At 41.9% G+C, this 60948-nt stretch overlaps 1 protein-coding gene across 1 annotated transcript; it reads left to right on the forward strand.

The window, feature by feature from the left end:
* Positions 1 to 11664: 11664 nt before the first annotated feature.
* LOC116938527 (uncharacterized) lies at positions 11665 to 60241 on the forward strand. Its single transcript, XM_032945698.2, has 54 exons — positions 11665 to 11976; positions 15231 to 15443; positions 17815 to 17831; positions 19069 to 19101; positions 19498 to 19530; positions 19654 to 19707; positions 23647 to 23748; positions 24241 to 24321; positions 24527 to 24571; positions 24680 to 24733; positions 25062 to 25115; positions 25241 to 25294; positions 25542 to 25595; positions 25720 to 25773; positions 25888 to 25932; positions 26074 to 26127; positions 26244 to 26288; positions 27989 to 28042; positions 34208 to 34306; positions 34629 to 34673; positions 35177 to 35275; positions 35433 to 35486; positions 35708 to 35815; positions 37041 to 37094; positions 39029 to 39127; positions 39915 to 39968; positions 40438 to 40536; positions 41298 to 41351; positions 41475 to 41528; positions 42000 to 42053; positions 42382 to 42435; positions 43213 to 43257; positions 43397 to 43495; positions 43951 to 44058; positions 44944 to 44997; positions 45340 to 45393; positions 46116 to 46169; positions 46526 to 46579; positions 47991 to 48098; positions 48468 to 48521; positions 49100 to 49153; positions 49742 to 49903; positions 50746 to 50853; positions 51195 to 51302; positions 51430 to 51483; positions 52788 to 52895; positions 53703 to 53756; positions 53909 to 54016; positions 54914 to 54967; positions 55323 to 55430; positions 55961 to 56249; positions 57141 to 57328; positions 57887 to 58129; positions 58685 to 60241. Exons 1-54 carry the CDS (start codon positions 11889 to 11891, stop codon positions 58829 to 58831), a joined length of 4476 nt encoding a protein of 1491 aa, XP_032801589.1. The 5' UTR covers positions 11665 to 11888; the 3' UTR covers positions 58832 to 60241.
* The last annotated feature ends 707 nt before the right edge of the window (positions 60242 to 60948 follow it).

Below are 60948 nucleotides of genomic sequence, written 5' to 3' on the forward strand. Positions count from 1 at the left end.
AATAGTTGTCATTAACCTTGGTAAAAGTGTATCTCTTTGACGGACTCTTCTCCTTTGATATACATTTTGACTTCATGCAATTCTTTTTTCAAAGTGAATGCTATTTATTCCCTGGCTGACCACGTTAATTACCACTGATTCACATGCATGTTCATAGCCTATAAAGACTGGGCATAATGGTATGAATAAATGTTTTCCAGAATTTCATGATATGTGGATGGTAGAGAAACATTTATAAACCCAGTTTGCTCATGTGGCTGGTGGTTGCCAATGATATTTTAAAAAATGTATATGCGTGTGATAGGAGGCTAATGCATCCATAATCCTACAAGTGTGTTTTATCACTGATTATATATATTGGTATGTTCGTTATCTTAATATTTTCGACAATGTTATCGTCTGAAAATTGTATGAACTATATGAAACACCATCATGGTTATCTTTCACGTAGAAATTATATGTGGATACAATGTATACTTTCTATGTTGATGCCTTTTATAATCGTGCAATATTTTTATATGGAGAGTTGTATTGTGCATTATGACTCAAATATGAATGTATTCTCGAGTAGATGTTCCAGAAATGCCACTGCAGTCTCTTCCTGTTCCCTGATATTTACCTCCAGGGAGTTGGTTTGTTTATCCAAAAGCTTGTTTAGTGCCCCACTAATTGAATGCACTTGGGGACCAGGCAAGAGGTTTATTCAAAGACGTAACAACAAACACAGCTGGAAATACATTAATAAGCAAAAGGTTGGTAATTAAGAGAGCTTTTATGATACAAAAATATATAAGCTTTGTTCTAAAAAGTGGTAATAATTGATGCACCAATATTATTTTCAAACGACCTCTGTTTTGTTTTAATTCAAGAGGCCACTATTTCTGATAAACTGAGGTCAACGAAAGGCGATTTCCTCTTGTAGATACATTCCCACTTCTTTTGCATCACAGTTCAAAGTTCTTGTTGTTGCTACTGTTCCCCCCCCCCCCCCGAAATGTATTTTGTTCGAGCAAAGTCCATTTTCCGTGAAACCCAAATTGCAGACATACATTTTTCAGTTGAACGGTAACTTTTAAACGTTACTATTTTTTTTATCACAAATTAGAAACGGTTTTTAGAAAGGATTGCTAAAATGGAGGCCATGCTAATAGTAACAAATACTGTAGATGTTCCTGTTTAACTGATTACTGATCATGCGATATATACAGGGTATGTCCGGAAATGTCGGCACTCTAGGGAAGCTATAGCCACTAAAGCTGGTTTACTTAATGGCCCAGTTCCTAGGTTGCTGGTGGTTATCTAAACAGGCATGATCCTTTGACATTTCTGTACGGCACATACGTAACAATTTACAATAGCCACAATACTGCTGATCACAAAAAATATGGATATAATAAATATTTTATACACAGTATTTCACAAGAATTATTCGTGACTTAAAGCTTTCGTGACTGCAGGAATTCATTCTCAGCAGCTCTCCTGCTATATTTTCACCTGATGACGATTGCTTGTGTTGCCATCGAAACGTCGTGATATTATTATTTTTATTATTTGTTCTATCTACGTGGCTTTACCGAAAGACCCAAAGAATAAGAATTATTTACTTCAGTTATTCCCCAACATAGCCACAAAATACAAATGTGAAGAACTATTAATTACACGCAGTTATGGCATTAATATATTTATCTAATGTTTATGGACACTAGAATATAACTTGTGCTGACATATATTCAATTAAGTAAAGGCAAATGTATCACTTTATTCTCATTATATATGGTACAATAGAAATAGCTGTCTGTTTTTAGTGTTGTAGTATACCCGTGACTCATATTCAGTGTAGAAGTAAATACAGTATGCCATTGCATATCATCCATACAAATCTATCAACTGACCAAGTAGTATTGGTCAAGGGGAAATGTGTGAATGATTATTATTTCTAGAAGACTTTTGATTGTCTAATGGATGGTTCCAAACAGTGCTAATGTGAGTGGTGTGTACGCTTTGTGTCCACAGAGTCTGAAGTGAGCCAAACAACTACAAATGCGTTTTGTAAGAGAATATTTGCCAAAGTTAGTGATCATTCTTCCTGACAAACCACCACATTCACTGATTGTCACCACCTTCGCTTGAATGCAGCACTGCTTTAATTGGCCGACATTTGACATACCTGAAAAATAGTAAGTGTTGTAAATGTAAGTTAAACTTATCAACACCAAGAGAATTCTGTATCATAAATGCACGTTTTATGGATTTGCAATCTATATGTGTGCGATCATCGTCATCATCAGGTCATCAGTCCCACGATGCCACACAATCCATCTCACTCCAGCATGTGAGGTGATCTCATCACTCCTCCTCCACAGTAGGTTGTCCTTTTGGGTGTGTTTACTCCTCTGGCTGCAATGCTGTTCACTAGTCTCGTCCATGAGCTAGGCGTCCTGCCCAAGCCCATTTACTTTTCTTAACGGTCAATATGATATTCTTGGTTCTTTCGGTAAAGTCACGGAGAAGGGAACCAAGAATATGAATCCCTGCAGTCACGAAAGCTTTAAGTTCAAAAGTCAATATGATGTCTCTAATTTGTGTTTGGGGTGCCACAGTGGCGAGATGTTAACTACATCGCCTGGTATACAGGAGGTTGTGGATTCAATCCGATCCCTGACGCCAGTATATTTAAAATTTGCATGTTCTCTCCGTGGTCGTGTGAATTTTTATCCGGGTCCTCCACATTATAGAAACATGCGTTTAGATTATTTGGCTGCTATACATTTTCACGCGATCACCAGATCGCTTCTGAAAAAGAACTACATAGCTCATTGGGTCTTACCTGGTAAAATAAAAAAGTAGAGTTTGTTGCCTGACTAATGTTTCCTTTTTTTTGTTCTCCAAACAAGTATCTCTCCATATTTCTTTGAGTCCTTTACACGCGAATTTTGGAAAATGTGGTACAATACAACTTTAGAATTCTGTATGGAGTTCGTTTAAATAAACATTACATTTGTACATCTTTTTACATATTTATTTCACAGCTGGCCAGGTGGCTTAGGGGGTCAGCATACTAAGTTGTCATTGCTGGGTTTCTGGGTTGAAGTCCAGGCTACGGCCAATGATTAAAGCAGCTTCTCTAGTGGAGTGAGTTCATGGTCTCAGCCTGGTCACCGACGACTGTACAAAAACAAATCCATCACAATAAATGTGTTTTTTCTCCACTTAATTGGGCGTATTATTACACATTGAGATTTAAAATGTTTGGTTTGATGTAATAAACAGTCTTTACAGGGCATTACATATGTGTGCCTTGTGTCGATTGAAATGTCTACTGATAAGGACTTCTTCAGAAGTAGTTCTTGCGATGTCATCTTCTGTGGTCGTTCTCTGCCACAAGTTGATGAACCACTCGCTGCAAAGCTGTGAATTGAAATGTCAAATTTCCTTGACATGGTGTCAATAGCACAAATGGAATATTATTGAGATAAAGGCCAAAAAACACCATGAAACATTTATTTTATATGACTAAAGATATTCATTGTAACAGCTCCGATATTTGTGGATGTATCCCAAAGTGACTATGATAAGCTGGTCTATGTGCTCAAAACATCGAGTTCTGTTACCTCAATATTCTGAGGGTAGGAGTTTATAGCAAGGCTTTGTATGACGTAGAACAACCAATGGCATTAATTCCATTACTTTTCACTGTCACTGACACAATTCCATCTTCCAGAGCCCACAATATTTTTCAGCGCCAAACTGCAGATGCTCCAGAATGCTGCCTCAGGCTTCTCACCCCTTCTGTGAGCATATTTAAAAAAAATCTGATCCGTCATCTTATCTGAAATTACAAGATTCTTCTCTCTGTCTTAATTGTACTCCATAGGTTTGCCCCCATTGTGCCTTTTCAATTTTGTCTTAATCTTTTCTCTTACCCCTCCTATCTACTCCAGCAAGCAAACATCTGTCATCCTCTAACTTCTTCCTATCAACCGCCACCTGATGCGAGGTTACTCCTCTTCTGCTTCCCAATATTTGGAATTCCTTCCCTCCAATTGTTAATACAGCTCACTCTTGTTCAAGCCCTGAATAGAGCCTTTCTTGTTTTACTCTGCCAATTGGTTTTGCATGCTTTTATTACGATGCTTATTTACCCAGGAAAGCCTCGCTAAATATCAAGACTTTTTTCAGGACGGTCATACCAGATTTTAACAGTCGGGGACTATGTAGCTATGTCTAAGCCCAATTGAGTAATTTGCAGGTATTTTTTAGCATTGTGATGTTTGGCCAATACCAGTTACCTTTTTTAAAAATATATATGAGGGAACACTGGAGAACCCAGAAGAAAACCATGCAGAACAGAAGGAGAACAAACAAACTCCACACAGATGAACACGGTTGGCTACGTATGGTGTGAAAGAAATTCAACATACAGACATAAAGACGCCCGAGCCAGTGAACTAATCCAGGACACTCCTGATGTGAGGCACAAGCATGACTACTCCGCCACCCTGTTGCCATGAAATTTAATATTATTTGTTGTGCATTTGCTTCTCTCTCCCCTCCCGTGCTGTGGAAAATACCAAGATGGCCATGTTGTACCCAACACCCCAGTACCTTCTTCAGCACGATTGCTCCTTATTTCCCTATGTATTGTGTGGCATCTTAAGATAGGTTTGTTTGTAGATGCTCTAAAAATCCGAAATGCAATCTGAAATGCAAACCCTCGCCTGATGTAAAGATCGTGTTAAATTGCATTTACAATGTGCTGAACAGAAATTGGAATTCACTGACAATGCCTGATTACATTTATTTTAGAGTAAATAAAACGCTCCTCTTGCTTATGGTTTTGAAGTTTCAGTAGCACTGGGTTAAACCAATATTACACTTTCAATGTGAAACTGGAGCAAAATAAAGTCAGGGCTGAGATTAAAGCCCCATCCAAAGGCTTGCAGATGTAAATAGAAGGCTACTTCACTGTTGCAGACCAGATTTCTGGACAAATTACATCTAATGCCCATAATTACTTCCTTCATCTCAATTACTCTCTCAAGGATGTCCCGTAATCATATCATAAATGGAAAGTGTCGTGGTTTTTTTGGTTTTTCATGTTGTAAATATTTTGAGATATGCACTTGCAACTATATAACTACCGTACTTGTGAGATTTTAGATATATTCTTGTGGTATAATCACAAAAAGAGTGGTGATGTATGTACAGCACAGTGGATGTTTTAGGAAGCATATTGTTTAACATTTAGTATGGTCACTCCTTCATTGGTAAATACATTGTTAAAGTGAACAGCCAGCCAGCCATAATTCATGACTGCCTAATTGCTTGCAAAATGTGCTATTGCTGCTATAGGATTGTTACTCTTTATACTCACCCATAAACATCTCATGACCAAGCCAAATGCTTTCTCAAGGTAATCGAGGATTGTGGGGCACAACTAAATTTGCTTGAGTTTTTATTTGTACGCAGTATTTTAGCTTAGCTGCCAGTGTTGCTCATATCATGTGTGTCACTGTGGATGGTGTGGTGACTGGTCTGCTGTCCCACAGATATCGTCTGTAGGTTGGTGAGTATGGCTGAGGTCTTCTGATTGCTTGCCTCATCTGCATCCAGCCTCACCGTCTCTTATTTGTGAGACCCAACAGTAAAACAAACGCGGCTGAACACACATTTTACGCTTTCTCTTACTATTCTACCATTTTATACGATAGTCATAAATTTGTGTTACCAGTGTAGTTTTGCTTTTAAATCCAGTTCAGCTGTTTTGAGAAATGTATCATTTTATGAAACCCATCTGGTTTCTAAGCATTCTTTTCAAAAAATATTAATAACTCGTAATTATATCTCATTGTTGGGGCATGGTACATGGCAAAGATTTATATAAAATGACTCAAAAATGAAGTGTGGGCACTGATATAATCATAAATCTGCTTGGAGTTTTATTTAAAAAAAAAACAAATATCAAATGCACATTCTGGTGCGTATGCCTCAAGAAGATGTAAATGCAAGCCATTGAGATCTGTATTACTGTGTGTGCAGTGAGATGCCTTCTCAGTGCCATGCATTGTGCCACGCTCCTTTGTATCACGCACACACACAAGACAGGCCAGGGGGTGGTGCCGAAGATGGTGTTTCAGGAGAAATATGCTGAGGCAACCCCCTAAACGGAGTGGTGCCCCCTTGCGTGCCCCCTGTTATTCAACTCTCTCCCCACTCGGCCCTTCCCCCATCGGTACAGTGCCTGGAGTCCTTGTCTTAAACTGTACCATATGTGAGCAACAACCATCGCTGCACAGTGCATCTTCCAGCCGAGGCAGTAGCCCCCAGGACAACCGGATGAACCGAACGGACACCCAAGCCTCCACGGGCATCGTTCATTCCAAATTGCCATGGAGGGGAATAGTAAAACTTTACGAACCCCCTGTTTGAAGCCCTCTCGTGGCGTGCAGGCCTCGACATTGGAATGTAGCTGCTGGACATATTGCCCTAAGCAAGAAGAGTGAACAGAATTCTACATTTATATTTGCTGTGGAGAAACACAACGCAACGTGATAAAAACAGCAGTGCCAAATAAATGGTGGGGTGATCCAGTGATTGTATTATTCGCAGCTCTGTGCGTGCGGTTGCGTTGTTGGTCGGATGCAAGTGGTGTTGTTTGTGCGGACGATGGCTAGTTGCAAGACTTCGCAGTTCTGGGGATGTTTTTTTTTTGCCGAACGCGGGCAACCGCTGCACTCGCACCACGAGCGACGAGGAATTTTGTGTTTCTGGCCCCCAGATCGGGGCGCGATTCGCCGCCGCACGTCCAGTGGCTACGTGCATGCTCCTTCCGCCGCGGTACGATGGTGAATTTTGGGGGCCTTTCTAAGTTGGTGCCTTTGGTCAACCGGCCGCTTGGGTTAAAGCTGTGTCGTCTAGAATGCGTGCGTGCATGTACATCTGACGTGTGTGAAAGTGTGTGTGTGTGCGCGCACTCCCTATATGCTCTACGTGATGTTCATATTGTGGTTGCAAGATGGTCAGTTGGAGGTCTCGCCACCAGCAGCAGCTCGATTTTATTTTCTTTGGAAACTTGCTCCGAGTCAGCATTCCTTTGTGAGTCATTTTAAAAATCCCATGAGAAGCAGAGTATATTTTCCATCTGTTACAGACTGTAAAACACAGCCAGACTTTCCGTCCCAAAAATACTTCCATTAAACCCCACTAAAGCTACCTTTAAACATTGCGTGGAGGGTCAGATATGTGAAGGAGGCATATTGTCTGCTAATTTATTTTGTCACATTCTATATACAATGACGCGAATGATAATTTGGGTCGTAATATAGTTTTGCATTGAACTAGTGCCTACATCTAAAAGAGACGGCCCTTGCCTATAAACATCTGGCAGTTCATACTCTTTGGTTCTAATCTAGAATCTGGCAGTTCACCAGCATTGTTTCAAGTAAGCCTGACTACTGATGAGACTCAATATGTCGAAACCAGTCCAGAGTTTGCTTGTATTGAACCAATGTTACTGAAATTATGCACCCAAAAAAGGCCGTGTTGCTGATGGGATGTGTACATATTTTTTAAATATATTTTACGTGGAGGGACATAAGTAGACAATATGCCTCCTTCACATATGTGTTGTTTATAATCGGTAATCATCCTTTTCTACATTGTTAGAACATGGCGTTGTTCGTCCGTGACGTTTATCAATTTCACTCATTGTCAGTGCAGGGTGGGTAGGTATCTCTCTATAATCCACGAAGGGCACCTCCAACGTCCCTAGATTGCAGGCATGTGCTACCACGCCCGGCTGACATTTGGAGGAGGGCCCTGGGCGAAACTGCAGATATTTTTTCTTTGACTGTCAGCAGGGCTTTTACCAAGGCGGGGCATGTGTGTGCATGCTCTAGGATGCCACAGGCTCGTGTTATCTGTGGAAAAATGAAAACGAGATTGAGGTTAGAATTTTGGACTGCAAAAATCAAGTCTGTGTCATACACATTACAGCACCTGTCTCTATATGTATTTAGTAGGCTTAACAGTTGACATGCATTCCCCACAACTACTTAAAATTATAATAATTGAATAATTGCATATGTGCTTATTTTTGCGTGTGTTTTTTTTACTTAAACGAGAATGCGTATGTGAGCATACTTATTACATTTATGGCATCATATTTATCTTACATTGCTCATAATACTATTGCTATGCATTAGGCGTGCGATTTAAATTGTATTATGGTCATTGCTTTTAACCCAGAGGCAGTGGCGGCCCGTGGAACTGCTACATTCCTTCAAAAACGCACATATTTTTAGTGAAAGTAACCTTGTAACACTTAGGGATATGTAGTTACCATTCCATGTCAATCATATCAACTGATCAAGCGTTTGTTCTTTTTTTAATCCAAACATAGGTGTAGATTTTTTTAGCGTACCAGTTATCTTTTCCACAACCACAACAAAGGAAAACGTAGCGAAGTTTGATGAAAACCAACATTTGAACATCCTTCATAAGATACAATAATGTGTTATAAAGTACAACTTAAGTCACTTAGAGTGTGCTTATAATGCATGGACTAGGAAAGTGTAATGTTTAGAGTATTTGGCTGCTATACATTTCCACATGATAAGCCACTTTATTGAGCTATCATTTGTGGCCTGGTCCCTTCTGAAAAAGAGCTATATAGCCTAATGGGCCTTAGCTGGTAACATGAAATAGTCTAACAGTGTTTAGTTTAATGTAATATCCTGGAGATGGTGGGTAATTACACTCATTCCTTTTTAAAATTTCCCCATTAAATCATTAATTTGTTCACATATAACACCTCAAATAAATATCTCTGAATGGAGTTGCAGTTAAAGGAATTGACTCACAATCAAATGTTGCAAGATTAAATCCCGATCTTGGGTAGATATGGGGGATCATCCTTACAGAGTCCATGGTATAAGTACTGTATCATGTCAATGGAAGTCAGCAGTGCTTGTCCTATGGAGAGACTGTCCCCACCAATGGGTTGTGGAATTTCTACTGCTGAGCCAGATCCAACAGTGAAGGATAGCAATGAGGGCTTCATTGTTGGGCCACCAAAACCAGTCCTGCCCCATTTCCCAATCGAGCACAAAGACAACTTGATTTTACACCTAAAATGCTCAAGGACATATATTTCGAATACGTCTGCGTTGCAGAGACCTCTACAAGGAATAATACTAATGCATTCAACATGGAGAGTCTTGCACATGAGAACTACTCTCCCTTATGGGGGTTCACTCGTGATAAATGGCTTGGCAGAGCCAACAGGAAAGATTTCATGCCAAGCATTTGTTCAGCACATCAGATTTTAGCCACAAAATGTGGGCTAATTTAAACATAATAAATTATGGCTTGCTTTATTTAATACTGGTGATGTGCACATTACTTTTTCCACGTTATGGTATATATGCCAGTAAACATAAAAAAAAGAATTGTAATTGCAATTGGAAGTAAATTGCAAATTTGGTTGCGATTAAATCATGTAAAATGTTCATTGTAGTAATTCAACCGCAGAGCATCTGCATTTCAATGTGACATGCCTCTGTTCTGTGGGTTGAACTTTGATGCAACTTCTGAGGGAAAGCATTGCTAGGGTTTTGTCTGGTATTGTTCTAGATTATTTAAATTATGACAATAACAAGACTCTAATCTTATTATCCCCTTACTCTTCCAAATAAAAGCATCCATTGCACATTTGGGTATCTCAGAATTAATTAGTCTATTTAGATACAATTTACATTCGTACCATTACAATGAAAATGTTCCAAGTGTCAACATTGTGGTCATCCCTATGGACAGACTCACCCACATCATATGAATGTCCACCCCTGGCTCGGGACTCTGTTAGCGAGAGATCAGCACCGCCACAACGCTCGTGTGAGCAAAGAAATCACTGACGTTTGGGTGGCAACACGGGCCTAGGGCTGATATGCATTGCACATTATTTGCAGTGCGTACACATGTTGAGTACGTATCAAACACGTGTATTACACTGTAGATGTTCATACGCGTATGCACAGTCAGGTAAAAGGGTGTCTCCATGCTCAAGCGAGTACCAGGGGTATTGCTTGTCTCCATAAATGGCCATGAGTGGTGGAAATTACACATTTCCATCGTGGGAGCCTTATGACAACCAATGTTGACTTTTAACAATGTAATACTCTTTTGTTTATCCTCAGAAGGATGATTGCTGAATGGTATATATATTTTTAAATGTACAACATTACTTTAAAAAAACTGTTTTTGCTCCCATCGACTAGTAGACAAATCCCTGATTTGTGGACGTTTTAATGATCTGCGTGGCAAGCCAAATATCCCACATTCGACACGTTAACCGTGATGGAGTTTCAGAGGTCCGCCACACTTTGATGGAGGCCCACAGCATGTGGCTCCCACATGAACAGCAGCGCAGGGTTAACTCCGTTTCCCACAACCACACGAGTGCCCTCTCTTGCTTGACTGTCTTACAATGGCCAGGGAAACATGTGGTTTTGGGTGGAATCTGCCATTTGTCCCAGACGCTGAATAACCAGTGTTTCGCGGGTGCTGCGCTGTGTTTGGGGAAATGTAGCCTTACCACAAGAACTGGGCACATGCGAAAGCAGGCATGTCGTGAAAATATATCAGACATCTGTTAAAGGTTTAGCTGAGACTTGTGGTATTTCCTCTTATGTCTCCCTTAAAGGCACATATTGAGCAGAAGCCTTATAATGGTGGAAATACTATCATGAACATTCAGAAATATAAACTTTATCTTTTTTTTTGTTATGAATGTTGCTTGCCCTCGTGAGTATGCATACGAGTATCGTACACGCTGGATACGTATTTTCTTTCGAGCTGCTTATAAAAAAAATACTTATATATCTCATTGTTTGGACATAGTATGTGAGAAATGAAGGGACGCATAAACCAGCTGTACAAACAAGGAGAGGCGAGCCATCTGCAAACATTTTGATGAATACTGTGCATGTATACGTGCTGGGCCAAACCTATCTTCCTCAAGGGAAAATCATATTCTCTGTTGTGGACTGCAGAAAACCAACAATCACAACTGTTGTTTAAAAGCTAAAACGCGTAATTACTCCACCTCCACCAATGTTATACAACACTTCATGCTTTGAAAATGGCTTAAGTAAATCAGAATTTATTTGGAAGATCGGCTTCTTGTTGCCGCTAAATCTTCAGGGACATCACCACCTATATCTACGTTGTTACAAGTTAGCGGTGAAATTCGAAGGATGTACCGCGGTTTGTGTTGCATAGGTCAGAAGATGTCGCGGGCATTGCGTCGAAACTCATCCCGTACCTGTGCTCGGCAGGGAGCGTTGGGGCCCCGTGGTTGAACATAAAAAAAAACCTCTCTGCGTTCTCGACGCTAGAGGTGCCCCCCAACCCCGCTGCCACTGCGCACGCTTCGTGCACTCTCTCAGACGAGGCAGCATGAATCAATTTTCTTTAAAAAGAATTCTGCGGAGCCGGGGTGGTGCGGGGGGTGGGTGGGTGGGTGGAAGAACGCTGCGCTCGGTGGAGGGAGGGGAAATAACGGGTGGGTGGAGAAGGCGGAACGGAAGGGAGTAGCGGGGGGAGAGCAGAGGGCCCAGGAGCGAGTGGCCGGTGGATGTCTCGAGTTTCAGCCTCGCAGGGGGGATGGGATGGTCAAATGCCATTTACTCACCGCCCATATAGACGGACGGCCCCATCGTTTAGCCACATAAAGGCTGTACCTGGCCCTTAGGAGGCGGTAGTTGAGTTTCTGCGGGGGCCTGGTACTTGGGGGAGACGAAAAGAAAGGTTTTGCTCGCTGCATGTCCGGAGTGTAAAACAAGGATTTCACCAGTTAGACACAAAGTCTACATGTCTAATATTTAGACATGTTCAGCTTTGTGCACTCAAGGACTCTCTTGCTGCTTGTGGCAACGCAGGCGATAATAACGGTGGTCAGAAGTCAAGATGATTATGGTAAGGATCATGTCTTTTTTGTGTGTCTGTGTGTTGCATGCTGTCAAACCCGACGTCGGGGATTGTTGTAAAATGCTTTGAACGCTTCTGGGCGTTGGGGCACGATGCCTGCGGTTCATGCGGTCGAATGTAGCACTCGTGTTTGTATTGTAAGGATGTTCGGCTGTCACGTATGGGAACGTGCTTCTGCAGGACAGCAGCCGGAAAAAACAGACACGACAGCTTCATTGCAAACGGAACGAGTGTTGCATTTGCATCAAACGTTTTAAAGAGGTGGGGCGGAGTGCGTAAGCATACCTTTGCTAGAGAATCGCCAAGTGCAACAACAACAACAAAAAAACCCCCACGGTTATTTTCTGCACCACTGGTCTTGGGAATGCATTCTACTTACGCGTCGACCGTTTGCGGAAAGAAAAATGCACTGGAATGTTAGATGGGCAGCATCCCTCCGACCGCTGGTTCAGTCGGAGGGAGGTGGGGATGCGTGCCCCTTTCCTCGCTCGCTCGCTCCCTCCCTCTCCACAGCGGGGGCTGCGTGGGGCACGCCTCCCACCATGCCCGCCCCCTGGCAGGAATGCCCCGAGTGATTGAGAATCTGTCACAAGGCTCTCTCTGGCAGGCAACGCCGTGCATCCGCCATACAAAGGGCGATAGAGATACACAAAGGTAGCAGCCAGCCAGCCGGCCAGCTTCTTCACGTCCGAAATTTGGAGTGGCATGCCTGATAACGTAATGGCTGTGCGTGTGTTTGTTCTTTTGGTTGGGTTTCTGGAAATTGTAGTTCCAGTGCGTACATGGTGTGCAGACTGTAGCCCAAAGTGGCTTGCTTTCAGGATTTAGATAATATATTTCAGAAAACATGTGTTGGCCTTATGGACAAAAAGTAATTTCCATGTGGAATAATATCTGCGAACTGTTCACGTAATAATTTGTAGACATATTTTGGTATACAAGAAAAGTGGTGTGGTCACATTCTTTAATGTCCCAACAAGTTTAGTTTCCATGGCTCCTCTGCCAGTATACTTTTGTTTGCAGGAACTCTCCACAGTTTTAGCAGCTTTTGATCTTGTTCATTGAAGGCCTGTTTTAGAGTTGTGGCACGTTGTAGTTTGGGGTTCCGAACAACTTTTAAATACAGCATAGCTTTCAGTGGAATTATTTTTGGCACAACATAAAACAGTATGTTTTGCATATGCATAGTATGAGTAATTATTAAAATCATTAAATAAGTGTATGTGTTAGGTTTTTCACTGTTTTATACTGCAAACAGTTATGCATCTTTTAAAACCATGCACAAAGGGAACCTGGAACAACTTACATAAGGGCAAATATTAATTTAAAATAATACGTTTGTGTGTTTCCTTCGTGAGCCGTCTGCCCAACGCATTGCATGGTAATACTTTATTGGTAATACTGGTGCTTAAAATACTGACATCTTGCCAAGCGCACACTTCTGGAGGGATGTTGGTCATCTTGGCACCTTGCTGTGACCTGTGGCAGCGTCAGATCTCTGGGGATTTACAAGTACTTGCCACGCTACCTCTTGGAATGTCTTGTCATGTGTTGTTGGCTTGGTGACTGCGAGCGAGTTAGAGACTCGAGCAAAAAGCAAGCGTACCGCTCTCTAAACTGGAAAAGCTTAGCTGCCCCGGTATTCAGAGGATGTCTGCAGGGAGGAATTTATCCTGCAAAAAAACATCTTTCGTTAACTATCTTTGTAGAGAATCATCATAGCATGGGTTGGCAGGGATCATCTGACATTTTTATCGAGGCCAGTAGGGGTTCCAATGGGCCCTTTTATAGAGGGCCGTGCTCTCTTTTAATGCAACAACATCTGTGTTTTTTATGCAAGGGGAGAACACTCAATGTTAACAGCCGTCTGTAAAACAGAAACACACCGTGTTTTCTGAGGCGATACAGCAGGAATGTCTGAAATGGGTTAAACACCTTAGAGGAAATGAATGACTGGCAACACGTTAAAGTGCCTCGTTTCTCAAATAATGCGTTTTTGCTTTGTATCTCATGCCAGAGCCTGACATCATTATACCATGCGCACTTACAGTGTATCATAAGTACACTCTTATGCAGATTTCACCTTCATACTACAACATTTTGTAGATGGATGGAAATTGTGTCTTGCAGGGCTGGTTGAGTGTATAGAGACAAATAACGTGTTCATATCCTCTGCTATATTTAATCTAATAGCCAATATATGGTAAAAATCATATAAGAGAAATACTAAATTAGTATCAGTGACTTTATAATGCAATATTAAAACCCAGTGGAAATGTATTTACCTCTTTGATTACAAGTTGAGTTTGCATGTACCTCTTGATGTAAATATCTTTACTTAAAATAATTACCTCTTTAAATTAAAAATTTGACACTTCTTTAACTAAATGTCCTTCTTTGCATATGGATATGCGATGAAACACATTCCGCTGTTAATAAAAAGCAAAACCTTAATGGTTTGCATATTGAATTATAGTAAGAAGTTAAATTGCTGAAGAGTAACTATTTGTGCTTGGTTACTATATACACACCGTTTAGATAACTTTTCCATGGGAAATTCATTGTGTGCATTTCATGTATTGTCTTGTGATAATAAGGCGTTAACTTTCTGTATGTAGCATAATTTAAAAAAAAAGCACTTCAATCCACTGCTTGATGAAGACATCCCCATGCCCTGTCCGTCACGAGAGTCGTTTGACCATACTTCACCGCGTTGATCAGTGCAGGCTGCTGAAAGGCGCGATCCAGGACCGGTTCTGACATTGATTGCCACTGATGTTAGCCGTGACCAGGAATCAAACTCGGGTTGTTGAGTACATAGCGCAGCATGCTAACCACTGTGCCACCGCTTGCATTATAGCATATTTTACATAATTTAGCAAGTGGGTTTAAAGTTTTGCAGTTGTTTCCCGTGCATTTTTTATAATTTATTTTGGACCCGGGTCTCCCTTGGAAAAGTGACTCTGCGTATCATCTGGCCCCCAACATAAAGAATCATGTTTTGAACAACATTTTAACCCATTTTACACTGGAACTGTTTATAGTATAATGTATAGTATTCATAATTTAAACATGCCCTCTCATATGCTTCTTTTCATGGAAAGGTGACGGGTCAAAATAAAACTGTAACAGATCTCTGAGGCAGGATATTGAATGATCGAGTGCCTTTCATCACAATTGCTGTCGAACCGTCGTGTGTTTTTATTGTTTCATCATTCCCCCCTCGCATGCTTCCGTTTCAGATGACGAAGTAGGAAGCTGTACACAGGATGGACAAAAGTATAGTGACAAGGACGTCTGGAAGCCTGAGCCATGTCGTATCTGCGTCTGCGACAATGGGAACATTCTCTGCGACGACATCATCTGCGAGCCGCTGAAGAACTGCCCCAACCCAGAGATCCCCTTCGGGGAGTGCTGCCCCGCCTGCCCGACGTCCGAATCCAACGGCAACGGCAGTAAGAGGCCCCCCGAATTCGCTCTTGAAACGAACCCACGCTGATCCAGCAACTGCCACAGTCTGTCGGGCAGCCACTGCCCATACTCATTTCTATCATCAAAAAGTTACGGTGCAAAACTAAGGTGCCATCTTCTCAGAGTAAACCACAACGTAATGCCTTGATCAGGGCTGCGAGATTGGGAGATTTGATTTTGTGTGCACAATTGGCTGGGTTTTTTTTAAGGTGTTGTGAGATATGATTGAGAATACCAACTCTTCGGAAAATGCATTCTTTTTTTAACTCCACTCTGGTAAATGGGGCACTATTGAGCTCTGCTGTCCAGAGGTTTTTGATACTGTTTACCGAAAAACAATCTGCCAGCCCTGACCTTGATGATCATGGAGACTGATAATTCCATCATTATTGCTATCACCCACATCCAATCAAATTTCCAAAATCGAGTTGGGTATTTTAATCACTGTACACTAATATTTTCACACTAGTGAAACATTATGTATCATCATTGCTTTCAGCAAATATGTACGTTGTAATTTGTTCTGTTATTGCTGTATTGTGTTGTGTTACTTTCTAGGTGTGTTAGTATGTCACATGCTTAGGTGCTTTTGTTGTTTTTTGTACCTGTAACTATTAAATTGACACATGTGTGCAAATGTAATGTGCATTAGTTACACGCTGTTAGGATGCATGCCTACAGCTCAAACTGTTAGAGCTTTGCATGGCTGCTTGCAATGGCTTCATGCCAATCATGACACGATTTTATCTACGGTGCCCAAGAACGTTGCGAGATTAGGAATGTTTTTCATAATTATTATTTTTCAAAGGCATTGCTATTTTCACCACAGGTTAGTCTTTTTAATTGCATGTGCAATGAGCGGGTATAAACTCGAGCACAATAGGAGAGCGGAAGCAATGTTTAAATGCACCACTGGGTGCTGCTTGCCTGCTGCCAGATCTGTTCTCCCAGAAGGCTGCACGAATTTCTTGGCTGGAAAACCTGAGGCAGAACCCACTGCATTCCTGACGTAGAGCCACACCACATCCTCGTTACCATTTACAGAACATTCAAGCAGACAGCGTGAATGACGTTGCTGCTAAGCCCAACTTTCATTGGCATTTTATGCTAATTCGTGTTCAATATATTTTCACACGAATTCAGATTCCATCTGTGTTGCACAAATACACGCCCAACTCTGCTGAAGTCATATTAATTAACTTGAAAATGTTTATGCTGTTCGTGAAAAGTTTGGTCAGAAACGATTGTGTCATGTGACTGAGAGTAGTGCAGTCCTGTGATGGAAAGTAGAGGCCACAATCGGATTAAGCCTGACTCAGGCTATATGATGGGCCCATTCTCCAGCTCCGAGTCAATCCAATAGCATTCTCTCCACCGGTCACAAGTTTGAAGACCTTTGACCCTAAGCTCTATATGGCCATGTTAAATCACTGCCAGGTGCAATTTTTGTAATTTCACTTACCTAATAAATTATTCTGTTTATGGCATGTTTATACTATACGTGTATACTTCATATATATGGTATTGCAGTACCGTTGTGTTTTATGCAGTGCAGTACATATATCACTATAGCTTAATATTGTATACTGTATAATGTATCAATGTTTGTATATTAGCTTCTCCAATGCAAGAGCTTGTGACGCACAACGTTGGTAAACACAAAGAGCATGCAACAGCACTCGCTTAGTGCTATAAGCCAAGCTGGGAAAAGCCTCTGAGCATGTGGACCAGTGCTGGAATGTCAGCTTTCGTCGTGAAACTGCTGAAAGAAAACTGCATATTTTGTAAACCGTGTGAAGTACTTAATGTACTCTCGAGAACCCTTGACAGCAAATTATGGTTCAGCACATGCGCTAATCACCTCTGCTATGGTCCGTTGTGTTCATGTCAATATAAATGTTTTAGCATTTTTTTTCTTCCAAAGTGCCGAGGTGTGTTTTACCATCCGTGGTTGTCACTGGGCCTACACTGTTAATGCCAGCATCAGAGCAGAACAACAAGGGGTTGACCCAATGCCATGTCATCTCAGAGCCCTTTCAAATGTTCCACTCTCACCGAGGCTCTGCTTATTTCTTACAAAAAGGTTTCCCCAAGTGTGGAATCATGCACTCTAAATCCGTTATCGCTTGGGGTAAAACATCTGCTGTAGCAATTGCCGCTTCACACTCGGGCCCAAGTCTTGCTCATGAGGTTCTGATGGCAGCAAGGAGTGGAGTGACAGTTGTCATGAGGCTTGATCATTTTGGCTGCCTTGTGGGCTCATGCAAGGAAAGGAGAAATGTTACCGATTGTCCTTGGCCCAGTTGTTTCTCTTGGGGGTAACTGACAGCACGTGATGTTTTTTTTGTTTTGCAGGACGTGTTGGAACCAGGGTAAATATGAATGAATTTCCCACTTACATTGTTATTATATTACCGTGTTAGCACATCGTACAAATCTGTGAACACCATTGTCTTCATGTGTTACGCATATTTACATTGCATTGTGAAACTATGTTTATAATTTATGCCTATCATGTATTTCCAATGTATTGTATTGTAATAGTGTACATAGAGTGATATGTATAATTTACTACATGACTAAAATTAAGATTAGCATTCACTGCACTGCACAGACCACCACGAATCGAGAAAACACAGTACCGTGTTGTAATGAAATACCGTGCTCGAAAGCATATCTTCTATTACACCAGTTTATTGTACGTTAAATACAGTAATGCGTATCATTTTCAGCATAAAACAGCACTGCAATACTGCATAGAGACTGTGTGTAGCCCGAACTTAATATGCACACCCCTGCGATGGCCCAGCAGTTTGCAACTAGGGAACTAGAACTGTGTTAAACAATTATTACCTAGATTTACATGCCAATACATTGTTTTCAAACCCACAGCTTCATGAAACTATTTTTTTTGTATTAAATGTGATTACTACACTCGAGACATGCCTGGTATTGGTTATGACCTTTTGAAGCTATTGTTAAGATGTTTTTTTTGCAAAGCTCCTCTGTGAGATTGACATCCAATATTCACTCTTGTATACGTGTAGGTCCATAAGTCGTGTAGGTCCATAAGTCGTGTGCGTTTCCACATCAACATTTGAGGAAAATACATTTGGGAATTAACTTTGATATTTGTTTTAATTCTTTCTCATAAACAATGTTTCCTGGACTTAAAAAAGCAAGGTTTTGTAATACGAGAAACAATTAGGATTATTAAAATGTGCGGTCTAACTTGGGCATGTTTATTATATATCCGAGTTGTTGCTGCGTACCTTGTGTTTTGGTGGTTTAAAAAAAAGATGATGATGTGGCCTAGAAGCTGATGAAGCAAGCACCTGCTACACGTATTAACTTATCAACCTTTGGACAACACACACATAATAACCGGCCAATGTACACACGAATTGCGGGTTAATGAAATATCATTGTCATAATGCATAATTCCTTTGAAACACATTGAGACATTCCTATTGGCTGAATTGTTTGTGTGGGTTTTTTTTCCTCTTGACGAATTATCTTTAAAATAAACGTATAAACTTAACATTTATGTTTAAATACAAAATATACAATTCTGGTGATAACAATGCACTTTGACCTCATAACCCACAGGGACAGAAGGGGGAGCCTGGAGATGTACCAGAGGTGGGCAGCTTTCTGTTGTCACATTAACTCGTTGAACGTTGCTCTGTACCATGCTTTTGCCGTAAACACTCCACAACAGTCTCACAATAATAGCTGCTTTCAGAATAAAAAAAAACATAGTTAAGTGAGTCATGTGCCCACATGATTGTATTTGATCTGCTACCATTCATATGGGTTCTGACTTTAACTTTGCAGTAATATCAATGCGTCATAAAAACTGAATAACGAATAATTTCTAAAAATATTTTTGCAATTTAATTAAATGCCGCACCTCAATTGCATTTGCAATCTGGCACAGCAAGGCACTGAAACAATTATATATGATTGCGGTTACGTGTGAGAAAGCCCAGTTGTCACGTAAACATTAACGAACAACTCTTTTCTCTCGGTTTCTAGACCAATGGCATCAGGGGTCCACCCGGAGCCCAGGTGAGGCAACGCACTTCTGCATCGGCGCGCCGCACACATTTGATATTGTCACAATAGGTGTTCACGCAGAGCGTGGCCGATTAAAACCTTTGCTGTGCCCCCCCCCCGCCACCCCATGTCTAGGGTCCACCTGGCGAGCAGGGATCCAGGGGTGATCGTGGAGACAAGGGAGAGAAGGTAAGCTCTACACTGGCACTTGTTCTCATCCCGCGTCATTCTGCATAGCCTGCAGTTTAACCATTACGTTACACCCCCCCCCCCGCGCCTCCGATTAGCACGCTTGGCTACGTAGGGTGCTAAAGAAGTCCAAAATACATACATTAAATCTGTACACTTGCACTCATTGCATTAATGGGGCATGGTAGTTTGCTTTCCACGATGTGTTACTGATAAAGAAAAAATGTACCACAATTGTTGTACAGTGCATAGGCTTTTGGTCATGGTGTAAAATACGACAGCATATCACCTTGTACAAATATGGATGATTGCACAGTGTGAAATCAACATTAACGTCAGTCACTGCTTTTATAGAATGTGAGCAAATGGCTGGCCTACACAGTGCTGCACATGTGGTGCAGACCTGTATTTGAGTTGCTAAGGCCTGGTGGTGCTATGCCATTGCTACTGCTCATGAAGATGTGTGTCCTGTTCGTCTCTTTATAATCAGGCTTGTTCACAAACATTCTGTTCATTATTTTCGGACCACTTCAGGTTTCATCTGACATTGTTCATGTAGAAAAGGCACACTTTTGAAAGTCTTCTCTGTTTACAATATGACATCTAAAATTTATGTAATTCCCTTGCTTTCTTTGCAAGAGCAGCGGTGCCATTGAATTCATTTTACTTAATTGGAGAAACCTAGCGTTATCAGTTGTAACAATTTGATCATCAAAGTACTTCATCGAGCTTGACTGACTTACAGTTACAGGCAGCACTTTACACTGCGGTGGCCTAAAAAGACTGAAATATTTTGACGAATGAACAGCTCCCAGTTTGAAGCCGCTGAACAGTCGTTATTTATTAAATGTCAGCTTTGGTAATATTTTGTACCATTTTCATGGCATCCCACAGCAACTACACTTTCCAAACATAGTTTTGTAAGTCAATCTCTCTGCCCTCAACTCCAAAGAAAGGGCATTGCCTGACATATTCACCTGCTGCCACGGTGGTAATGGTCAGCTGAAACAATGGACACGTTTAAAAAACAAAGTCCTCCTGCCTCTGTCCACCCAGCAGTATCAGTGGCTATTGCACAGTTACTCAAGCTGCAGGCTGTGTGTGTGACGGGGTCAAGTATGGGTACGCCTACCTCTTTCAAGACATCCAGCCAGGGTGGAAGAGTAGGGCATATACCCGATATGGTGGTTCTATAGAAGCTCTTGCTGGTACACCACTGGCAATGTAGTTTTTTTTGTTTAGAATGTATTACAAGGAGAGTTTGTATCGCAAAATAGCTGCTGTAGTTGATTATATTCATCAAGCTTTGAACACTTCACTCAAAATCTGAGAGTTCAGAGTTTAAATTCCACTGGAGGATGATCTCAGCCTCTCAGTATTCTGGGGTTGGTAATATTAGGCAACACTCTGCAGTAAACAGTTGTCATATGGGGAAACTGGCCCCTGTCATAAGAAAAAGGAATTTACATCACTAGCTAAAGGCCACCATTGGTGATGAACACCTTTGTCTTTCAGTTGATGATACCACAGTTAAATGATAAATGTATTAAAACCACAGTTTACCAAACAATTTACACATTGCATTCGTGTTGCATAACAGTACTGCTATGCTCAAATCACTGCAGTAATTCATTCTGGTCCACTTTATTTACATGAACACCCTATCGCGACATCAATATGGTGATTACACTTGGTCTATTCAGGGGCTTAATTTCTCCCTGAATATTCTGCTGGTCGCTGATAGACACGTGGACTAGTAGCTACATCATCGCAAGAGGCATACAAGATGTGGTGTTCTGGGATGCAGATATATTTTCCGGGTCGTTGACCAAGGCAGACCCAGCTAAAATTAATTCCCTGGATCTATATTAACGCACACTCACTCACTCACTGTACAGCAGCTATATTCAACAACAGCAGAGGCCTAAATAGACTTGTCCACTCCTCCCAACCAAGAATGGAGACCCTGTTTCCTTCTCCACTCAGTTAAATGCCTTACCTCAGCAGCCAGCCTTAAATACAGTACCTCATGAACTTATAACCCACCTCCCTAATGATTACCTACCTACCACCCACCCAATCAGACATTCATGAGCCATGACGAGTAAATCCATTACAATAACACATTTCATATCCAGTACTGTAATAACACTGCTATAAAGTGCTGTTTCTCTGCAGTACTATAGAGTATATCATTTTTGGAGTGCAATATGCATATGATTAGGCCATATAAAACAATTTTCATGTTTGAAGTCTGCAAAGCCACTTTAACAATTATTGACATATTTTAAAAGTTAATGTTGAGATAGCTGCCATTGTTTTGACATCCAAATATATCTTCCCTCCCATACATTAATCCCACACAGCAATGAGTTGTTGTTGTTGTTTTCGCAAAGGAGATATGACATCCTCTGCTATTGCCTATTACTTATGAACATTTCAGTAACATAGTATTCCTCGTCTTTTTGCATCCAACTGGCGCCATCCCTTGACCTTAGGGCATCTTGCATTTTATGTTGTAGTGAGCGCTATAACAGCTGTGCATATTGTCTGTGCTAATACAATCTGAACTGACAAAAAACACATTCAGGTATTATTTTCAAAATCCAGCAAGGAACCTGGGCTATACACTTAGTCCTGTACTGTATTTAATTATTACTCTTAGATATTCAAGTTTCTATTTTGACACATTCTAGTCGTAAGCTTGGGCTCTCAATACATATTCCTGTGTTATTGTTAATGTGTTTGTTTTCGATTGAAAACCACGATGTTTTCTGTATATAACTGTTACCATTTAGCCATGAGGTGACTCTTCCTGAAATTTAAAATGGTCAAATATACTTCAATCCAGCTACTAATTTACATTTTCTTCATGAAATTCTTACTCACATCTAAACCCATTCTCATCAAGATTGAATGGAGTGAATGTTGTTATGTCAATCTGCTGACTTTTTGTACAAAGCCATCTTTTATTTAGCTGTGTAATATAAAGGCCTAGATACACGATACTATGCTATTTTGGCACAATCAACGGGGGCAATTGGATTATGCAGTGTTGCACCCCACGAATTCCAAGCAATCATATTGAGGGCACTATGTCACAGCATGCAATGCATTCGAGTGCAATTCTGTCATAAAGAATGGTGTGAGTCAGGAATATTAGAAACATACACACATATACAAACAAGAATACTCACACACATGCACAAAGACACACATTCACCCACAAACACACCTTCCATACATACACACACATATGCACTCAACAAACATGATACGTTCAATCTCACACGTACATATACATATAAAGATGCATACACATGTGCACACACACAAATACTCATTATCTATATGGCCACATGATTAAAATGCACTGACTGATTGGATGAATGCAGTCTTGTCTGATTGCAAATAATATAACACGGATGAAACATCATGCAACAACATCACAACTGATTGCGTGGTGCAATAATCACGAGATGATGTGTCAATGGTGATGCAATCATGAGCCCTCAATAGCATCACATCCCATGAGTTGCACTGATATGGCACGGTGTATCTAGGCTTTTAAGTGTGTCAGTGGGATTTAAACGAGCTAAGTATAGGAGTTGTCCTTACATTTTGGTGCACGACATGCAAATAAACAATGTAATGTATAGTTCTTATTGTTATATTGGAAGGTTCAGTCAATGTATCACCTCATATAAATTACTTATTGTTTTTTCAAAACCGATAAACATGTACAGGGATTTGAAAACATTGTTGGCATAAAATGGCACTTTAATGAAAGACTCTCATGTAGTATCCACTTCAGCAATACCAAATATAATAATGGGCCTTTTAATGAAGCAGGTGCATTGGCTGCTGCGTTTGTCTCTCATTGCTTGCTCATATCATCATCACCTGACCGGCGGCTGCTGCTGACCCCTTGTTTGACAGGGAGGCCAAGGCCCTCGTGGCAGGGATGGCGAGCCTGGCACTCCCGGAAACCCTGGCATGCCCGGACCCCCAGGCCCTCCTGGGCCTCCTGGCCTTGGTGGAGTAAGTATCAGACATTTTCCCTGTGACCATTCCTACAACTCCACGAATTAGTCACTCTTCCTGCCACCTGAGATTGTTGCCATGTCTGTCTGAGTTAGATGCAAGCTGAACGAGCAGTGAACTTCAATGGAACATTTTCATTATATCAGGGCGGGGGGGGGGGTTAAATATTTTATAATGAACCGATTACGCTGATTTCTTTTCACTTTAAAACTAAAGCGTAAATCATTTGTGTAAATATGCAGTATATACAGCAATATAATTACCCCCAAATTATGTTTGCAAACAAGAATAACATACATGTAATTGAAGTAGTTTTCTTTTCTCTAGAACTACTTTTTTTGTGTTTGGTTTGTTGTCCTTCCCCTGCACCTCCAATTAGCACATTTGGCTACGTACGGTGCAAAATAAGTTCAACGTACATACACATACGTACAGAGGTGTTGATGTGTGACCACAAATATGTAATTTTGTTTAATTGCCGTCCAACAGAACTTTGCTGCCCAAATGGCCGGAGGCTTTGATGAGAAGTCTGGAGGTGGTGCTCAAATGGGAGCTCTTCAAGGACCAATGGTACGGGAGCATTCGTCATATGAAATAAGAGGCATTGTTATATCCTAAGCAATTACTTTGACCAGGTTGACCAAAAACACATTCTAAATATGCCCAACATATCCTCTATCTCTTTTGCACTTTCACTTTCAGGCTGTGAAGACAGTTGCATGTTAATGAATAACAGAATGTAATTGGTTCTGTTCATGTGATTTTGTTATTGTAGGGACCTATGGGACCAAGGGGACCTCCAGGGCCTTCAGGCTCACCTGTAAGTTTCAATATTGCACCCTTCAGCCCATAAACTTGCCATCGTTATACGTATTTCCCGTTCATTTGTTCTGACATGCCACTAAGTGTCATTGTGCGCTTTCTTCAGGGCCCGCAAGGATTCCAGGGCTCCCCTGGAGAGCCCGGCGAGCCTGGACCTTCTGTAAGTATTTCTGCACGGTTCCCTTGTAGCCTCAATCCATGCGAAGTTACATAAGTGAAGTCAATGATTTGAAACCTGTGTTGATGAAGAAATACTTATCCCATTTTATACATTTCTATAAATACAAACCAATTGCATTGTTTTGGTCATAAAAAAACTAAATTAAGACATACCATATGTATTGTATTTATGTATTTGCACATAGCTAGCACTGAAATTAATGTTCGAATAACAGATGCAGAATACTTAATCAGCATGTAATGTGAACTATGCCTTCTCTCACAGGAACTAAGGGGCTTCTAAAGCTTTGTTGCACGTGTCTTTTTAGGGAGGGCTTGGCCCACGAGGACCCCCAGGCCCAGCTGGAAAGCCCGGCGATGATGTCAGTAAAAAGCTCTTTCTGCTCGGTTGAATGCACTTTTTTACATGAAGGCAACACGTTTACAAGAAACACATTTCACGGAGACAATATCTTAAAGTTATGACACTGTGCGTCTTCACTTCCAGGGCGAGGCTGGCAAGTCAGGAAAACCAGGTGAACGTGGACCCGCAGGACCGCAGGTGAGGATCAATGATGCCACCTCTTCACTTCACTAACATCTTGAGAAATGTTCTGTAATGTTATGTTATGTTGCATGCCCACTCATACATGCACATAACCACATAAGGTAACGTAATGCACACTTCATATAATTAAGCATGAAGCGTGTTTAAGGGATGCGCTATCTTTTGATAGGTCTTGTTTCAAAGTGTAAAAAAACCAGAGTTCTCAACTGCATGTTCACATGTTCTCATTTTATTACTTTAGGGTGCTCGTGGTTTCCCAGGAACCCCTGGCCTTCCAGGCATTAAGGGACACCGGGTGAGTGTTTTTTAAAATTGTATCCTTTATCAGAAATATATTTTTGCTGGCACTGCACATACGTACGTAAGGAGAAAGTTACGTTAATACATTGCATGTTTTAATGCGTCATTTTTCATTGCAGGGGTACCCTGGCCTAGATGGTTCTAAGGGTGACGCTGGGGCTGCTGGTGCCAAGGTATGTAATTGAAACCTCGAAGATTGAATAAAAATATATAAAACTAAAATGTGTTTTATACAATAACATTGCATTTGCACTTCATTGACACAATGTGTATGCGTCTGATTACAGGGTGAATCTGGTGCTTCCGGTGAGAACGGCGCCCCTGGGCCCTTGGTATGTACTCTCCGTATATATTTATTTCCCATACCACCAAGTAATTACGTATAACGACTTGAATGCATCATCGCACCCACATGTGTAGCTCGCTAAAAAAGTGGCCAACTCTTGCTTGCGTTTTTTGTTTGCGTCTGCTAGGGTCCACGTGGTCTGCCTGGTGAGAGAGGTCGCCCCGGTGCCTCTGGTCCTGCTGTGAGTAAAACCCCCTCCACTTGCTGACCTCCAAACAATGCACCACACGCCACCAGCACCGTCCTCCAGAGGCCTGTGGGTCGTGTGCACTGACCTCTGTGTGTGATCTCTCACAGGGAGCCCGTGGCTCTGATGGTCTCCCTGGTCCTGCTGGCCCTCCCGTGAGTACAATGTTCATTTCACATTTATATAACACGTTTAACACGTAGGCTTTTGCGAACCAATATTATTCATAATCGTGTTATTTATAAATGTGTCGTAACCCTCCACCAGATGCTATATTGGACAGACGGGACGTAACATCAGCGTAAGACTAAAAGAACGCCAAAGAAATATTAAATTATCTCAAACAACTGTCGGCAGTGGCAGATCATGCTTGCCAACAAGGACACTCAATTGATTTTTATAACGTTGAAGTGTTGTGTAAAACCAATTATTACTGGCAAAGACTAATTAGAGAATCCATTGAAATTGAGAGAAATATAAATAACTTCAATCGCTCTGACAGCGACAGGCTTAGTGCGGCCTGGAAGCGTATTATTAAATAATACATATTACAATTCTTTATAGGGGAAACACATACTAATTAACTGATTACTAACGTAATATATATTTACAATAACACACATTACAACTAATTATTAATCTACAAATTATTACTAATCATAACAGTTGACTGATTACTAATCTATTATATAATTACAATACCCCCCCCCCTCCACCTCAAATCACTGCACCTGAATGAGTTAAATGATGACGTCACTGCTGCTCTATTTAAGACCGGGAGCAAGTGAGGGCTTTACCATTCTGGCAAATTGCCCGATGATGCTGGATGTAATTACCAGCGAAACGTCGTACTCAAAAACTGTAAATGTTGTGGATTCACTCTTCAACACACCGGTGGGCTAAAGTAGTGAACTATTTGTCTTTTGTCAACGTGACATTTTGTTGCTGATTGGCCGTGTCGGGTGGTGGAGGGTTACGACACATTTATAAATAACGCGATCTAACCCAAAAAAACGTTTATCAATTCATATAACACCTTTTTCGCTTACATATCCCCTTGATTTGGAGTTTAAAAAGTGTATTTAATGTGAGTGCATTTGGTGATGTAACCTAAGTATAAAAAAATATATGTGAAACCTATTTCAGGTGAATTTATTAATTATTGCGTTTTTATTAAAAAAAAGTGTGTTAAAACATCAACATGCAAATTGACTCTTACGGTAAAAAAATTGCACTTTGTGAGGATGTTAAATATCGCTGAATGCATGCTTGCATGAGGAAATATTCCAGCTCACCTTTTCATGTTGATTCATCGTTTATTAATTCTTAACATGAAGGCACTTTGGTGATGTGAACTTAGCAGCTATGGCAGTATAGGTCCTTCTGTAGGCAAGATATTGCTGGAGGCACGTTTTCTCAAAATCCCACAGTCACAGTAGTCCACACTGTCAGTTATGATGCTGTAAAGAATGTGTTGAGGTTTTTATTTTCTCTACGAGTAAAGTTAAATGGAAATGTACTTTTTGTTTCAAATCATGTTGATCCAAATGTATAATTTGTTTTGTATAAATGACCCTCACAACAAACCACGAACGATATGCATACATGGAAATTCAGCACAATTAGGAAAAGGGCAGATGTAATGCAACATGCCCCAAAGTTAGGTTGTAACATTAAAAAACACATGGCTGACGTACATGGAAGCTGTGTAATTTAAACTTGCTGCGCATGTCGGGGACTGACCTGCATGACAAAGGTTGGGAGAGGCGGGGTGGTTCGGGGGTGGGAGGCAGGCTTACCATAAAATGTGCTGTTTTTTTGTTCATTCTGAGTGCACACTCTCACTCTCCTGCAGGGTCCCACTGGTCCATCTGGCTCCCCTGGTTTTCCTGGAGCCCCAGGTGCTAAGGTGAGTTACATTCCTTGCGAGTATCTCGTGCGCTCCTGCGAAACAGCCAGGAGGTTTGTCTGGCTGCCTGTCTGTCTGTGCTCTTTAGCCTTGGGGTACGTTATGATGAAATTGTCACATGTACACATGAATAAACTCTCCCCCCCCCACCCTTGTAACAAACACATACACAGTGCACATGATCCTACGTCTGCTGGGGACAGTCAGTCTGTCTTCATCTCAGAACATTGCAGTCGGTGCTGTCAATCAATCGAAAACATTTCCCTTTAAATAAAGAAACAGGAAAAAGGTCAACATCTGTTATTGATGTTTCATAAAGAAGAAAACTGTAGCTGCACAATGTTTCTCTCTCGCACGTTTGTGACTAATTATATATGCACTAGTATTACTTGAGCTAATTGTCCCATAACAGTGCGATCCAATTGACCGATAATGATTTCATTAAATATAATCTCTCCGGGCAGTCTCCCTCTTAAACCTATTGCAAAAGATACGTGCAAATCTAGCACATGTGGTGATGTGTTCATGTGAAAAGCTGTACATAATTTACTGTAGATTGCTTGAATATGAATACAGTGTGTAAAATACAGACATTTATTATCTAGCCTTGATTGAGGCGGTTTTTTTTAAAGCTTGTTCGATGATTTAAAGTAGTAAACCGTAATAGGGTAATTACATATTACACAAAGGCCCAACATTCCCGAATACTGTAGTTTTCATTAAAAAAAAATGAAAAATAGCTGCTCTGCGACAGTGAGTGATGCCAGCAGCCATAGGATCCCTTTCGGTCGACAGACGAACGTGGGGTGGAAAAGTGCAAAAGGCTTCCACGCCCACCTCAATCAATGCATCGAGCTGTCTCGCCCCAGCACCTGCGCCCGAAGCTACGGCCACGTGGAAAACATTCGCAGACAAAGCTTCATGTTCTTTCACTTCACAAAGGGAGTCAATTGTGCTTGGGTGGATCGTGCAGTGGAGAAGCAGAGAGAATGCATTGCACCAGGCAAGGAATGCACCCTTTTTTAGGAGGCCTCTAACTAAGTAACGGAGTGGGGGGGGGGGTGCAGCACAATGCAGACAGCAGACATTTTTGGCAAAGCCTGGCATCGTCTACTTCACTCTGTCGTGCTACAGATGTAATTTGCTACAAAGTTATGCAGGCCAAAGCGAAACAAAATAGTCGTTACAAAATTACATTTGACTCTGTTTTGTTCAAAGATTAAAACGAGGTGAGTGCAACCTACAGACATTAGGAGTAAGTCTGTGGCTTGTCATGGGGACATGATGAGCTATAAAGCTCTTTTTCACAGATGTCCAAACGGGAGACACTGTAACATGTCTTTCCGTAATTATAATTCAATCATTAATTAATTATCATTGCATGGAACAGGCCTAGATGTCATACTAGATCAGGATGGGTTTGGTTTGTTTGAATGCTAAGGGTTGTTTTCCACCTACATGTGAAAATGTAATGGTCAGTTGGATGCCATGGCATGGGAAATCATCTGAACAGAGCCTAACAAATAGAAATACATAATTTGGGTGGTAATGCATTTACGACAGTCATGTAAAAAAGTGTACTCCAAACTGACTACATCATCCAGCATAAATAAAAGCATATAATTCAGTTTCAAGGCAGAGAGCCAGTGAAAGATGTTACTGCTTTAAAAAACACATTAAGTTAATTATATTACGTTTGCCTCTGAGAAGTAAAACGTAAGTGTCAGTGGCATTTAGATCCCGTTTACTGTGTACTTTTTAGTCAGTTAAAGTACATTTACCATATCCTCCGGATTATTCGGTGCTCTGAAAAGTAAGAAGCACCCCAAAACTTGTGCCCGATGTCAACAAAGTTAAAACAAATCTAGTCACACACACACACATCTTGCAGATCATAAGACGCACCTCCCCCCCCCCCCCCAACTTTTGCAGTGGGAAAAAAGTGCATCTTATAATCAATGCCTCTATGATACTTCCTGTTGGCCATACGGATGCCTCCCGGTGTACTCGTCACATAGCACAAAAGCTGCAGGAGTCTGAGATGAAGAACGGAGAGTGCCACTTCGGTGCTGCTATTCAGGCTGCAAAAATGTAACTGCAGATTTCTTTCCCCATCGTTTCTTGCCAATGCCATGACTTCTTTACCCCCTGCGGGAATTTCTTCACATCCAATGACGGCTTCCACACAGCACTCAGTAATTGCGTAACTTTGTTTAAGTTGCATCCAATCAGATTACGTTAATTAACCGAGTTTGCGGTGATGAGTTGCGTGTTGTGTTTCCACGACTGAAATTCTTTCTTTGGTTAATGTAAATAGTTAAATGAAAATGTATGGCAACACTGATACCAAAAACAATTCTCATCAGTGTTCCCTTACTTTAGATGAAGTGTATATTAACGGGACATTACATCCTCTACTTGGCTGCCATTTCGTACACTAGTGTTACAAAGGTTGATGCAAATGTTATTTTATAAAATAACGTGTATTCTTATTAGTATTACTACTTCTCCAAAATCATGTACTTGTCATGATTACATACATTTCGCTGGTGCTCGACAAGCCTTGCGGGCACTGACAATAACATCCAAAGTGTAACTGGACTGCGCCACAAGCAGTTTTGCAAAATATGCGACCCATTTAGAGTTTATGTTACGTTGAAAGTGTACTCACCGCAAGGGTCCCCAACTGAACATTAACCGTAAAGAGGTTCCCAGACCTCGCAATACTTGGGATGCGATCGTGGATTATTTGCATTTCAGGTTTCAGAGTGAGTGCTGCCAGAGATACACGAGCTAAAGTTTGTTCATATATTTAGGTGACATGAAATACATTTTTGCGATGACATTTACAATTTCTATCAAGCATTACGATAAAACAATGAACACAAAGTCGCAACATTTTATCGCCAAAGACATACACATTATCCTAAAGTAAATGTAATCTAGTCGGCGAGACCTGTTGGCTGCATGCAGTGCTGTGGATAGAAAGGATACACAGCAGCAGACTGCAGTTTTGGTGTCGGAGAGGTATGTGATAGATCGCCATGGCAACACTGCATCATAATGTTAGGGACCAAATGGATTCCCACAGTGAGACTGGCTAAAAAGAGGAATGCGGTGAATCATCATGGCAACCCTGCATCGTCATGTTACAAAGTTTCAAGTTGAATCACCATGGTAATGCTGCAGCATGTAAGAGGACATGATGAATCACCATAGCAACACTATCATGATGTTAGAGAGTGACATAACGTGTCCCAGTAGCAACATTCCACCATAATGTTAAACAGCGTTGTGATGGATCACCACAGCAACTCTGTATGACGGTGTTGGACATATACGTGATGAGTTACCATGGCCATTGCTGCATCACGAGGAACGACTCTTAATCGTTCCCGATCTCCAATAATCACCACTAACATCTCGGAATAGATTTCCCGGCCATTAATTTGCCCGTTTCCAAAAACTAAATTTGTTTCACATTTTCAATCATTTAATTGGAAGAGCAATGGAAATAACATTGAGCTGGAAACTCTTGATATATGTTAAATGTATTCAATTGTCACAATTAAAATGCACCTTCCTTTATCAAAATAACCTGGAAACACATGGAAGTTTAGCTGTATGGAGTTACACAAGTTGTGGTGCCCAAACTATTATGGCTGGCACGACTGTGTTAATGTGTTAATGTCATGTCTGGCATAACAGTTCCATAAATCTCATTGCGGGTATTTGCTCTCTCCACCTATTCTCAACGTCGTTAATCTTCCATGCACTCCAATTGTTTTATCAATAATATTCCGTTAACCACTGTGAATACGTTGACAGTGTTTAAGTGAAAATCATTTAGGCAAGTCGTGGCCAGGATAAAGGATGTGTTAAGGTGGCCGCCTCACGCTGGCCTCCGTCAGAACGTGGATGTTGAGCATTAAACGCAAGTCCAGTGCCTGTGAGGAACAATTTGCATCATGCACATCAGCAACTTTAAACCCACTCAGAATAGCATTACACCTGCAGCACAATTATTTTTTATTATTTCCGACAACTAAACTTACAGGCAGTAACAGGCTATAACAGAGAAGATGGATGTTCTAATAAAAACTTACCTGGGCTGGATGCCCACTGAAAGAACTGAGTTTTACATTACAGCGTTCAGGTGATTATTGGCATAGGGGAAGCTCAGCGAACGATATAAAGAGAGTGTTTATGTCTAACATCTGTCAGGGTTTATTTTCTGCAGTGGTATGTGCAACACATGTAAGGCTCACCTTCATAATACTATTATTACAGGGCTCACCTGCATATTATTAATCAATATAACGGCTCAGCTTCATATTATTATAAGGCTGACATTACTTTATCATCACAGGGTTTACCTTCAATGTAACCAATATTACTATTAATCTGCATGTAACCTGGCTAAAACCATTGAAAATAATTTATTGTTACAGAACTCATCTTTACTTGAGCTTGCTTATAATTACTAGTCTCTACCTTTATTATTTCAAGGGTGATCTTTACAATGTTTTATGTTGTTGTCGATGCTATAGCACTATTTCTAAAACTTAAGAAATTAAAATGGGATTTTTTTTGTTTCATTCCATGAGATCAATAATTGCTTTGAAAATGCCACCAGTAGTCTAAGAGAGCCACAGCGAAATTTGGCGCCACTAGGGGATGATAAACATTTAGCGAGATTAAACGTATTATATTACGACATACTTCTTAGGTAAGGTCACTTCATAATTTACTTTGATTGGCGATTTAAAGTTGTCATCTCAGGTGGTACCAACAAGTGACATTTTTCGTTCTAGCCCATGGACTAAGAGCAGTGTGCCACCGCATCTGCTTTGAAAAATCCTTAAAATGACAGTTTTCAGTGTGTTCACAGAAGCGGCGGTGCACTTTCCCACAAAGCTCTTTAAAGAGCTTGGAGTATGACAGTCAAACGCAATATTTTTAATTACCAGAGTTAAGAGGTAGCCAAAGCAACTGCAAAACCATGTATTTTTTTTGTTTGCACAGTCAATAGTGGACCAGGTTGAGACCATCAAATTACTTCTAGACTTGAGAACTCAGTTTAGTCATGGGTGGCTGCCCTAATCAAACTGGGTTTCATGCTATATACTAGTACTTCAACATACATACGTGCATTGTATTTATACGAAGGCAAAACAACATGTAATAGGAGTGATATTTAAAGCACGGTGCTCAAATACACCAAAATCACTTTGTTTCAACACAATTACCCAAACTAGTGCATTTTACGACCGTGCAAAAATGGCATTTCTTGGGTAAAGTATCCATGACCTATGCTTACAACTTCGTGTGATAAAACTGTATTAGTTCATGTTTTTAAAGTGTAATTTAACATCTGTTGATGCTCTTAAAAATTAATTTGCCAGTGTCCTTTTGTATAGACAATGTTCTGTGCACAATACAGATATTTACACCAATGGCATGTTTTTCATATCTTTTCATGAAAACAATAATTCCTACACATTGTATTATTTCATCCAGGATTTTATGATTCACACATTATATACATTATATTATACAGGTAACCATGCGTTAATGTGATCATTACAACCTACGCTTACCTTCACAAAACATGCATAAAATCGTGCAAGAATTGATTATGGGGCCACTAGAGGCGCTACATTAACCACAATGTTAAAAACAAGAACCCTTGCATCGAATCCTGAACGGAATCATGACCATTCATCATATTGCAATCGGGTAACTAATTTACATGCTTCATTACTGTATTATGTGGAAACACTGGTAAATCGTACTTTCACTATTTCAAGAGCGTGCACAAATACAGAGAGAAATTATCAATACTCCACATTACCCTGCTTGCATGAAAGGTTCCCGAATTGTATTGACAGGTTTGTGCATTTGCCATGCTTTCAACTTCACCACATTTCAAATAATACAGCTTTAAGCACATTTCACGATGTCAATATTAGCAACGCAAACGCTGCAGCTTTTGCAAGCAACAACGTACAAAAGAACATGTGCTTTATCTCTGGGGCCACACCTCAGTTCAAAATACAAATCCTCGTTGCGTTGACAGCTGGCTGGCAGTGCCAGGACTGTTGCTGTCTGTGTGGGTGGTGGTGGTGGTGGTGACGCAAATCTCTGCTTGTCTGTCCCTGGCAGGGTGAAGCTGGCCCCACCGGAGCACGTGGGCCAGAAGGTGCCCAGGGCTCTCGCGGAGAGCCCGGTGCTGCTGGGGCTTCTGGGCCGTCCGGCGCCCCCGTGAGTTCCTGCGCGTGATCGCACGCGGCTACACCAAACACCCGCACGCGATTTTTGCGTTCAGCGGCCTCGAGTCATTGCCAGACAGACCCGGGCACTTTACACAGTTGCAATTTCCTGTGCAAACCGTAACTTACAATAATTTTGCACTATTATAACTTGTTTGGCATTCATCAACGATATATATTTTTTTGTTTATACAATAAAGAACATCAGCATATACTACGAATTTCCATTTTTTTGCAGCCACTGTTGATGGTCGCTGCAGAGGACATATCTCACCCACTGCTGTGCTTGTGTCATTGTGATGTTTGTTTGACAGGGTAACCCTGGCACTGATGGACTTCCTGGAGCCAAAGGATCATCTGTAAGTATTATGCTCCTTTACTAGTTGTTTGTTGACATATATGGAATGTTATAATTATCGTGGGGGGGGGGGAACTTCCGAAATAACTATTCTCCTATGTAACTCAGATGATGTTATATAAAGTTGCATGTCAGTTTATAATACACAGTTTAATTCAGCGTCTGTTGTGTGTGTATTTTTGTGTTTGTGCATGTATTGTGTGTTGTGGCATGTGTGCATATGTTGTGGTACGTGCATGTATTGTGACGCGCGTGCTGTAGTTTGTGTACACATTTGATGGTTGTGATGCATTTGTGTTACCAATAACACCTGGGCGTAGCCGGTGACCTCCGACTCAAAACCCTCTGCCACTCAATGTTAACCTCAAAGGTCAACTAGTCTGGCTAAGGTGCCATGGTAGTGGCATGACCACCATACCTAGTGGCAGACGATATCAGTTGTTGTCTCTGTATGTGCCTGTGTGTAATTCCTGCTTTTGTTGTGGCTGCATCCTTCCTGTGTAGGGTTCTCCAGGTATTGCCGGTGCGCCCGGATTCCCAGGCCCCCGTGGAGCTCCAGGGCCCCAGGGTGCAACTGGCCCTCTTGGCCCCAAGGGACAGCAGGTCAGTCCCCCAATCCGAGCAGCTGAGATTTATTAGCAGCTCATCTGTTGGAAATGACCACATCGCTGCTGTTAATCACTTAAAAAATATTGTACGGACAATAAAATATTGAAATTGCATTTTATGTTGCTGTAATAGAAGTGTATTTTCTTTCCAGGGTGACCCAGGTGTTCATGGATTCAAGGGAGAGCCTGGCCCCAAGGGCGAGCCTGTGAGCATGACACCTCTTGTTTGAAAACAAACGCGGAACTTTGCTCACACACTCCGTCATGCCGCACAATTCCCTGCCGACGTTGCTGCTGCTGCACTTTATGCTCGTGTGTAAGGATGTAAGTAGAGGCGGGCGGGCGGGCGGGTGGGTGGGTGGTGGTGGGTAGTGGGTAGCTGTGTGCTTGTAGCAAAGCGAGTGAGCTATCTGCGCTGTGCCACTAGGGCCCTGCCGGTCTTCAAGGTCCACCCGGCCCAGCTGGAGAGGAAGGCAAGCGCGGTGCTCGTGGAGAACCCGGAGCAGCTGGCCCCGGTGGCCCACCTGGCGAGAGAGTGAGCTCCCCCTGTCTTACTGCCGATGCACAAGCGCCCTTTGATTCATCTGGAACATCACGTGATAAAAATGTTTTTTTAATACATCACGAAATGATACACCTGGGAGAGATTTGTCCAACTGTGAGGGCTGCATTCAACGTTCGTTCTTCTTTCACCCCTCAAACCACTCCTACGTTTCCACGCAAGGACTCACTTTCAGTAACCTTTTTACTATGGTGTCTCTAAGGGCTGCATCCTCGGACCTCTGCTGTATCATCTTCAGTTTTAATATCGACCATCACTTATCTGAAAATAACATTTCTCCGTTTACTCCATGAACCCAAAATCACTCTTAATACTCAAATCCGCTCTTGATGCGGTCCCATATTGGATTGGTTCTAACTTCCTCCAGGTAAAGGTTGCCAAACCTGAAGTACTCCTTATCAGCAGAAAGTCACAGTAAAGACTCCAGTTTGAGCATGTATCTCAAACTTTAACATTACACTAAAAAAAGAGTGTGCAAAACTTTGGCATTGTCATTGGTCCCAAAGTCTCTATGTACATGAGTCAACTCTTAAGGATCTTATACCTCTATCTTACCAACATCACATCGCAACTCAACTCAGCATTTGCAACTCTATGCGCCGCCCCAAAATACACTATATCCAAGCTCCAGATCATCCAAAATGCCCCTGCCAGGCTCCTGTCCTGCTCCTGTGAATACGACCACATCACCCCAATATTTAAATTCTTACACAAGTTCAACTCTGGATACATTTCAAGACTGCACTCATTGTCTTCCAAGATCCTGCACAGTCCTATCCCTGCCTACCTATTCCTCCCCTCCCATCTCATTGTACTCCCCTGCACACAACCAAGGCCTTCTATCAACCCCTAGTCGATCTATAATCCTTAACTGCTTCCCACAGTCATCTGTGGTGTCAACACCCTGGTCCCGTTCATGTCCAGGCTCAATCCCTTGTTTTTTCCTCTGCCTATACATAATTGTCTTTCTCTCTATCAAACATATGTGCTCACTGTTCTGTACTGCATTTTGAGATAAAGTTACATTTATTTATTTGCTGAATACATCGCAATTGTATTTTATCGTAGATTTGAAATGTACACGAAAAAATCCACCATGTATCATTTCGTTCAAGCCATGCTGGGTTTTCTTTGTAATGGTGTACACACGAAAAACTATGATGTGTTGTTGCTCAAGCGGCGTTTTTCCTGTTCACAGGGCGGCCCTGGAAACCGTGGTTTCCCAGGACAGGATGGCCTTCCCGGTCCCAAGGTGAGCTCGCTTGGGTATTTTTACGTAATCTCTGCTTTGGCAAGTTGCCCTCAAGCATCAATTAAAAAAAGCTCACAACCGCCCTAAACGATAACACTGCCCGAATAGGGAAAAATATGTATAGCGGGAGATGTGTTAGGTAATGGCTCTTCTTCATAGTATGGCCTTTCTTGACATAATGGCACATGACCAATACACCTCAGCACAAGCTTTGCACTTTGAGTCGAACGTTCAGCTAAATAACATCTGCAGCATAACATAAAACAATAATGTGGAGGCTGTATGAACAGGAACATTGAACTAATTATTTAGGTGTACTCATGCAAAACCGTCTTTGAAATTAAAATAATAACACAGTGGACTCCGTTGGCAGTGGTGTACTAGCATGAATCACAACCTCTCTCATTAGCAATGACTTAGCACCATATACAGTCGACTAACATGCTGCAAAAGCTTATCCTGCATTACGGCACTCGTACCATGTTTTGGCTGACATACATAAAATGGCTACAATGGTGCAAATCCAAGATGCTATGTTTATGTGGGGTAGTGGGCATTGGATGAGTTAAAGACATTAATTGTGGTTCATAAATGAACACGAAAAAGCTACTATGCTGATTGTAAAAGCATCAGCAGCAGCTGTGCTCTATCCATTGCTGGATGAAGGCCTCCCCACATCGTTGTCATCCCTCATGCAGTGGTGACGCTCTCATCCTTGGTCTCTCGCTTGGCTGCCATTGCCATACCACCATGAGTTTTGTAACTCAGCCATAAGCCCTTCTAGCGATGTATACCGGCCAAACCCACTTACTTTTCTTTTAAATCAATGTCTCCGATAATTGTATGTTCTCTGTCACTCACACAGTCTAATTCCCAGCATGAATCTCCCTATGCTGCATTGCATATTTTTTTAATCTTTTGTTCAATTTCCTTTGTATGTGTTGGATTCATACTTATAGCAATTAATATCCACCAGTTGAAAACTTGCATATTTTAATTTTTGTTATCAAATGAAAATGTTCAAATGGACTCCAACCCACTCTCCCTCACCCCTATTTAGGCATTTAGTATTATTGCCCTCGATATACATATACCGAAGAGCATGTCAAACCAGATAATGAACAATTTGCAGACCAACCAACTATACAAGCAAAATATATTCAGAAAACGCTTTCTCCACCATTGACCACATACTATCAACCAGATATTAGAAAAGGCAAATTAATAATAAAAAAATGTGCCTGGGTTTTCTAGACTATAATAAAGCATATAGTTTGGTGGAAACTGGTGCAGTCATTCAACCTCACAGAAACCCACGCCTTAATAAAACATCTATAGATATAAAATAGCAAAGCTATTAATGAAGATGGAACAATTTGTAATAATATACATTAAGAGTAGTGTGTGGTAATTGTAACAGTTATCTTTAAATGGCCCAAAATAATTACTTGTTCATTATTATTTTTAAGGTGGATTAGCTCAAGCATCTCTTAAAAAAAGAGACTGTACTTTATAAGAAGGCTTTTGTGAGTCACTGGCCATTTACGGAAATGATTCCTCAAAAATGTTCCATCCATAAATATTGGTGCTTTTGATGGTAACTGAAGTCTGAATACTATTGTCTTTCTATTTTCCATTAAATATATAGATGTTAACAGATTTACAGCGCAGTAAATAACCCTTCATTCAGGCTGGTGCATTCAACTGCTCATGCTGACCTCATCATGACCCCGCTGGCTAATGGATGCAGGACTCCATAGCAACTGGGCATCATTTTTGCTCACTTGAATACCGAGCCTGACAGGAGCACTTTTTGTTTGTTTACCAATTGGCACTGAGCTACTCGCTTAGCCTTGGGTTGCGCCGGGTTTTCTTTTGTCGTCATCGTCGTCGGGCTGGATTTGTGACGGCCGTTTGCTTGCGCCACACCTCAGGGTGCCCCTGGTGAGCGTGGTCCCCCTGGCGCAGCTGGCCCCAAGGGCTCCAACGGTGACCCTGGTCGCCCTGGTGAAGCTGGCCTCCCTGGAGCTCGCGTAAGTGTCCCACAGAGTCACCTAAACCCGGTTTGTTTTGTTTAACCAGGTGAGAACTAAAGAGACATCCACAGCCCCATTTTCAAGAGTGACATTGTTTCACCGGAATGATCTAGGCAAAATAATGTAATAAATGATAGCGACTCCATCACACTAACCGTATAAATGTTAACCAGGGATGAGATAAATAATAAATGTTCCAATTCTAAATGTTCACGGATACAAATCAAAAACTGTACTCACAGAAACTATGATGTTGTACCAACGTACATACTGGAATTTGTGAATACACTTGTCTTGTTGATGTTTCGACAGCCGAGACTGTCGAAACATCAACATCTATAATATGCTACTTTTTCCGGTCCGCCCTATTGACAAAAAGTAAAAAAAAACTTTCTTTACAACCATTTTAGTGCGGACATTTCTAACTTCCTCTGTAATGTTCCACCATTGTGGACCCCAGCTTTGGCTGGATACACCTTTGATAAAGAGCTTCATAGCTCATTGGGTTCTTCCAGCTTCAGTTACATCCATATGTACAGATATAAAATTTGTATTTCTACTGATCGGTTTGAAATTTTCACTGCATTTTCAGTAATAATGCAGATAGCAGCATTACTTCTACAATGTTACTTACACAGTCTGCCTGCTCTCTATTGTACATGTTATATCAGAGGTACTTCTCAATGTATGCCATTTTGGGGGAATATTGTTTAGCAAGAATGTCAAAGTTTTGTCTTGCTGTGCGTATGTTGACAGATAATTATCACACACGTTTGTCTTACAGGGTCTTACTGGCAGCCCTGGAAGCCCTGGGTCTGAAGGAAAGCCTGGTCCTCAGGTCAGTACAATGCAATGCACCCATGTCTCATTGCAGAAACGTATCGTTTGTCATGAAGCGTAGATTCTTGATATATTTTTAGAATTCATAAATGATTCGTATTAAACTTTACTCTTGAGCATGCATATTTCCTTCATTACTCCTCTACTGGTTGAATATGCACATAAATATCCATCCGGAGATCTGGAGGGCAGTAAAGGAAGGATCATGGTCTGGGGAGGCTTACGCTCATGAAGCCTCAAAGTACCAAATTGGGCCAAAATAATGAAACCCATATCAGGGCTCACTTGTCCGATGCCTCCCAACTTGCGTAGTAGTGTGCACCTGCTTATCTTAATTTGTTGACCAAAGGTTTTGCTGAAGCACCTGCGTGGATCTAATGCAAATGGCTGGGAGCATTATAAACAGTGATGCTCACCGGGAGTGGGTGACGTTTCATGACGTGAGATCTGTGACTTGCCTTGCCCAGGGTGCCCCTGGTGAGGATGGGCGACCTGGGCCCCCAGGTCCCCAGGGAGCTCGTGGACAACCCGGCGTCATGGGCTTCCCTGGACCCAAGGGCGCATCTGTAAGCACTTCTCCTCCTTAAGATCTTTCCTGTTCACATGTTCACTTGGCCTCGGAAATGTTTAAATAGTCATCTATTTAAAATAAAAAATATATAATGAATATTTAATTCCATTTATTCAAGCAAGCATGAGAATTACAACTTCTCCAGAATTGTCCTATATTGAGATGTTTGGCCATTTACATTCGTTAGTGTTTGGCACGTGAGAGGAAATTGGCAAGAAACCACGTTACAAGCTCCGTACAGACAACTGCCATCTACTGGCCATGTTATCTCACAACCCATTCCTACAATGCCTGGTATTCCCAGGTATTCTCCAAACCAAGCGTATACCTGCAACGCTTCCATGTTTTAACAAGTTCAGTTACAATTCAAGACAAGTTGGTGATGTAGTATAGTTTCTATACTGTATGAACTAAACTAAATGGAAACACACAAATTACACCTCTGCTTTATTTAACCAAAATGTTGTTATCCAGGAAACAGACAATGGTATCTGGAGGTTTCTATGAGGATAAATGCAACAGATCCTTCAATAAGCAGTACATTGCCCATGTGCTGATACCACAACACGTTGAAATATTTGACCACCCTATATTTGCATGTGTGTGTGAAGTTAATGCCACATTGTTTTCATCGTGAAAATACACAACAAACAATACATAATCGCATGGCATTTCAGGTACACTTTCGAGTGATTTGAGCAGAGGGCATTGTGTTGTTTTTCCACGGTATGTAACATGCCTGCTGTCTTTGTGCAGGGAGAGCCTGGCAAGGCTGGCGAGAAGGGCATCCCTGGAGCCGCTGGCCTGAGGGTAAGCGGCAACGGCAGAGCCTTCACAAGGCGCCTCAAAATTCACATTCAGGATTTTGTTTGTTCTCCTTCTCTTTGTTGCAATGGAGATGTAACCTTCAACTTCCCCCTACCTGTACGCTAGGGTCTGCCTGGCAAAGATGGAGAGACCGGCCCATCCGGACCACCTGGCCCAGCCGTGAGTACAAGTGCAGTGCTTAACACGATCATAATTATTCATACCAGCAAGGAAAATGTTATACCTTCTTTAACAGAAAAACAAAACAATGTTAAAAGGTCATCATAGTGAATATACTTAATGCAACCACACCTTACCATCGCTTCCTACTGCTAAAGGTGTCTAGAAATACATTGAAAATATAATTATTTGAATCATCGTTCTCGCATAAACAATGATGGATGGTTTTGGTAGCAAAAACACTGAAGCATACACACAAATACAGCACAAGCAATTGTTCTTATCTGCTCTCAAAATGTGTCTATTGTACAATGCTGGACCAATAAAGCACCTGCTGTAAGTATCAATGGTTACACTCTGCAGTATAGTGAGCATGCATTACAGAATGAAGGCCTTGATTTTGTTGAATCAGTCGGCGTCTCGTTCCCAGTATGTGGGGTAATGAGTGTCCTCCTTCTTCACGACTTGCAGGGCGCTGTTGGCGAGAGAGGAGAGCAAGGTCCCCCAGGTCCCTCTGGCTTCCAGGTAAAAAAATATATTTGTTTTAATGTTCTTAATTTACATTTTACACGCATGGTACATTACAATAATAAACATACAGTCTTGCGATACAGTTCGTACGTGTTCTTATTCACAGATCTGAGGATTGGCCGTAACAATCCTACTCTTAATCAAAACATAACTTATGTACCCACATGTTTGTTCAACGCCATTTTGTGACCAATGAACCTACGTCGGATTGCTGCTGAGGGAAAATGCACACGCATGCACGGGTTTCCATTTCTAATGTGAGTTGTTTTGTAATGTTGAGTTGCAGGGAAATTAAACTAATAACCTCTGTCTCACTGTGTAGGGTCTGCCTGGGCCTCCCGGCCCCCCTGGTGAGGGTGGAAAGCCTGGTGACCAGGTACGGTTTATTCAACCAATATCATTCTTTAGGCCGGGGAAGTCAAACATACCGCTCATGGGCCAGACGAAGATTTCTGTTATGCATGGCCACAGGGGTAATTTCATGGGTCCCCATGGGAGGAATTCATGGGTCCCAAGAGACAGTTGTGTACCAATTGGTATGTGTCCCGACTTTCGGGTTTCCCTACAGCATGGAAGTGTTGTGCTGTGATCCACATTTTGGTGCCACCCAAGCTGGGTACAGACTTGTTCCTGTGCGAGCCAGGATGAGCGCTGACATTCTTGTAGTGTGATGATGGTGGGTAGTGGATGTGTTGTGGTGTGACCTGCGTAGGGTATGGACATATTGTGGTAGACTCGGGGTGGGTATACATGTCCACTAGTCAGGCTGCAGATTGTGCTATTGCTCTGGTTTCTATTTGACTTGAGGAGGCCACCTGCTAACTTTCAGGGTTGGCTGACGTGGCTAAGAGTGACATATTAACATCCTTTCATACAAATGTATGGTATATGGAATATATTTATTTTTGTTATGAATTACCATAACATTTGGATATTATAGGCTGACATTTTTTTCAAGGCATATAAATGGATTGATAGTATGTTTAACGTTGAAGAACTATTTTTATCCCATGGAAAACGAAAAGGCTCTGGAACATTTACTGCACGTCTACCAAATATATATTTTTACGTGTATTGCTCCAACGTTCGTCAAATGTTGTTCTTTAACGTTACATTAATGCTTCGTGCCATCTGTGTGTTTGTCTCTCCACAGGGTGTTCCCGGAGAGGCTGGGCAGCCTGGACAGGCCGGCCCCAGAGTAAGTCCTCGCCCATCATGTGCGCAATGCCACTTCGAGGCTTTGCTCATGACATTGCCAGTGATGGTTGTCTTCGTCCTAAGATGTGTGTATGCTATAGTAGCTGACGCGAGCTCTGCGTGGCGGCTTCACTTCACAGGGAGAGCGTGGCTTCCCTGGTGAGCGTGGCGCTTCTGGACCTCAGGGACTCCAGGGAAGCCGTGGACTTCCCGGCACTCCTGGCTCTGATGGCCCCAAGGTGGGCACAGCAAACAAAACGCGTGCACAGCGGCAGCGTGGCGAGTGTCACTCCGTCCACAGCAGCACAGCTCAGGCTCCCATTGGGCTGTAAATTGCTCGATGAGCTCACATATCGACACATGACACATTCGTCTCATAAGTGGTCCCAAAAAAATACCTGCAGAATAAAACGAAACAAATGGACAACAAAAACACAGCAAAGTAAGCAACAAGCAGTTAAATAACACTGTTTGCTACTTCTCCACAGGCTTGCAAAGTTACTAGATGAAAGCGTTTGTCTGAAATGTTACATTATTATACATGCTTAATTTATGAGGCAGTGCTTGTTAACAATCAGTGCCAGTGAATTATCTTCAGCTAGTGCATCCACGTCTCGGCCAAACCAGCCCGCGAAGTTTGTATTTGGAAGTTTAACCCGTAGGGTTGCTGTCGCGTTCTGTTGTGATCCCACAGGGCGCCACCGGTCCTTCAGGCCCATCTGGGGCTCAGGGACCACCTGGCCTGCAGGGCATGCCTGGGGAGCGCGGCACAGCTGGTGCTCCTGGTCCCAAGGGAGACAGAGTGAGACTGCCAGCGCCTACACTCGATGGCTCTTCCACTGACGACTAACCCAAGACATGAACGAACACATTATGCTGGTCTTAGGCCAAGTTTCTTAGCTAACGTGTTAATTGAGCGTGACCATGTGCGTCTGGAGCTATTTTTATTATGGTAGACGTCACGAACATCTTGTTTTGCATCTCCGTGCCATGATTGCAACTCCGATTAGCACGGTTGGCTACGTATGGTGCAAAAGAAGTTCAACATACATACATTGATCAACACTACATCATGCAAATATACACATTATTTTAGATCAAGATGATTTTAATATAGACTGCAGTGTATGACATGTATAACATAGGTTGTGTGTACGTATTCTGAATATAGGCCCATAAAATACTATGTACGTATACGCTGATGAAAAGAAAAATGTTAGACGGCACTTTGTGATGGCACACACTGGGATATGATCTGTCTTTGCTGTATACACCTGCCAACCGTCCCATCCCTCGTTTCTGTGTGCCAGTGGTTACGGTTTCATATCTTCATCATGCGCCACCATTGCTCACCTTACAGTAAACATGCAGCGTTGCTCCATGCATACTGGGATGCAACTGTTACAGCTCAGGGTACATTCTATATAACTGGGAGTGTGCACCAGTTAATTTTGCATTTATCATGCGTTTGCCTGGGTGTTACGATTCACTGCATAAATGCATTCTGGATAAGTTATAGATTTAACATGTTTGTCAATGTGTCATAATGTATTTGCAATGTATCTTTCAAACGACACTCTAGATGCCCTTGCGATGGAGACGTTCCATCTCAAGGGATTATCCAAGATGACATTTATTTTTAAATAGGACCACATTACTAACAACCTGTGTGACCTTTGCCTCACAGGGTGACGGCGGAGAGAAAGGACCGGAAGGTGCTCCTGGGAAGGATGGTTCACGAGTAAGTCATTATTTAAAACTGGAAACGTGTTTAAAAATCATGACTACTCTCTTTACGCTACGTGTGTGGAATCACGGTGTAATGTTTCGTCTAGTGGTATAGTAATGTAAAAAAATGCACTATATATTAATGAAGTTTTTAAGTGCATAGTATTATACCCTAGCAATAATTGTATGATAGTGATCGTAAACAGCAAAATATGTATCGCAAGCAAGATTTTCACTTACGACATGGCACACCTTTACAGAGGTGCTGTCACGCTGTAAGGTTTCCGTGTGCAGTGCTGCCTGGCTCAATCCGTGCTTCAGGTCTGACTCTAACGCTTCTCCGTTTCTTTTGCAGGGCTTGACTGGTCCCATCGGTCCTCCCGGCCCATCAGGCAGTGCTGGTGACAAGGTAGGGAACCTTTTTCCTTCACGCACACGCTTTTTGATTTTTGGGCCAACTCCTTTCACAGCTCAAAACAAATGTTATTTAAATCTTGACCTTGTGTTTATATTAATCTACATACTCAACTCCAAATACCTTTTTCACGAACCAATTTGTAGCAAGGTGTAATTGATGCACCTAAGTAATTTTTTTTGTTTCTGTATTTAATGTTACATACATTTCTCTGCCATACCCTTTGCCATCGAGCTGCACAATTGCAATGTGCATCATCTCTGTAGTCCCTGTGTTTGGTTATGTAGAGGTAACATGTCCATAAATCATGAAATTAACATAAAATGTTTCATAAAAACATAACATCCCGCTTTCTCACATTAATATACACGTGACGATGAGTGCATTGTGTGGACAGTGGAGCCTCCTGGTGGTCAGTGTTCACCCAACATCATCAACAACTGTCCATATACCATCATCCATCTAAACATCATCCACCAATGATGGTCCATCTATCATCCACCCAACTTCATTGACTAATGATTGTCCATCTAACATAATCATTTCAATGATTGTCCATATGAAATCATCCATCAATGACTTTCCATCTAACATCCGTCAAAAAATTGTTCACTGGTAAATTGTCCATCTCACGTCATTAATCAATGATTGTCCGTCTAATGTCGTCCACTAATGAGTGTGTCCATCTAATGTTGCCCTTTGCTGTTGTGTTTCAGGGTGAAGCTGGACCTCCTGGGCCTACTGGCCCTGCTGGCACCCGTGGATCTCCTGTACGTGAGCTTTTTGCCCTCCGTCCTCCTCCTTTCACACACTGCCCTTGTAGTTAGCAGTAATCGTCGCAGTTAACCGTCGATAAGTTTGCGTTGTTGCAAAGCAGATGAAAGCGGTAGACTCTGAGGATTTCAAATCAGTTTGCGTGCACAGTTTGAGAAAATAATGTAACTTGTGTAACATAACAAAAGAAAAGAACTCTCTCTTCACAGCGTAACTTTGTTTGGCGTATATTGGTGATGCAAGATTAATGGCCAACCAGGATTGTTCGCGCAATGATCGGTCAAGGAGCGGCCAGGTGTCTGTGAGGAGTGTGTCTGGGTGTGAACTCAGGCGTGTGTTGTGTGTGCTCCAGGGCGAGCGTGGAGAGACCGGTCCTCCCGGCCCTGCTGGATTCGCTGGCCCTCCTGTAAGTGTCATCTCCTGTTACGTGCACACTCCTGCCCAGTAAACCACGCTCGGTCATCTACAGCCGCTATGTGCTGCTTGTGTAGCATCATCATCATCATTATTATTAACCTAACAGCAGTGGTACGGGTGCTCCGCACCTCGCACAATATTGCTAATTTGAATGTATGTAGGATATAAGCAGAGGAACTACAAAATAGTTAAATATCAATTAAACAAACCAGGATATTTATACATGCTTTATTCCCTTAACAAATGCAGTATATAATGTTATTATGGCCGGGATGATTCGTCGATTAAGTGTCTAGCAAACGACTTAAAATAATAATCGACTCATTTATTTTCGTGATCGATATTTCTGGCCACTTGAAAAATGTCAGCCACCCCGACCTGTCTCCCGAAGGCAGGAAACCCTCGACAAACCACGCCCCACGTGACGTGCATGCTTATGCTGATCACATCACCAAGCACCGCCCATTACCTCTCATGCAATGGTTAACATGGGTACAGGGGCAAGACTTTGGCCCAACTCTGATTGTGTAATCCGATTAGCCGAGTTCTCAATATCGCCATGCAACCAAAATAGATGATAATGTATCACTTGGTCACTTACAGACCTGCCTACTAAACACGAGCTCACTTGCCCACTCGCTTGACCATTCACTGGCTCACTCACTTATTCACTAACTCATATATCACTCACTGGTGCATTCATTTGTCAACTTACCCACCCGCCCACACTCAACCACACGCCCACCCACTCAAGCGCCCTCCCACCCACTCACTCAAGCCATCCACACACCCAAATCGACCCACACCCACCGACCCACAAACTCACTAACCCACCCACTCGTCCACCCACCACTGACCTGCTTATTCACTCACCCACTCACTAACAGTTCAGTAGACTTACGAATGTATTGTTCAGTCATATTTTGAAGTATCATCTTCATTATCCAAATGCAGCATGCAACATGATACATTAGTTATTATCAAGATGTATTAAACATTTATGAGTGTGCATATTTTAATAGTATGCTCTTAAGGCATCCTACTATCCCTTGCACACACATATTTATGCCAATTAAAAAATATAATTTGGTGTATACTGTGGCTGTGTTTAAGGTTCAGGTATGGACATGGCTGGGTGGAAATATGGAATATTATGTCCTGGATTCTTGATTCCTGGGCTTCTATGAGGGCCCCCACATGTAGTCACAAGAGCGGACACTTATCCCCACTTCCCTCTCCACAGTAGCAGCAGAGCCTCGGTGCTACTCCCCATTCCCAAACGTAGACTCTCCTCCTGTGCCATCGCCATGACCCCAGGAGCCAGGAGTGAGAGAGCTCTTCCTGCTGCCGGTGTGTGTCTGCTCTGAGACCTCTCTCCCCCGGCTGCTGTCTTCTTCTAGGGTTCAGATGGACAACCCGGTGCCAAAGGAGAGCAGGGAGAGTCGGGTCAGAAGGGAGATGCTGGTGCCCCTGGTCCTCAGGGTCCTGCGGGCTCCCCCGGTCCCCAGGTAACCTCATCCTTGCGAGTGCCACCACCCCCTCGGATCACAACTAAGCAGCACAGAGATGCACACACGAGTTCACTGTTTTATTGTTTGAGTAACTTGTTTTTGACACAATAGACTCCCATTAGGCTCGTAATAATTTGCTTAATTCCAATCAGTCTATCTGGTAATTATTAAAATGGGTGAATTAAAAATATAAAGACGTGGCCTTAATGCCTTTCAATGTTGACATGGGCAAAGTATTGTAATACAAACAGCTTGAAATTAAGAGAGTGACACCGATCTCATTCCGTTATAAATGGCCGTGTGTTTATCCTACCTGCCCATTCAAGTGATGATTAATCAGTCGTTCTTGTGTTGCTGTTGTTTTAGGGTCCCAATGGCGTTCCTGGTCCCAAAGGTGCACGTGGCGCACAAGGTCCATCTGTAAGTGCCACTAAAGGATGTGATCTGCAATGTGCATGAGACTCACCTGACAGGCTACATGTTTCTGACATGCTATGTGTGGAATGTGAGCGTTCTCTTGTCTACACGTGTGTGTGTTTCCTCCATATACTATGATTTGGTCATGCAATTAGTCAAACTTCTCAAAATCAGGACCTTTCTGAACAACTCATTCAAAGACTTTGTGACAGTCTCTGAACTATTAGGTTAAGGTTGTTTTTAAGTGTGTAAACAAAGTCAGTTCTTTATTTGCAGCGTGCATATTTCTGACAATTATCTTCCAGCCAATACAGCAAAAGCAACATCATTGTAGTTGGCATTAGCTAACTCGAGCGTCCCATAATTGATATAAACCAATGAAGATATTTAGTGTGTGCACTCACACCTGTGAAGTTCACGAAGAAATAGTTAAGCAATTCAGACCGTTATCTTGGCTACATCCGATTTAGGTCATTATTTACTTGCAGATGCACGCGTGCACCAGTTGCACATATGTACGTTTTGGTTTGCTTTTCCTCGGTGTTTATTAATGAATGTAATTCCCCGTTCCATCCCCCAAGGGTGCTACTGGATTCCCTGGAGCTGCTGGCAGAGTAGGCCCACCCGGCCCCAACGTGAGTACCACTCTTCAGCAAAATACTTGGCGATGAGGAGCGTGGGTAGCAACGTTTGCGGTGAAAATACACAGAGTACAATCATAATTCTTTTTTTAAATAGCGCCCTTTACACTGGGGTGTCTCAGATCGCTTCGCATGCGATGAACGACTTGCATCACATCTCTAACCTTAAACATTTGGAACAGCACCATCAGTGGCAACTGCCTCTGTGCAGCACATGGTCCACTCAGCACCGGGCCTGCAAGCAGGCATTAGTCTACCAGTAGGGGGCGATGATTGCTGTAATGTATAATCTCAATTGAGTAATATGCATGCATCCATCACCTTATTCGTGTCCAAAATGTTGATGTCATTAGCTCAAGAGAGAGTAAGATATGGCAATTGAGAATTATGAAATAGAAAATAAGGGACTTCATATTGCCACTACCGTTGCACAACCAGACTGACATCGTAATACGCGATACTTAATGCGTTGTATAACCGACCTTTATTCTGAATACATAGCACGAGGCGGGTACCCCGGGCGGTTGTCCCCTCTCTCTGCTCCGTGGGTGACTGTGCCCTGTGTTCGTGCACTGTGCTCAGGGCAACCCTGGTCCCCCTGGCCCACCTGGCCCAGGAGGCAAAGACGGACCCAAGGGAATCCGTGGAGACTCCGGCCCTGCTGGCCGCTCTGGCGAGCCTGGACTGCAGGGAGCCGCTGGGCCTCCTGGCGAGAAGGGCGAGCCCGGCGAGGATGGGCCCTCTGTAAGTGCCCAGAATCAAGAATCACAAGAATCAGAATATTCATTTACGCTGGAGGAATCCGATGAGCTATAAAGCTCTTATTCACAGATGTCCAATGCAGACCCTACGCGCACGCTTGTGTTTGTACGTACCTCACATGCAGCCTGTGTACCTGCCTCCAGCACAAGCATGTTGTCTGTACACTCTAGCAGCTGTAATCTGTACAGGTTTGCTGTACGTTTATTGTTCCTGTCTGTCAAGGCTACAGACATGGTGCCAAAGTCATAACTTTTAATTGATTACCTTAGGTAATGGCAGTAGTGTATATTTTTCTAGGTTAAACAGTGCCATTCATTTTACACTTTAAACAAATATCCCTGACACTGATTGTTAATGTGATGCTCGTCACCAAGCCAACAGAGCTGAAAAATAACAAAACTATGTCCTGTGCAGTGGGGGATGAATCCTGCTTGCTATGTGGCAAGGGTTACATTAAACTAGTAAAGGATGACGTAATGATGTACGTACACAGCCCTTTTGTCATTTCACTGTTTGGATGATAACCTCCCCATGCCGTGTGGTTCACGGGGGTTATTTGAACATACTTTACCACATTGATCGGTGTGGGTTGGTGAAGATAGGGAGCATAGCCTAGCAGTGGTCTGCAGCATGGTGTTCACCCAACCAAGCACTTAACTGGGCTCACTCCTGCTTAGCTTCCGTGATCTGATGAGATTGGGCCATTCTGGATGATTTGGTCAGAGGCACAATGGAAGCACATTGGCAAGGGGTACTGGACGTTCTTTACTGTATGAAGTATGATTTGGAGATACATGACTTGTGATGTTGTTGTTGCCGTGCAGGGCCCTGAAGGTCCCCCAGGCCCCATGGGTCTCGCAGGCCAGCGTGGTATTGTTGGTTTGCCCGGCCAGCGTGGTGAGAGGGGCTTCTCCGGCCTCCCCGGCCCATCTGTAAGTATCACCACCCCTCCATTGCCAACACCAGCATGTCACAAGCTCACAGAAAATACACAGACAATTATCATTCTGAACATGTCAGACATGATACTACACATTATATATTAGAATTATGGATACCACTTACATCCATTAGCTATGAAAGTTGATTATATTAAAGGATAATGACTTATTTTTCTTTGGGCTTGGGTGATAAAAAAAGCCTATTACAACTTTGCTCCACTGTTTATTGCATAATTGTGTGATGTCGTAGCCTTGTTCATGCGACTTAACCTTACATATTGACATGGAGAACATCTCACCTGTGGCCCCTTTTGTCTACTTCTCTTCACTAGGGCGAGCCTGGTAAGCAAGGGTCCCCTGGGCCATCTGGAGAACGAGGGCCCCCTGGCCCTAATGGCCCACCTGGCCTGTCTGGCCCACCTGGCGAGCAGGGACGTGATGTAAGTGATGACTGACGAACGTGACACTGTCGCACACAAGTTCAAAGGACTTGGTTTTTGTTTTGGCCAATGCGTAATAGCGAACTGCAAGTATCTCTTGATGTTTATCTGTTTTATGTTCTCGTAGGGAAATCCTGGCTCTGATGGGCCTCCCGGCCGTGATGGGTCTTCTGGACAGAAGGTGAGCACAAAGCAACTTGGTTTGTGTAGGGACAGAACTAAAGCATATTGTCACCTTAACTCTAATTGCGTAACATTATCTTTACAATGAAACTTGTGCTGTGGTTCAGTTCTATTTAGTAGTAAACATGGGTATTATTATTCCAGGAAACTGGTACCAGACGAGAACAAATTGAGTTATTGAAGATGTCGTATTTGCATTCAGCACACCTCAAATCCTCCTGGTACACACTTACTGAAGCCTAAGTTTAAAAACACAACAACAAAAAATACCTCCAAAAGTGGGACCTTAATGATTTTTTTCATCTTCTTTATATTTTACAATCTGATAACATATTTGGCTTTAATGCCTCTCAAAATTTCCAAATAGGGTGGCTGTGTGGCTCAGAGGCTAGAGCGCTGAGCTGGCACCGCTGAAATCCTGGGTACAATCTCAACCCTGTCATTACATTTGGATGTTTACTTAATTTGGCCAAATTCAAGCTCCGATACTTATTAGTGCCATATTTCAGCTTTCTGGCCCGCTAGAACATTGTAAAAATGTACAGTGTTTACGATCTCATGACCGGCTATATATTAGATTAACCTAATAATGCTTTACGGTTTTGCACAAAGTTAATATATAATGACATTAACAACTTGATATATGTTGGCACAACAAAGGGGAAATTGACATGATTTTGTAAGAATAATTTCAAGACAAAGTAGCATAGGCTACAGTGAAACTTTGTGATGAGTGTTATAATTATATTGTGGATTCTGCATAGTATTTCGATAAATATTTCGTAAAATATGGTTTATCAAACCAAAATTATGACATTAAAAATCAACTTTCTTTGAATGCATATGAAGCTTAACAATTGGCATGACATACATTTAAGAAAGTCTAGTGAGGCACCGAGTGAAGCCATTGTTATTAAAGTGATTTCCTATTTGCCATGTCTTATGTGAGACATTTCCTGTAGTTAATTTCCATTGGTTGTCATAATCATGGATTGTTTCCATAAGCAATGAAAGATGTATTGGATAGTCTTCATCCAGCAGTGGATTGATAATGGCTGATAATGATGATGTGACAAAAATAATGCGACTCTGTTCCAACAAAAAGTTATATGTCGATTTTACACAAGCCTTTGGCATTATTCATATTTTACAGATAGATAGAAACAAACAAATGTTAGTGACTGAGATGTTTGCATGTATTATGCCCACGTGGAAGAGCCGAAAGGGTCTTTCGCTCAGGGATACTGCTCCAGAGTGTCAGGCGTGGTGACCGCTAACGCGAGGCCGTGTGTCCCCATGCAGGGTGAGCGTGGAGAGAATGGCTCGCCAGGACAGCCAGGTGCCCCCGGTGCCCCAGGTGCCCCCGGACCAGTTGGGCCTACCGGCAAGAACGGCGAGAGGGGAGAGTCGGTGAGCATGGCCACTGTGTAGGCCTCAGTATTTAGACGAATTGTGTGTGTAACCATGGTAGCCATCACTACTGGCGATCCTGTGTACACGAGTGGATTCCTGCGTTGTGCAATGTTACAAACATTGGGCGAGTCTATAAAATAGTTTGGGCTAAATTGTCTTACAATTTAAAAGCCAGTGAAATACAATTTGTATTTATGAAAGTGTCTAAATGCAACTGCATCGCAAGAATATACACACAACAATGAAACATGTTCGGCATGGGAAAACGGTATATATAGTTTACATACAGTTTGTAAAATGAGACAATCAGTCATATGCGGACCAGAATATACAAGTTTTTAGTCTGGGCTTGAAGGGACAGTGCATGAAGGGGAGTAGAGATGAGAGCTGAGAGGTAGGCAGTGGTCAGTCTATGGATGATCATTAAGATGGTGATTGCAAACTTGTAGTTGATCTGGGACTAGAATGGGAGCCAGCAGAGGGATTGAACAATTGGGGTGATGTGATCATCTTGTGTTTGTAAGGGATTTGAGGAGGCCATAGAGTTGAGACCTATTGAATTAGATGTTATATTTGTTAGATTTAGCGATGCCACTCGAAGCTATGCTACACAAGAAAAACAATACAATCTTCATTAATTTAGTAATATAAATTTGCAATATTGTTGTACTTACATGAAAGGTTTATCATATCATTATATATGTTAATTTATTCGTGATATGCCACGTCAGTGGCAATGTATATGGACGTATTTTGTAGAGGATTTAACGATTGTGGCCCTTGTGTGATGTGTGCATCTTCTAGGGTCCTCAAGGCCCAATAGGTCCTCCTGGCCCAGCTGGGGCTCGTGGTCTGCCTGTAAGTGTCCCCTTCCCTTGTGCCGGCACTTGAACATATTAATCCACACACATATTTACACTTGACGCATATTTGTCGTCGTGAATGGAGTAACCTTGAATTATTATTATTATTACATTGTAGACTTGATTGCACTGTCGTTTGGTTGTCAGGGCCCACAAGGTCCTCGTGGTGACAAGGGTGAGAACGGCGAGCACGGCGAGAGGGGCATGAAGGGACACAGAGGCTTCACCGGTCTCCAGGGTCTGCCTGGTCCCCCGGTAAGTCGTTATGCACATGAAGTTAAAGACACTGTCATTAAGTTCAAACAAATGGCAAATACAAACTAGCAAATTACTGTTTGTGTGGACAGCGACACTGATCCTGCATCAAAAATAAACATTAGCCATGCAGTGTTAACATTTGCATGAATCCCATGTCATGAAAGTGATGCTAAATTTGTAAGAACATTTAATGAAAGGATGGTGACCCGAGATATCTACCAACGGTTTTTTTAAATGCTTCCACATATATTTGTAGCAAAACGTTATTGTGATGCATATGTAACTGCTGTTTCACATTGTGACAATGTTATTACTAGTATCCATGCAGTTAAAAGACAGTCGTTTGTGTAAGTTGTTACTATTATTACAGTATAGATCACTGCAATAGAGTTCTTGTGAGCACACCATGCTTTTCATGAGCCAAAAAATATTTGTACACAATGAGAAGATATTTGTAATATTGACTTGTAGAGTTTACACTATGAGACCTCCTTTGCCAGCCTATTACTATATCTTGCTGCTGGCAAAGGAGGTCTCATAGTGTAAATGCTTACCCCGAGCTCTCAATACTCTGATAGTGCACTGTTTTTTAGTTGTACGCCTTATGGTGTCATCTGGTCCAACACCAGTGGAGAGTAGGCTCTAAGAAAAGCCGTCTCGGGTGTGGACCAATCAATTTCAAGGACAGTGCATATCATTATCAGAGTTGTCTCTTTTTGTTTGCATTTTGACTGCTTGTGTTGTGGTTATTGCAAACATGATCCCTTGTATAAAGGTGTCAGTTTTGGTGCCAGATAACAGGGTAAAACCCTATTACTTGTAGAGTTTTGTTTTGGTTATGTATTTGCTGAGGGCTGACTTGGTATTGATGTGCCATCATCGTATCTCCCACAGGGTTCCCCTGGTGACCAAGGTACTGCTGGTTCCCTGGGCCCTGCCGGTCCTCGGGTGAGTCCACATGTCCTGTGCTCGAGTATATTGTTCCAGACACTGACCAGTGCACCTATCATTCGTGAATGTAAATAGTCAGTGGTACTTTATTGAATCTGAAATCCATTCACTTTGAATGCCATTTACTATGTCAGTAAAACATCAATAGACAATACTGCAATAATTGTGTTAAATGTTAATTTGTTGTTATCCCGTGCATACATCTAGGTAGCCTCAGTTTTTACATTCGATCTTTTTTTCCCGACACCTGCTTACCTTGTTGTGTCACAGTAGCACTGCTATAGGAAGGTGGAGTTGACAATATTAATTGGTTAAATGAGCAGCCAGGTAAAGTCTCTTGTTCTGTCCACAGGGTACTCCTGGCCCCACTGGGCCTCCAGGCAAGGATGGCTCTAATGGTCTCCCCGGCCCCATCGGTCCCCCCGGCCCACGCGGTCGCACTGGTGAAACCGGCCCTGCTGTAAGTCAGAGTTTTGTGATGTTTTTATATGTCTGCTTTCACACTCAATGAAAGCATTTTGAAGAGCTAAAGCATCATCATTTTTTGTTAGTCTTTTCTACCTGCTATTTAAAGAAGCAGACAGCTCAGCTGCCACTGATGCAAATTACATCCGTTTAAATGTACCAACGACATGCTACTACAGCTGAGCATTACTGAAGTGGCTATCGGACATAAAGGTAATCAAATAAAATAAAAACTCGATGCTGATTGGGCGATTTAATGACATGTACTTGCTAAACATTTAATATGATCTCAGCTGCTGAAGTCAGAATTACAATTCTTCCACAAACAAGGCTGCACGTTCGTGTGCATGAGAGCATAATACGTCCAGGAAGTGTAAGGCTTGAATTATTACAACAAAGGCCCACGGTGTTATGTGGTTGAATTATGTATACTTGTTCCGTGTGAATTTGCACGAAATGCCCTCTTTTGAACACTTACCATGTTCTTTGTAGTCATATAATGATTGAACTGGCTTTGTGCTCTAGGGTCCATCCGGTCCTGCTGGCCTCCCAGGTCCTCCTGGTCCACCTGGCCCTGGGATGGATATGTCTGGCATGGCCATGATGGGCTCCCAGGAGAAGGCCCCGGATCCAATGCGATTCTACCGTGGCGATCAGGCCTCAGCTGATCTGAGGCAGCACGACGCTGAAGTTGATGCCACTCTCAAGTCGCTCACCAACCAGATTGACAGCATCCGCAGCCCCGAGGGCTCTCGCAAGAATCCAGCACGCACTTGCCGGGACCTGAAGCTCTGCCACCCCGAGTGGAAGAGTGGTGAGTGGGTCTACTCGTTGCAGCACTCACAGTTTGCATTGAATATTCCACGTTCGTCGGAAAAAAGAATAGAAGACAAAAGTCTTAAAAGTGGATCATTTATATTCACGGGGTGACTTAAGTTCAGAGAGAGAGGAAAACAACATTTGTTTTGAGATACAGATTTTCTACAATAATTACCTCAGGGAGATTACTTTTACTGTACTGCCCAGTGCATTGTTAGTACCGTTTAACTTTGCATTGGAAGTCATCCATTCGCATTTTAGGCCTGTGGGCCTTTGCTCAGTAACCATGGCCTTAAAACATGTCTATTTACATATTTACATAGATGAATTACCATTAACTTGGAGTACAACAGTTTGAATGTGATCAGGGCAACCGTACCTGATGTTTTCTTAAATACCATTGACACAAAAAAATCCCACTCCTCTATGATTACTCTAATCTCTCCCTCTTATCTGAGAAAATATTACTACTGTTTATATATGTGGACATTCCTTATTGTCTTCTCAACACTTTTAATAATTATTTCTCCAAATTCTGTCTCCAATTGACAAGATTTGAATCACCAGACAGAGTCTGTATGTTAAACGTAGTAGTAGTAGTCAAATCCAGATATCCTGTTCATATTCAGAGATTCCTAGCACCCCCTGCGATAAAACCTTCACAGTCAATGCTGTGGCTGGTGGAATCAGCCTAAGCATTGTTGTCCTTCCGATTAGTATGCTTGGCTAAAGAAGTTCAACATAAATACATACAATCAAAGCTGCTGGCACCTAGGTTAGCTAAGAAATAATCTTGTCGCATCTCAACATTGTGAAAAAAATCTTTTACACCAATGTTCCTACAAAATAAAAATTGACGTCTAATGTTCCGTGTATTCTTTTCCAGGTGACTACTTCATCGATCCCAACCAGGGCTGCACGCTGGATGCCATCAAGGTGTTCTGTAACATGGAGTCGGGCGAGACCTGCGTCTATGCCAGCCCACAGAACGTTCCGCGCAAGAGCTGGTGGACCAACAAGAGCAAGGACCGCAAGCACATCTGGTTCGGAGAGACAATGAACAGCGGTTCACAAGTACGTTCATGCAAAAAGAATGGTCTCACTCAAACACGGATGAGTAAATCCCTCATAACGTTGGTTTCAGAGTATGGTTTATCTACCGTAAACATTTCAGGTACAATGTATGAATGGTAAAATGAACAATTAAGTTATTTTCATTATTTGACTGTAAAAGTCATAATGGAGGCAACATAAATCATGACCGATTGTCTTTCTCAGTAATTTATAGCGTTAGAACTCGGTGTAGCATTTTATATGAAAAGCTTTCCCAGGACTGAAATAACACAATTAGCAATCAGAATGTGATCTACCCCTGGAATATATACAACTTGCTCACGTACCTGATTGACATTTTTATTTCTACAATATGTAAACATTCCAATATTATAACTGTATATAGACCAATCACGCTGCTGTAGTTTGGTCTAGATATTTGTTTAGGAATAAAAATGCGGAAAATGCTCATAGAAATACTCAGCATTTGCAACATCAAATAACGAAATGGTCCGCGGGCCTTTGGTGTGCACAGTGGAGGTTATTTACTAACCTTGCCGTTTGTTCTCATCTGCACAGTTCAACTACGGTGATGACAGCCTGCCACCAAACACAGCGGCCATCCAGATGACCTTCCTGCGCCTGCTGTCCACCGAGGCTTCTCAGAACATCACGTACCACTGCAAAAACAGCATTGCCTACATGGACGAACAGGCCGGCAATCTTAAGAAGGCGCTTCTGCTCCAGGGCTCCAACGACATCGAGATCCGCGCCGAGGGCAATTCTCGCTTTACCTACAATGTGCTGGAGGACGGATGCACGGTAAGGGGCCCTTAATTACACACGGTTGTTGCACCTGCTGTTAATCTGTGTTATAAAGTACAAGATTTTATTTTATACATTCTCACATTATAACTTCAGTTATATAAAGAGATATGGATCACAAATAGGGTCACCCTTAAGGCATCTTAATCGGTAAAAAGATGATAGTCACATAAAGGAACAAGGACACGTGATTATGAACATGAATATCTGAAAGTCGCAAGTGAAATACAAGAATTATATGTTTTTTCAACAAAGTATTGCAATAATTCTACAAAGTTTAATTGAGCCGGCCTTTGAAAGGGTAACAGGCAGACAAAGCAAGTAATGGAATAAAAGACCATTGATGAAATACATGTGATGACATTACAAAATCAGAGCATGTCCAATGGTGTGCTGTATTTATGGATTGCATGTGCAGATAGTCCAGAACTATGATGATCATTACAAGGATGATGGGCATCTGTAATATGATAGTACTTCTGTCACATTTACTCATTGAACTCTGGTTTCTCAAATATAAACAAATGCTTTAATGCTGATTTTTCTCTACAGAAACACACAGGGGACTGGGGCCAAACAGTCTTGGAATACAGAACACAGAAGACATCCCGCCTGCCTATCGTCGATATCGCTCCTCTGGATATCGGTGGTGTGGATCAGGAGTTCGGCGTGGACATCGGCCCAGTCTGCTTCTTGTAAAATGGACCTTGACCATCTTCCCGTCATCTCAAGGACCCTTGCACTGACAGGCTGACCATACCAACACTGCTCTGGTCCATCCACACGCTTATCTTTTGGATCTCATGGCCAAAAATAAATAAAGACAACATCTAAAGTGAGGAAGGAATCCGCCATTGTTATTTATTTGTGTGTAGCTCTTGTAAAATCCCATGGCAGAGGGAGGTGCTGAATATGTGTCATGCTGAGAAGTCCCTTGGATGCATGCCACACCCCGATTAACTGCCAGTGCCATTTGAGTATGTAACAATGGTAACATCCAGAATATTTTTGTGGGAGCCTTGGAACGTGGCCTGTCAAGATCTTGTATTAGATTGGTTCTAAAAAATATAACATCTATGGACCACCTGTATTTTGATTTTTTTAATATGTAATTTTTGATAATACTCAAAGCATCAACCTTGGCCTGTTTTTGTATGTGATAAGGAAGTTGCAACACCTAATTGTTCCCAATTTTAAGCTACCTCATGTAGACAGTACACCCATCGTAGCATGAAGTACTGGGACAGGTCTGATGTTTCAGCATTCCATCTTGATATTTTTTAAAGAAAAAAGATTTCTTTTCATAATGGTGCTACTTTGTATTGGGTTCTCCTATGATAAAATATTCTATTAAGAGTTACAATTTAAACTTGAAGAACCCACTAACCTTTATCTATGGTGCTCATTCATCTGTTCCTTGGTCCCTGTCTGACATGTAGCGTTCCAAACACGTCAGAAGTTGGGAATGTTGTGTGACAAATGGCAGTATTAATGGAGCGTCCGTCCATTCACGTAAAAAGCAGTGATGGCTTTGTGCTCAACATGGATCTGTGGTAACCTTCAGTGAGCCAACAGTTTCACTGCACATTAATGTGTTCCAAAAAATAGGCATGTGGATAACAGTGTTTTGCATCAGTTTTATTTTTATTTTATTTTTTAAATTTTTTCACTGATTTTTCTAAAGGTCCTTGGTCTATGCAGTATCCTTCTTTGTAATTAGAGGGGAATGGCAAAGAGGTGGATGTTTTTGGGGGCAACCACAAGGATATGTACTATTTTGTATATGTATAATAGTTCAGATGTCTTGAATTGCATTTTTTCAGTACTGACCCTTAAAAGCATGGTAGGTGTAGCAGCCTTGTCCTCCACTCCATTGAACTAACATCTAGTGTTCTTTCGCCTGTGATGTTGTATCTTCCCCCACCAGCTCCCCCTCTTCCATGGCAATAAAGGTAGAAAGCTTTTCTATAAAAAAGAAAACTCCCATGCGTTTGTTTTTAATTTGTATTTTTTTTAAATACGATGTACCATTGTTGAATGTTTAACATTTTTCTGGGATAAATAATGACAAAAAAGGAAAAGTATGGAAATAAACATTTACTAAAAATCCCCTGCTTCCAAACATTATTTGCACCATTTACAAAGAATAAAATATCGTTTGAAAATAAACACATGCAAACCAAATTATGTTGGTCTCAGTGCAAGCAAAGAAATTACAATGGACTTGCAAGAAACATACCTGTGGTAACAATAAAATACACTAGTTATCTACAGTGTAGTTACATTCTCAGGAACATCATTCTACGATGAATATGGTAATCACGCTGGAGTGAATTTCCGTTTGGGACTGGAAAACAAGCTATTTAAAGTATCTTATAAATATCTACTGCAGTGAAAAGTTACTACCTTGATCAAGTCAAAGACCTCAGAGTGAAGCATTAACATGTGATGTGACTAAGTGGCTTACACACATTGCAAAGTAAACCTGAGGCTCAACACAGATTACGATAAGATGTCCTTTTTGCATCCCTTCATTAGTGGTTTTTGAGTACAGAGATAAAACACACCCTAAGCCTATGGGGCCGTCCATAAATGACGTCACGCGATTTGTGACCCCCCCCTCGTCACACATCTTCACAAATGTCTGACCCCCCCCCAGGTGCATGACGTCATTTATGGACGGCCCCTATGGCCTCTCCAAATCCGCTCCGTACTTAAACACTTGGCATGATAACCCATGTTATCAACCCCCCACCCTCACTAGCATTTATTGCCAACATACATGTGCGTTTGCCAATGTAATTGATATAAAATCC

Source organism: Petromyzon marinus, chromosome 4 (genome assembly GCF_048934315.1).
Source record: "Petromyzon marinus isolate PM22_M1 ecotype Great Lakes invasive population chromosome 4, UKy_Petmar_22M1.pri1.0, whole genome shotgun sequence".
NCBI classification, from domain to species: Eukaryota; Metazoa; Chordata; class Hyperoartia; order Petromyzontiformes; family Petromyzontidae; genus Petromyzon; species Petromyzon marinus.

What these genes read in the sequence shown, in the direction of transcription:
- LOC116938527 (XM_032945698.2), top strand. Translation starts at nt 11,889, where the DNA reads ATGTTCAGCTTTGTGCACTCAAGGACTCTCTTGCTGCTTGTGGCAACG. An exon ending in GTGGCGCACAAGGTCCATCT is followed by an intron (nt 48,522 to 49,099) that starts GTAAGTGCCACT and finishes CCATCCCCCAAG; the next exon opens with GGTGCTACTGGATTCCCTGG. An exon ending in CCACCCCGAGTGGAAGAGTG is followed by an intron (nt 56,250 to 57,140) that starts GTGAGTGGGTCT and finishes ATTCTTTTCCAG; the next exon opens with GTGACTACTTCATCGATCCC.